This window comes from Ranitomeya variabilis, chromosome 4, assembly GCF_051348905.1.
Source record: "Ranitomeya variabilis isolate aRanVar5 chromosome 4, aRanVar5.hap1, whole genome shotgun sequence".
NCBI lineage: Eukaryota > Metazoa > Chordata > Amphibia > Anura > Dendrobatidae > Ranitomeya > Ranitomeya variabilis.
Window position 1 is genome coordinate 683,118,406 of NC_135235.1, and position 72,089 is coordinate 683,190,494.

Genomic DNA, 72,089 nt, shown 5'->3' on the forward strand with positions numbered 1-72,089 from the left:
GACAATACATTTCAGCATCATCCTGACCCTGACATAGAGCCAGCAAGATTTTCTCTGCCTGATCCACAGAATTTGGTTCGTCATAGAGCAATCCAAGCGCCAGAAAAAAACGCATCTACATTAAGCAATGCAGGATCTCCTGGCGCAAGGGAGAATGCCCAGTCTTGAGGGTCGCCCCGCAACAAGGAAATAATGATTTTTACTTGCTGACCAGGGTCACCAGAGGAGCGAGGTTTAAGAGCAAGAAACAGTTTACAATTATTCTTGAAATTCAGAAACTTAGATCTATCCCCAGAAAACAAATCAGGAATTGGTATTCTAGGCTCTAACATAGGATTCTGAACTACATAATCCTGAACGCTTTGTACCCGTGCAGTGAGATGATCCACACAAGAGGACAGACCTTGAATGTCCATATCTACACCTGAGTCCTGAACCACCCAGAGATTAAGGGGAAAAGAAAGGCAGAGCACACTACAGAGAAAAAAAAATGGTCTCAGAACTTCTCTTATCTCTCTATTGAGATGCATTAACACTTTCTGGCCGGCTGTACTGTTATGGACCTGGTGGTTAGGAGAATCTGGACTGACCTGATAGTCAAACTGCAAAATAGGACGAGCTCTGGGAAGTGGGAGCTCTGCTGACCGCAACCCTAATCCTATTATCACACACACTAGAATTAGCCGTGGATCGTGCCTGACTCTGCCTAGAAGACTCTTCACAGCCTGAGAGGTAACTACCCCTAAAGAGAAACAAAGCCTCACTTGCCTCAGAGAAATTCCCCAATGGAAAAGGCAGCCCCCACATATATTAACTGTGAGTTAAGAGGGAGGTACAAACGCAGAGATGAAAAACAGGTTTCAGCAAGGAGGCCAGTCTTACTAAATAGAGAGAGTATAGATAAGGGGTCTTTGCGGTCAGCACAAAAATCTACAAAAGCCACACAGAGAGAGCAAAAAGACCCCCGCACCGACTCACGGTGCGGTGGTGCCTCTCTGCCACCCAGAGCTTCCAGCTAGCAAAACAAAATCATGATAACCAGCTGGACAGAAACTTAACAGGTACTAAGGAATATATTCAGTACACAAATGAACAACAAATGAGCTTAGCAGGGACTTAGCTTCTGTTGAAGTAAACAGGACATCAGAGAGATCCAAGAGAGATCTGAACCAGTACTGATACATTGACAGCCGGCATCAAGTAATGATCTGAGCGGAGTTAAATAGAGGAACCAGCCCAGTCCTAAACGATGCAGCTGAGGAAGCCACTTCCAGACCAGCAGCTCCACTTTCAGCCACCAGAGGGAGTCCACGGACAGAACTCACAGAAGTACCATTCCTGACCACAGGAGGGAGTTCGAGAACGGAGTTCACAACAGATTACAGCGATACCTCATTTATATTTTTTTATGTTTTGGTGCTTTTATAAGATAAAAACTATTTTATATAAAAAATAATTATTTTTGAATCGCTTTATTTTGAGGACTTTTTTTTTTATTTATTCGCTGATGACACTGTATAGCAGCTCGTTTTTTGCGGGACAAGATGTCGTTTTCAGCGGTACTATGGTTATTTGTATGCCTTTTTGATTGCGTGTTATTCCACTTTTTGTTTGGCGGTATGATAATACAGCGTTGTTTTTTGCCTCTTTTTTTAGCGGTGTTCACTGACGGGGTTAGCTAGTGGGACAGTTTTATAGGTCAGGTCGTTACGGACGCAGCGATACTAAATATGTGTACTTTTGTTTTGTTTTTTTATTTAAAGAAATATATTTACTGGAACAATTTATTTTTTACTTTGTCGCAGTGTGGGACATCACAGTATAGTGTCAGATCGCTGTTCTGATACTTTGCAAAGCACTGTGTCAGATCAGCGATCTGACAGGCAGTGCTCCAGGCTTGCCGGCGCCTGCTCTGAGTAGGCGCTTGCAAGCCACCTCCCTGCAGGTCCCAGAAGGAGCCACCGTGGCCATTTTGGATCCATGGCCTGCAAATAGAACGTAGGAGACCCTCTGAACAACGAGATCAAATCACGTTGTAACGACGATCTCAGGGAAGCACGCAGGGAGCCCCCTCCCTGCGTGATGCTTCCCTATGCCCCCGGAACGCTGCGATCATGTATGATTGCAGTGTTCCGTGGGGTGAATGTGCCGGGAGCAGTCGGTGACCACTCCTGGCACATAGTGCCGGATGTCAGCTGTAATAATCAGCTGATGCGACCGCTCTCTAGGTCCAGGAGTACAATGACGGGAGGAAGGTATCCTTTATAGTATCACTTTTGGCATTGCTGTGTGAGAAATTTTTCCATGCAGCAATTGCCATAAAGTGAGACTTTGAACTCTAGTAACCTCTCAGTCTCCTGTCAGTGTGTCACTGAAGGTCCTATAGAGCAGTGACATCACCCGATGTCACTGTTCTATAGGAGAGATCGTCGTCGGACACTCGTTATTAATTGGACTACGGTGGACAAGTAGTATACGGTTATTATTTTACGGTTTTTGCAGGCGCTGAGAAGTATGGTTCAATGAAGAATATTAAAATACTTTTTTCCTAATGTGTGTGTTTTATTAACCCTTTACTAGTATTGGATTAATAATGGATAGGCGTCTTATTGACGCCTCTCCATTATTAACCCGGCTTAATGTCACCTTACAATAGCAAGGTGACATTAACCTCTTATTACCCCATATCCCACCGCTACACGGGAGTGGTAAAAGAGCGGCAGCTGTCTGCGTAGCCTTTACTGGCTATTAAAATAGGGGAACCCCCCCAAAAAATGATGTGGGGTCCCCCTATATTTTATACCAAGAAAGGCTACGCAGACAGCTGCGGGCTGATATTCATAGCCTAGAGAGGGGCCATGGATATTGCCCCCCCCCGCTACAAATACCAGTCCGCAGCCGCCCCAGAAATGGCACATCTGTAAGATGCGTCAATTCCGGCACTTAGCCCCTCTTTTCCCACTCCCGTGTAGCGGTGGGATATGGGGTAATAAGGGGTTAATGTCACCTTGCTATTGTAAGGTGACATTAAGTCGAGTTAATAACGGAGAGGCGTCAATAAGACGCCTATCCATTATTAATCCAATACTTTTAAAGGGTTAATAAAACACACACATTAGGAAAAAAGTATTTTAATATTCTTCATTTAACCATACTTACCATACTTCAGCGCCTGCAGAAAATGTAAAATAAACCGTATACTACCTGTCCGCCGTAGTCCAATTAATAACGAGTGTCCTACGACGATCTCCACTATAGAACAGTGACATCAGGTGATGTCACTGCTCTATAGGACCTTCAGTGACACACTGACAATAGACAATGGCTCCTGCAGTGCATCACTGAGAGGTCTCACTTTATGGCAATTGCTGCATGGGAAAATTTCTCACACAGCAATGCCAAAAGTGAGACTAGGGACTATTTTTTTACAGCGGCGGAGGAATACAGTGCGGAAGGATACCTTCCTCCTGTTATTGTGTTCCTGGAACCCCCCTAGAGAGTGGTCGCATCAGCTGATGCTGCCGTTCTCCACGGGAGATAGTCGTGGGACACTCGTGGATTTCTGCAGATCAGGGAGTATATTAGTTGTTTGTTATTTAAATCTTTTTTACAGATGACACTGGCTTCGGGGATTAAAATGACAAGTGATGGTGAGTATGTACTCTATGTTATATGTACTGTATGTCTATATGTATGTATTGTATGTAATGTATGAATGTATTGTATGTATTTATGTACTATGTATGTAGTATGTATGTTGTATGTAGTATGTATGTTGTATGTATGTAGTATTTATGTGTTGTATGTATGTAGTATGTATGTGTTGTATGTATGTAGTATGTACAGTTATATGAAAAAGTTTGGGCACCCCTATTAATCTTAAGCTTAATATTTTATAAAAATTGTTTTTTTGCAACAGCTATTTCAGTTTCATATATCTAATAACTGTTGGACACAGTAATATTTCTGCCTTGAAATGAAGTTTATTGTACTGACAGAAAATGTGCAATCTGCATTCAAACAAAATTTGACAGGTGCATAAGTATGGGCACCTCACCAGAAAAGTGACATTAATATTTGTATGTATGTAGTATATATGTGGTATGTATGTATGTATGTAGTTTGTATGCAGTATGTTGTATGTATGTATGTAGTATGTATGTTTTTGGGGGTTTTTTTACATTCAACACATTAGCCGGATGATGGGACCACTACTGTCCCATCATTGGCTAATGTGTCAATCACTGCCACTGTAGCAGGCATAGCCCGATGGGACTTGCAGTCCCATTGGACGATGTCTGCAAACCCGCACAGACCCCCGGCAGGCTGCACAGTCCCCGAGAGGCCCGTACAGACCCCCGGCAGGCTGCACAGACCCCCGGCAGGCTGCACAGACCCCAGAGAAGCCCATACAGACCCCAGAGAGGTCCGTACAGACCCCCGGCAGGCCGCACAGACCCGAGAGGCCCGTACAGACCCCCGGTAGGCCGCACAGACCCCCGAGCGGCCCATACAGACCCCCGGCAGGCCGCACAGACCCCCGGCCGGTTGCACAGACCCCCGAAAGGCCCATACAGAACCCCGGCAAGCCCACACAGACCCCCGGCAGGCCCGCACAGACCCCCCACGGTCCCACACAGTCACGCAGTCTCCGCCCACGCACCGCCCACACTCTTCCCCCCTCCGGAACAGGATGTACAAGGACAGAAAGGGCTTATTTTAATTCCGATATTTGTGTCCCATTGACTTGCATTGGTATCGGGTATCGGTATCAGCGATATCCGATATTTTTTGGATATCGGCCGATCCAATCCGATATTTCCAAATATCGGAAGGTATCACTCAACACTACTCTCCATTGTTTGTAAGTGGGAAAACTTGCAAAATCGGCAGTGTATCAAATACTTATTTTCTCCACTGTAAAGTCTATTCCAGTATGAGTTATTTTTGATGGTCAACAAAATAAGGTTCTCCATTAATTCCCTCTATGTATGATAATGACTTCTCTCTTTGTATTATTTTGACTTCTAATTCCTTATGTTTGGTCCTGTTAAGTTAAAAAACACTTCTATAAACCTCCTATGCCGGTGCGTTTCCAGTGGTGTCAGAACTTGCGTTTTGGGGGCTCTGGTTGTTATGTAATTTGAGCCTTGCATCCAATTAGCGCTGCCTTCACTGTTCTCACTTTCGGAAAAATCGAACTATAAGAAGTCAAAGAGAAGTCACAGCCCCAGCTTCCTGTTGATGTTAAATACGTCTGAGGGTGGGAACAGTGAAGCTGGGGCTGATTGGGTACAGGGAATGTGTAATGTAACAACCTCATATGAGCCCCAAGAATACGAGTGCTGATACCGCTGGAACAGCACCAGCACAGAAGGTAAATATGTTTTTTTTATTTTAACAAGGCCAAACAATGACAAACTCTTTAAGAAAATGCAATTTCCATTTAAAACATTTCCCACATTAAGAACATGAAAAAGGCTTCTCCCCTATGTGGGTTCTCTGGTGGTGATCAAGATTTGCTTTCCGGGTAAAACATTTCCCACATTCTGAACATGAAAAAGGTTTCTTCTTCCCTGTGTGAATTCGCTGGTGCCTAACCAAATCTGATTTCTGGTTAAAACATTTCCCACATTCTGAACAAGAAAAAGGCTTCTCCCCTGTGTGGGTTCTCAGGTGGTGATCAAGATTTGCTTTCCGGGTAAAACATTTCCCACAGTCTGAGCAAGAAAAAGGCTTCTCCCCTGTGTGAGTTCTTTGATGTATAACAAAATGAGATCTCTGGCTAAAACATTTCCCACATTCTGAACAAGAAAAAGGCTTCTCCCCTGTGTGAGTTCTTTGATGTATAACAAAATGACATCTCTGGCTAAAACATTTCCCACATTCTGAACATGAAAAAGGCTTCTCTCCCGTGTGAGTTCTCTGGTGTATAAGAAGGTCTGATTTCTGGTTAAAACATTTCCCACATTCTGAACAAGAAAAGGGCTTCTCCCCTGAGTGAGTTCTTTGATGTATAACAAAATGAGATTTCTGGATATAACATTTCCCACATTCTGAACATGAAAAAGGCTTCTCTCCCGTGTGAGTTCTCTGGTGTATAAGAAGATCTGATTTCTGGTTAAAACATTTCCCACATTCTGAACAAGAAAAGGGCTTCTCCCCTGTGTGAGTTCTTTGATGTATAACAAAATGAGATTTCTGGTTAAAACATTTCCCACATTCTGAACATGAAAAAGGCTTCTCCAATGTGTGAGTTCTCTGGTGTATAACAAGATCTGATTTCTGGCTAAAACATCTCCCACACTTGGAACAAGCAAATCTATTTTCTGCTCTGTGAATTTTTTGATGTTTAAGAAAAGACTTTTCAAGGGGAAAACTATTTCCATATTCTGAACGTGAAAATGGCTTCTTTGCTTTAGGAGAAGTTGTTTTTTTGATGCTTATTTTGCGACATTGATTTTCCTTAGTAATCGGTAATGAATCAGAAGACATGATCTGTTTGAAAGGATCAGATGACAGAGTTTTGCTGTGAAGGGATGATGGTATATATGGAGTAATGGAATTCACTTCAGTTGTATCCTGTACGATCTTAACATCACCCGATTTAAAAATTGAAAATGTCAGCTGTTCGTCTGATCTCCTGGTACAGTCATCTGTTAATAAAAAAATAATTACTATTTTACAACAAAATATCCTCAAATGTTATACTTTTGAGCATTTCTACTTAAGGGTACTTTCACACTAGCGTTTTTTGCAATCCGTCTCAATGCGTCGTTTTGCAGAAAAAACGCATCCTGCAAAAGTGCTTGCAGGATGCGGTTTTTCCCCATTCACTAACATTAACCAACGCATTGACACACGTCGCAACCGTCGTGTTGTGGCGGACCGTCGGCCGCAAAAAACGTTGCTTGCAACGTTTTTTGCAGCGTCGTGTCCGCCATTTCCGACCGCGCATGCGCGGCCAGAACTCCGCCCCCACCTCCCCGCACCTCACAATGGGGCAGCGGATGCGTGGAAAAACAGCATCCGACTGCCCCCGTTGCAACGGCGCTTGCACAGTATGCGTCGGTACGTCGGGCCGACGCAGCGCGACGGCCCCGTACCGACGCTAGTGTGAAAGTAGCCTAAACTGTCTGTAAAAATGGCAAGTTGTGTAGAAATATTGAATCATTCACCAAGAAATTGACAGTTCACAGTACAATAGAAAACTTTATAGCATGAACCAGTGAAACGTGGTGTTCAACTGTTTGTTCATTCTGCCTCCCACATATGGAATAAAAAGCAACCAATGTAATGTAGGAGAAATGATGTGTTCCATCTCCTCTGAGACTTGCTCCTATGATGTCTGCTTCTGCCATCAGGCACGGCCTTATTCATTCTGCAGGTGCTGGTAATGGAGGATACATTGGAACCAGAATCTTTGGGTAGCGCAGACTCTGTCCAGCCACTAAGATTAAGGTGCCTGCGACTTGTGAGAGCTATCCAGTCTGGCAGTTTGGGTGTGTGTGCTGTCCAACTGAAGTAATATGCTCCCTGCTTCAGCCAATTAGAAAGCACCGCACCCTACTAAAGCTTGCAGCATATTGCCGGAAGCTGCCAGATGCAGTCTTGTTTCCTCTGGTTCAGTCCTCTGTGTTCAGCTCCCGGCTTATGTATTTGTTTCCTGTTGTGACCCTGGTCCATTTACTGACTACACTTGCGTCTTCTGATTTTGTATTTTCTCTGCCTCCCTGATCGTGACCAGACAATTTGACTAATGTTGTTGCCATCTCATACTACAGAAAAGCAAGTATCAACGCGGCCCAACCTAGGGGTCTGTGTGTAAGTCCAGATGCATGTAGAGGGGTTAAAGGGTGATGGGCAAAACTATGGCTATACATAATAACACATACTGAAATGATCAAGCTGAACAGTCTTTTAAGTATAATAAATTAGTAACTAATGGTGAAACATCTCTGGGGTAATTAGAGTATGAGGCTCTGTGGCTCTTGGCAATATAAAATATCATAAAGGCCAATATTTTCTATCACATGAGTTTAAAGAAGAAATATTAGACTTTTAAAGAACTATTTATATTAGTGCAAAGCTGAGGTGTCATAAATATAGATATACAGCCATGAACTAAGCACAGCTTAAAGATATATGGCATCGGTGTAATGATTTTTATGTAGATTATCACAATCCTTCTTGAAGTTATTCGATTTTAAAAGAAATTGAAAAGTCAGGATAAAGGGAAATTTTGTTGTTATTGTACAGAAATTCACACTTGTCCCTCACTGCACACTTAATGTTATTAGAGTTGAGTGACTTTTACTTTTTTCGGATTGAGTCGGGTTTCGTGAAACCCAACTTTGTCAAAAGTCGGGTCGGGTGAAATCGGCTGAATATTGTGAAAAGTCGGGGGCCGACCGAAACACGAAACCCAATGCAAGTCAATGGGGAATCAAATTCGGCAGTGAGTGGAGGACAGGAAAACACCTACAGTGCCCATTTTAATGCCAAAAACATCAATTCTTATTACTTAAGCTTGTCAATCTTAATTTACTTTATAATAATAGTAAAGCATTGAAAACTGGGGGTCATTTGGCTAAAGTTGTGGGGGGGTAGGGCTGGCTCAAGATTTTCGTGGGCCCAGGAAACGCGGAATATGTCACAGCGGTGGAGCAGGGAGAGGTAAGTATTTCAACTTTGCAAGTGCTGTGATCCTGAGCAAGCAGGGGGGGCCCACTCGTTGGCACTGGCACAGGGCCCCTCATAGTACGGCGGTGTGTTTGACGGCAGGTGGCGCCTCCCACTGGCAGAGACACTTTTGCGTACTATGAGGGGCCCTGTGCCAGTGACGTCGCCAACGAGTATGCCCCCCCCCACCTGATGAAGAAACCTGCACTTTCATCTGCACCTTCCTCTTTGTCCCCGTGTAAGGTTGTATAGTATGCGGGAAGGGGAACCTGACTTTCAGCAGGGTCAGATTCTGGCTGTGTAGTGTGCAAGGGGAATGTAGTGGTCTGGGTCAATGTACCAGCATGTAGCAGTGGCTGGGCAGTGGGCAGGATGAGGAAACACAGATATAGGCCCTAATAATAAAGAAGGCTAAATGCAGTTCAAATGTGGTAACAGGACTAAACAGGCGGCATTGCTTTGTTCAGTGGAGGACAACTGTAATGAGTGGCAGACACAGTTAGTAGGCCCAAATAATAAAATGCAGTTCAAAATTGGTAACAGGACTAAACAGGCGGCATTGATTTGTTCAGTGGAGGACAACTGTAATGAGTGGCAGACACAGTTAGTAGGCCCAATACTAAAATATATGAAAAATGACTCCGGCACACTTTAAATAATGAATTTCAAGATTTCACAGTTTATTTTCCATTGTGGTAAGAAAAGGGGTTTCAAAAAATGCATATATCTTCAGTACACTTGATTTGGACACATACAATTCTTTTCTCAACGTTTCGGCTTAAAACGCCTTTTTCAAGAGATTAAATGTCCTTCTGAAATATATATATAAGAGTAATTATATACCAGATAACACATAAAGTAAATCCAATACAAGAAATTATCCTGAGGAAAAAATAGAACACAAAATAAGGGTGAACATTTCCCTCATGTCCCCCTATTTTGTTCGTGGGATTGAACCACAATAACGTCGTTTAGACAAATTATAGATTTTCTGAGGCTTGTAATATAAAGAATACGTAGGTACATATCAAATCATTGTAGGTATGATGGTAACTCCAGGATACACATTAAAGAAATAGCCATGCTGTATATATGCAATTATGTTTCTATGATATAAAATTGCCTGAACCCAAGTGTCCAATATGCTGGAGAAGAAAATAACTAAGTCCCGCACAATAAAATATAGAAAAATAAAGGATATACTTATAGGTATGAAGAGCGTGGCACGGAAACCCACTGTTGAAAAGATAAAGGGAAAAATAACTGCATGTCAGCGCTGATATCAGAGTCGCAGTTGTGCGCATGGCACCCATAAGGGCAGGTAACACCGCTGAAGATAAATACCTTGAATGGCAATGTCTCATATAGATATGGTGTCCGTAATGGAGGACCGGGGAGCTGAGACCCTGAGGAAGGCACGTGTGGCAGTCGGCGTGCTGGCGGCTATTTAGAGTTGAGTGACTTTTACTTTTTTCGGATTGAGTCGGGTTTCGTGAAACCCAACTTTGTCAAAAGTCGGGTCGGGTGAAATCGGCTGAATATTGTGAAAAGTCGGGGGCCGACCGAAACACGAAACCCAATGCAAGTCAATGGGGAATCAAATTCGGCAGTGAGTGGAGGACAGGAAAACACCTACAGTGCCCATTTTAATGCCAAAAACATCAATTCTTATTACTTAAGCTTGTCAATCTTAATTTACTTTATAATAATAGTAAAGCATTGAAAACTGGGGGTCATTTGGCTAAAGTTGTGGGGGGGTAGGGCTGGCTCAAGATTTTCGTGGGCCCAGGAAACGCGGAATATGTCACAGCGGTGGAGCAGGGAGAGGTAAGTATTTCAACTTTGCAAGTGCTGTGATCCTGAGCAAGCAGGGGGGGCCCACTCGTTGGCACTGGCACAGGGCCCCTCATAGTACGGCGGTGTGTTTGACGGCAGGTGGCGCCTCCCACTGGCAGAGACACTTTTGCGTACTATGAGGGGCCCTGTGCCAGTGACGTCGCCAACGAGTATGCCCCCCCCCACCTGATGAAGAAACCTGCACTTTCATCTGCACCTTCCTCTTTGTCCCCGTGTAAGGTTGTATAGTATGCGGGAAGGGGAACCTGACTTTCAGCAGGGTCAGATTCTGGCTGTGTAGTGTGCAAGGGGAATGTAGTGGTCTGGGTCAATGTACCAGCATGTAGCAGTGGCTGGGCAGTGGGCAGGATGAGGAAACACAGATATAGGCCCTAATAATAAAGAAGGCTAAATGCAGTTCAAATGTGGTAACAGGACTAAACAGGCGGCATTGCTTTGTTCAGTGGAGGAAAACTGTAATGAGTGGCACACACAGTTAGTAGGCCCAAATAATAAAGAAGGCTAAATGCAGTTGAAATGTGGTAACAGGACTAAACAGGCGGCATTGCTTTGTTCAGTGGAGGACAACTGTAATGAGTGGCAGACACAGTTAGTAGGCCCAAATAATAAAATGCAGTTCAAAATTGGTAACAGGACTAAACAGGCGGCATTGATTTGTTCAGTGGAGGACAACTGTAATGAGTGGCAGACACAGTTAGTAGGCCCAAATACTAAAATAGGCTAAATGCAGTTCAAAATTGGTAACAGGACTAAACGGACGGCATTGCTTTGTTCAGTGGAGGACAACTGTAATGAGTGGCAGACACAGTTAGTAGGCCCAAATAATAAAGTAGGTTAAATGCAGTTCAAATGCGGTAACAGGACTAAACAGGCGGCATTGCTTTGTTCAGTGGGGGAAAACTGTAATGAGAGTCCGACACAGTTAGAAGGTCCAAATAATAAAGTGGGCTAAATGTCTGCCAAAAAATTGTTCATAAATAAACAGGTGGCATAGCTGGGTAAAGGGGTGGGCTCCTCTGCTGAGTAGAACAGTGGTAGTAGGCGCAAAGTATTAACTGGTTTAAATGGAGGCCAGAGCCCCTGTATATTTTAACTATCATTTCAACAAATTTGTATTGGCAGTGCCATTGAAGGATTTAACAGCACAGACTACACAGTGGTGGAGCAGGGAGAGGTAAGTATTGCAAGTGGTAGAGCACTGTTCGAGCTGGGAGGGAACACTCTCTCGTGGGCAGTGGTACTGGCACAGGGCCCCTCATATTACGACGGTGTCTGACGTTGGTTGTGCACCACCACCGTCAGAGACACTTCATTGTACTGAGGGACCCTGTGCCAGTGCCGTCGCCCAAGAGTGGGCACACTCACCTGTCCAGGCAAACGGCACTCACACGGGTGCTTGCGCCAGGTGGTGACTGCAGCGCCCCCACTGCCGCAGGGGTACCCGGTACCGGGCCTCTGAGTCTCTGCTCTGGGGTTGTCACGGTGGCTAGACCCGGTCCGTGACCCTGCTGAGGGGCGCCCAATAATAGGTGTGGATGGTGGTGGTAGTGCGATGCAGTAAATAACGAGGACACAAGGTTGCAGTCTCTTTACCTCTTTACTGAAGGCTTCAGGGTCCTCAATCCGGAATACGGTTAACCGGGCTGCGCAAGCCTGACCGGTCCGATGGCACCTCCAGAGTTCCCTTTGCAGGTGGAAATCTGTGCCTACCTTCTAGCGCTTGTGTGTTGTGGTCCTCCCCTGCTGTGCTTACGGGATAGTCCCCACAACTGTTGTGTCTGTTTCTCGTGTTCCCTCACAACTCGATTCTGATGTTCTTCCACGTCCCCCAGATCTTATGGTTAGGACGCACCCGTATGACGGGGAGGCTCGGAGCTCTTCCGGGACTCTAGCGTCGCCCCACTCCTGTTGTTACCCCCCTGTGTCTTCCTAGGTCATTTGGGTGAGACAGCCCGCCTATAACTGACTGTCCTGCCGTAGGTTTGAAGTTTGGCCTGGAGCTCTATACTTCCTCGGCGTTCCGGCCACCGGTTATGCGCCTCAATAGGATGTTGCCTCGTCTTACAGCACGACTCCTACTGGTATTCTCCTTGTTGCGTTGATCTCGTTTCTCACTCAGCACAATAAACGTCGCTTCTTGTCCTTTCTTGGGGTACCGCCGCTATATCGTGCAGGCGCGGTCCCGTAACGTTCTCTCTGGTTGCTAGGCCTCTGTCAGGATCCCACCCCTGACAGGGACCCCTCCGAATCTTCCCCTACAACACCCTCTGCCACAAGGTGTTGCCTGGTTCCAACCCAGTCAGCTTTCTGATCTAACTTCCTATCCAACCCCCAGTTTTACCAGACTGTGAGGAGTGGCCTAATACATAGTGCCCTTAGCTCCCCCTGGAGGCCAGACTGTGAAATGTATTGGTGTCTGTGATACCTGGTCAGATGAACTCCTTCAGTGCCATCAGACGTACCATAGCCCCCCTTCGTGGCGGAGCAACAGTACTGCAACGACCAGGACTCTGGGGCGCTGCATATATACGTAGTATGCACTATGCATGTATGTAGTATGTATGTATGTAGTATGTATGTATGTTGTATGTAGTATGTATGTAGTATGTATGTAGTATGTATGTGTTGTATGTATGTAGTATGTACAGTTATATGAAAACGTTTGGGCACCCCTATTATTCTTAAGCTTAATGTTTTATAAAAATAGTTTTTTTGCAACAGCTATTTCAGTTTGATATATCTAATAACTGTTGGACACAGTAATGTTTCTGCCTTGAAATGAGGTTTATTGTACTAACAGAAAATGTGCAATCTGCATTCAAACAAAATTTGACAGGTGCATAAGTATGGGCACCTCACCAGAAAAGTGGCATTAATATTTGTATGTATGTAGTATGTATGTTGTATGTATGTAATATGTATGTATGTATTTATGTATGTTGTATGTATGTAGTATGTTGTATGTATGTATGTATGTAGTTTGTATGTAGTATGTTGTATGTATGTATGTAGTATGTTTTTTTACATTCAATACATTAGCCGGATGATGGGACCACTACTGTCCCATCATTGGCTAATGTGTCAATCACTGCCATTGTAGCAGGCATAGCCCGATGGGACTTGTAGTCCCATTGGACGATGCCTGCACACCCGCACAGACCCCCGGCAGGCCGCACAGAACCCGAGAGGCCCGTACAGACCCCAGGCAGGCCACACAGACCCCTGGCAGGCCACACAGACCCCAGAGAAGCCCGTACAGACCCCAGAGAGGCTTGTACAGACCCACGGCAGGCCGCACAGACCCACGGCAGGCCGCAGACCCCCGAGCGGCCCATACAGACCCCCGGCAGGCCGCACAGACCCCCGGAAGGCCGAACAGACCCCCAAGCGGCCCATACAGACCCCCGGCAGGCCGCACAGACCCCCGAGAGGCCCGTACAGACCCCTGGCAGGCCCACACAGACCCCCGGCAGCCCGCAGACCCCTGGCAGGCCCACACAGACCCCCCACGATCCCTCACTTTCACACAGTCTCCGCCCACGCACTGCCCACACTCTTCCCCCCTCCGGAACAGGATGTACAAGGACAGAAAGGGCTTATTTTAATTCCGATATTTGCGTCCCATTGACTTGCATTGGTATCGGGTGTCGGTATCGGCAATATCCGATGTTTTCTGGATATCGGCCAATCCAATCCGATACCGATATTTCCAAATATCAGAAGGTATCGCTCAACACTACTCTTCATTGTTTGTAAGTGGGAAAACTTGCAAAATTGGCAGTGTATCAAATACTTATTTTCTCCACTGTAAAGTCTATTCCAGTATGAGTTATTTTTGATGGTCAACAAAATAAGGTTCTCCATTAATTCCCTCTATGTATGATAATGACTTCTTCTCTCTTTGTAGGATTTTGACTTCTAATTCCTTATGTTTGGTCCTGTTAAGTTAAAAAACACTTCTATAAACCTCCTATGCCGGTGCGTTTCCAGTGGTGTCAGCACTTGCGTTTTGGGGGCTCTGGTTGTTATGTAATTTGAACCTTGCATCCAATTAGCGCTGCCTTCACTGTTCTCACTTTCAGAAAAATCGAACTATAAGAAGTCAAAAAGTCACAGCCCTAGCTTCCTGTTGATGTTAAATACGTCTGATGGTGGGAACAGTGAAGCTGGGGCTGATTGGGTACAGGGAATGTGTGATGTAATAACCTCATATGAGCCCCAAGAATACGAGTGCTGATACCGCCGGAACAGCACCGGCACAGAAGGTGAATATGGTTTTTTTATTTTAACAAGGCCAAACAATGACAAACTCTTTAAGAAAATGCAATTTCCATTTAAAACATTTCCCACATTAAGAACATGAAAAAGGCTTCTCCCCTATGTGGGTTCTCTGGTGGTGATCAAGATTTGCTTTCCGGGTAAAACATTTCCCACATTCTGAACATGAAAAAGGTTTCTTCTTCCCTGTGTGAATTCGCTGGTGCCTAACCAAATGTGATTTCTGGTTAAAACATTTCCCACATTCTGAACAAGAAAAAGGCTTCTCCCCTGTGTGGGTTCTCTGGTGGTGATCAAGATGTGCTTTCCGGGTAAAATATTTCCCACATTCTGAACATGAAAAAAGTTTCTTCTTCCCTGTGTGAATTCGCTGGTGCTTAACCAAATCTGATTTCTGGTTAAAACATTTCCCACATTCTGAACAAGAAAAAGGCTTCTCCCCTGTGTGAGTTCTTTGATGTATAACAAAATGAGATCTCTGGCTAAAACATTTCCCACATTCTGAACAAGAAAAAGGCTTCTCCCCTGTGTGAGTTCTTTGATGTATAACAAAATGAGATCTCTGGCTAAAACATTTCCCACATTCTGAACATGAAAAAGGCTTCTCTCCCGTGTGAGTTCTCTGGTGTATAAGAAGATCTGATTTCTGGTTAAAACATTTCCCACATTCTGAACAAGAAAAAGGCTTCTCCCCTGTGTGAGTTCTTTGATGTATAACAAAATGAGATCTCTGGCTAAAACATTTCCCACATTCTGAACAAGAAAAAGGCTTCTCCCCTGTGTGAGTTCTTTGATGTATAACAAAATGAGATCTCTGGCTAAAACATTTCCCACATTCTGAACATGAAAAAGGCTTCTCTCCCGTGTGAGTTCTCTGGTGTATAAGAAGATCTGATTTCTGGTTAAAACATTTCCCACATTCTGAACAAGAAAAGGGCTTCTCCCCTGAGTGAGTTCTTTGATGTAAAACAAAATGAGATTTCTGGATATAACGTTTCCCACATTCTGAACAAGAAAAAGGTTTCTCTATTGTGTGAGTTCTCTGGTGTATAACAAGATCTGATTTCTGGTTAAAACATCTCCCACACTTGGAACAGGCAAATCTATTCTCTACTCTGTGAATTTTTTGATGTTCAAGAAAAGACTTTTCAAGGGGAAAACTATTTCCATATTCTGAACGTGAAAATGGCTTCTTTGCTTTAGGAGCAGTTGGTTTTTTAATGCTTATTTTGCGACATTGATTTTCCTTAGTAGTCGGTAATGAATCAGAAGACATTATCTGTTTGAAAGGATCAAATGACAGAGCTTTGCTATGAAGGGATGATGGTATATCTGGAGTAATGGAATTCACTTCAGTTGTATCCTGTACGATCTTAACATCATCCGATTTAAAAATTGAAAATGTCAGCTGTTCCTCTGATCTCCTGGTACAGTCATCTGTTAATATAAAAAACATTTACTATTTTTCAACAAAATATCCTCAAATGTTATACTTTTGAGCATTTCTACTTAAACTGTCTGTAAAAATGGCAAGTTGTGTAAAAATATTGAATCATTCACCAAGAAATTGACAGTTCACAGTAGAATAGAAAACTTTATAGCATGAACCAGTAGAACGTGGTGTTCAACTGTTTGTTCATTCTGCCTCCCACATATGGAATAAAAAGCAACCAATGTAATGTAGGAGAAATTATGTGTTACATCTCCTCTGAGACCTGGTCCTATGATGTCTGCTTCTGCCATCAGGCACGGCCATATTCATTCTGCAGGTGCTGGTAATGGAGGATACATTGGAACCAGAATCTTTGGGTAGCGCAGACTCTGTCCAGCCACTAAGATTAAGGTGCCTGCGACTTGTGAGAACTATCCAGTCTGGCAGTTTGGGTGTGTGTGCTGTCCAACTGAAGTAATATGCTCCCTGCTTCAGCCAATTAGAAAGCACCGCACCCTACTAAAGCTTGCAGCATATTGCCGGAAGCTGCCAGATGCAGCCTTGTTTCCTCTGGTTCAGTCCTCTGTGTTCAGCTCCCGGCTTATGTATTTGTTTCCTGTTGTGACCCTGGTCCATTTACTGACTACACTTGCGTCTTCTGATTTTGTATTTTCTCTGCCTCCCCGATCGTGACCAGACAATTTGACTAATGTTGTTGCCATCTCATACTACAGAAAAGCAAGTATCAACGCGGCCCAACCTAGGGATCTGTGTGTAAGTCCAGATGCATGTAGAGGGGTTAAAGGGTGATGGGCAAAACTATGACTATACACAATAACACATACTGAAATGATCAAGCTGAACAGTCTTTTAAGTATAAAACATTAGTAACTAATGGTGAAACATCTCTGGGGTAATTAGAGTATGAGGCTCTGTGGCTCTTGGCAATATAAACTATCATAAAGGCCAATATTTTCTATCACATGAGTTTAAAGAAGAAATATTAGACTTTTAAAGAACTCTTTATATTAGGTCAAAGCTGAGGTGTCATAAATATAGATATACAGCCATGAACACAGCTTAGAGATATATGGCATCGGTGTAATGATTTTTATGTAGATTATCACAATCCTTCTTGAAGTTATTCAGTTTTAAAAGAAATTGAACTGTCAGGATAAAGGGAAATTCTGTTGTTATTGTACAGAAATTCACACTTGTCCCTCACTGCACACTTAATGTTTTTAGAGTTGAGCGACTTTTACTTTTTTCGGATCGAGTCGGGTTTCGCGAAACCAGACTTTGTCAAAAGTCTGGTCGGGTGAAATCGGCCGATTATTGCGAAAAGTCGGGGGCCAACCGAAACACGAAACCCAATGCAAGTCAATGGGGAATCAAAGTCAGCAGTGAGTGGAGGACAGGAAAACACCTACAATGCCCATTTTAATGCCAAAAACATCAATTCTTATTACATAAGCTTGTCAATCCTAATTTACTTTATAATAATAGTAAGGCATTGAAAACTGGGGATCATTTGGCTAAAGTTGTGGGGGGGTAGGGCTGGCTCAAGATTTTCGTGGGCCCAGCAAACGCGGAATACGTCACGGCGGTGGAGCAGGGAGAGGTAAATATTTCAACTTTGCAAGTGCTGTGATCCTGAGCAAGCAGGGGGGGCCCACTCGTTGGCGTTGGCACTGGCACAGGGCCCCTCATAGTACGGCGGTGTGTTTGACGGCAGGTGGCGCCTCCCACTGGCAGAGACACTTTTGCGTACTATGAGGGGCCCTGTGCCAGTGACGTCGCCAACGAGTATGCCCCCCCCACCTGATGAAGGAACCTGCACGTTCATCTGCACCTTCCTCTTTGTCCCCGTGTAAGGTGGTATAGTATGCGGGAAGGGGAACTGTTGTGAATTTGCTTTTTGCTCCCTCTAGTGGTTACTAGTTTTTTGACTCTGGTTTTTCTGTCATTCCTTTTATCCGCACCTGGGTCGTTAGTTAGGGGTGTTGCTATATAAGCTCCCTGGACCTTCAGTTCAATGCCTGGCAACGTAGTTATCAGAGCTAGTCTGCTGTGCTCTTGTCTACTGATCCTGGTTCCAGTTATATCAGCTAAGTCTGCCTTTTGCTTTTTGCTATTTGTTTTGGTTTTGTATTTTTGTCCAGCTTGTTCCTAATCTATATCCTGACCTTTGCTGGAAGCTCTAGGGGGCTGGTGTTCTCCCCCCGGACCGTTAGACGGTTCGGGGGTTCTTGAATTTCCAGTGTGGATTTTGATAGGGTTTTTGTTGACCATATAAGTTACCTTTCTTTATTCTGCTATCAGTAAGCGGGCCTCTCTGTGCTAAACCTGGTTCATTTCTGTGTTTGTCATTTCCTCTTACCTCACCGTCATTATTTGTGGGGGGCTTCTATCCAGCTTTGGGGTCCCCTTCTCTGGAGGCAAGAAAGGTCTTTGTTTTCCTCTACTAGGGGTAGCTAGATTCTCCGGCTGGCGCGTGTCATCTAGAATCAACGTAGGAATGATCCCCGGCTACTTCTAGTGTTGGCGTTAGGAGTAGATATATGGTCAACCCAGTTACCACTGCCCTATGAGCTGGATTTTTGTATTCTGCAGACTTCCACGTTCCTCTGAGACCCTCGCCATTGGGGTCATAACAGTACTGTTATGACCCCAATGGCGAGGGTCTCAGAGGAACGTGGAAGTCTGCAGAATACAAAAATCCAGCTCATAGGGCAGTGGTAACTGGGTTGACCATATATCTACTCCTAACGCCAACACTAGAAGTAGCCGGGGATCATTCCTACGTTGATTCTAGATGACACGCGCCAGCCGGAGAATCTAGCTACCCCTAGTAGAGGAAAACAAAGACCTTTCTTGCCTCCAGAGAAGGGGACCCCAAAGCTGGATAGAAGCCCCCCACAAATAATGACGGTGAGGTAAGAGGAAATGACAAACACAGAAATGAACCAGGTTTAGCACAGAGAGGCCCGCTTACTGATAGCAGAATAAAGAAAGGTAACTTATATGGTCAACAAAAACCCTATCAAAATCCACACTGGAAATTCAAGAACCCCCGAACTGTCTAACGGTCCGGGGGGAGAACACCAGCCCCCTAGAGCTTCCAGCAAAGGTCAGGATATAGATTAGGAACAAGCTGGACAAAAATACAAAACCAAAACAAATAGCAAAAAGCAAAAGGCAGACTTAGCTGATATAACTGGAACCAGGATCAGTAGACAAGAGCACAGCAGACTAGCTCTGATAACTACGTTGCCAGGCATTGAACTGAAGGTCCAGGGAGCTTATATAGCAACACCCCTAACTAACGACCCAGGTGCGGATAAAAGGAATGACAGAAAAACCAGAGTCAAAAAACTAGTAACCACTAGAGGGAGCAAAAAGCAAATTCACAACAGGGAACCTGACTTTCAGCAGGGTCAGATTCTGGTTGTATAGAGTGCAAGGGTTATGTAGTGGTTTGGGTCAATGTACCAGCATCTAGCAGTGGCTGACAGTGGGCAGGATGAGGAGGAAACACAGATATAGGCCTAAATAATAAAGTAGGCTAAATGCAGTTCAAATGTGGTAACAGGACTAAACAGGCGGCATTGCTTTGGTCAGTGGAGGACAACTGTAATGAGTGGCGGACACAGTTAGTAGGCCCAAATAATAAAGTAGGTTAAATGCAGTTCAAATGCGGTAACAGGACTAAACAGGCGGCATTGCTTTGTTCTGTGGGGGAAAACTGTAATGAGTGGCCGACACAGTTAGTAGGTCCAAATAATAAAGTGGGCTAAATGTCTGCCAAAAAATTGTTCATAAATAAACAGGTGGCATAGCTGGGTAAAGGGGTGGGCTCCTCTGCTGAGTAGCAGACAGTGGTAGTAGGCGCAAAGTATTAACTGGTTTAAATGGAGGCCAGAGCCCCTGTATATTTTAACTATCATTTCAACAAATTTGTATTGGCAGTGCCATTGAAGGATTTAACAGCACAGACTACACAGTGGTGGAGCAGGGAGAGGTAAGTATTGCAAGTGGTAGAGCACTGTTCGAGCTGGGGGGGAACACTCTCTCGTGGGCAGTGGTACTGGCACAGGGCCTCTCATATTACGACGGTGTGTCTGACGTTGGTTGTGCACCACCACCGTCAGAGACACTTCATTGTACTATGAGGGACCCTGTGCCAGTGCAGTCGCCCAAGAGTGGGCACACCCACCTGTCCAGGCAAACGGCACTCACACGGGTGCTTGCGCCAGGTGGTGACCACAGCCCTGTGGGGGGAGTCAGCCCATTTAGGGAGGTATAAAAATGGCCTATGGTGGACATTCAGCAGCTGCAAATGGAGGAATTGAAGCAGTCAGTAAGAGGAGGCCAAAAGAAGACATTTTTCAGGCAAGCTACGTGTCAGCAGGGGAAGGTGGGGCCAAATAATTTGAAATCCATGATTGGTTCATTTTAATAAAGGTTATATCATCGACATTTTGGGTAATCAGACGTGTCCTTTTTTCGATCAGTATTGAACCAGCAGCATTGAAGACTCTTTCGGATAGCACACTAGCAGCAGGGCAAGCGAGCTCCTGTAATGCATATTCTGCCAATTCAGGCCAGGTGTCTATTTTAGATGCCCAGTAATCAAAGGGGAATGACCTGTGAGGGAGAACATCGATGAGGGAGGAAAAGTAGTTCATACTGGAAAAATGCTGTCTCCTGTCACTTTGAATCGATGCAGCAGTACCTGTCCTGTCAGCGGTCATTGCGAAATCACTTCACAACCTGGTCATAAAACCCCTCTGTCCAATGCCATTTCGGAATTGTGCACCTCTAACACCTCTGCCATGTTGCCCCCTACGGCTTGTGTGAGAACCATCACCGCCGCTGTGTGCTGAGAATGCCTGAACTAAACAGTCTACAAGAGTAGCTTGTTTGGTAGCCAATATTTGCTCAAGGTTCTCATGTGGCATGATATTTTGTAATTTTCCTTTATAGCGTGGATCCAGGAGGCAGGCCAACCAGTAATCATCATCGGTCATCATTTTGATCCCTTTTCAGGATATGCAAGGCATACTCAGCCATGTGGGCTAATGTTCCAGGTGTCAATTCACTGCTAGTGCTGGGTTGAGGAGCACTTTCTTGCAAATCAACATCACTTGTGTCCCGCAAAAACCATGTACCTGACCTTGCAACGCCACCAGTTTCTATTGCCCCGAGATGCATCCTCCTCCCATAAATATTCATCCCCATCATCCTCCTCCTCCTCCTCTTCGTCCGCCACCTTGTCCAGGAGAGTTCCCTGAGCAGACAATGGCTGACTGTCAACAATCCTTCCCTCCTCCTTGGCTGCAGACGCCAGCTCCTTAATGTGCGTCAAACTTTGCATCAGCAGACGCATTAGTGGGATGCTCATGCTTATGATGGCGTCGTCTGCACTAACCAGCCGTGTGCATTCCTCAACACACTGAAGGACTTGACAGAGGTCTTGTAGCTTCGACCACTGCACACCAGACAACTCCATGTCTGCCATCCAAGTGCCTGCCCATGTATGTGTATCCTCCCACAAATTAATTACAGCACGCCTCTGTTCGCACAGCCTCTGAACCATGTGCAGTGTGGAGTTCCACCTTGTTGCAACGTCGATTATTAGGCGGTGCTGGGGAAGATTCAGCGATCGCTGATGGTTCAGCATATGGCTGGAGTGTACGGGTGACCGGCGGATGTGCGAGCAAAGTCTTCGCACCTTCAGGAGCAGGGCTGGTAACTCCGGATAATTTTTGAGGAAACACTGCACCACCAGGTTCAAGGTGTGAGCCAGACAAGGTATGTGTTTCAGTTCTGCAAGGGCTATGGCAGCCATAAAATTCCTTCTGTTATCACTGACTACCTTGCCTGCCTCAAGATGTACACTGTCCAGGCATGACTGAGTTTGTTGCTGCAAGTACTCGGCCAGTACTTCCGCAGTGTGTCTGTTGTCGCCCAAACACTTCATTTGTAACACAGCCTGCTGACGCTTACCACTACCTGTTTGATAATGGGACACCTTGTGTGCAACACTGGCAGCTGCGGATGGAGTGGTCTAGCGACTGCGCTCTGTGGACGAGCTTTCGCTTCTGGAGGAGGAGGAGGAGGGGTGGCGAACGCCTACAGCCAACTGTTTCCTAGACCGTGGGCTAGGCAGATCTGTCCCACTATGGCTGTCCCCTGTGGACCCTGCATCCACCACATTAACCCAGTGCGCCGTGATGGACACGTAACGTCCCTGGCCATGCCTACTGGTCCATGCATCTGTTGTGAGGTGCACCTTTCCACTGACTGATTGCCTCAGTGCATGGACAATGCGGTCTTTGACATGCTGGTGGAGGGCTGGGATGGCTTTTCTCGCAAAGAAGTGCCTCCTGCGTAGGTCATCGCGTGGTACTGCGTAGGCCATCAGGTCTGTGAAAGATTCGCTTTCAACCAACCGGTAGGGCATCATCTCTAATGAGATTAGTCTAGCAATATGGGCGTTCAAACCCTGTGTATGCGGATTAGAGGATGAGTACTTTCTTTTCCTAACGAGTCTCTTGTAGGGTCAGCTGGACTGGAGAGCTGCATATGGTGGAACTAGCGGGGGTGGTGGTGGACATGGCGGATTGAGAGAGGGTTGGTGATGGTATTCTTGATGTTGGTCTACAAACAGTGTTTCCTACCAATAACCTTGTGATTCCCTGACTGCTTTGGCCTTGCGACGATACCTCCACATTTGCTGCTGGTGGTGTCCTAACTGGTGGGCTTACAGTGAGGGAAGCAATGTTGCGTTGCTGACTACCTTCATTCTGAGCAGGAGCAATAACGGTACGGGACGTTTAGTAGTTAGTCCAGGCTTGCAAGTGCATGCTGGTTAAATGTCTAAGCATGCACGTTTTATTTAAATTTTGAAGATTATTCCCTCTGCTAAAGGTCTTTGAGCATTTCTTACAGATAACTTTGCGCTGATCATTCGGATCTTGGTTAAAAAATTGCCACACTACACTCTTCCTACTATCGAATACCTTTTCAGGCATTGCACGCTGTGCTACTTTCAACGGATGGCCACGCTGTCCTAAAACTGTTTTTGTTTTTGACAAACGTTTTTGGCCTGATACGGGCCTGCCAGATGACAGTTGTTGCGATATAGATGGCTGCTCGATCATCCTCCTCCGCTTCTGAGCTACTGGCATCGGCACCCTCTTCCCCGAATGGCTGCCAATCTGGGTCAACAACTGGGTCATTTATCACCTCCTCTTCAATGTCATGTGCACCTTCCTCTGTGTCACCGTGTAAGGTGCTATAGCGTTTGGGACGGGGCACCATAGTCTCATCAGGGTCAGATTCTGGCTCAGTACACTGCAAGGGCAATGTAGTGATCTGAGTCAATGGAACAGCATAATAATCTAGCTGTGGCTGTGCATCAGTGCACTCCACGTCCGATTCATCTTGTAATGGGCAGTTAACAATTTCCCTTTCTAACCCAGGCACGGTATGTGTAAAGAGCTCCATGGAGTAACCTGTAGTGTCGCCTGACGCATCCTTCACTTTTGGTTTGGGTGAAGGACACAAGGAAACATCTTGTTCCTGAGCGGGAGCATCCACTGACAACTCGCTGTTTTTATATTTGGAACTTTCTGAAGAGGAGGCGAAAGAGCTAGAGGCTGAGTCAGCAAGGAAAGCCAAAATTTTTTCCTGCTGCTCCGGCTTTAAAAGCTGTTTTCCTACTCTCAGATAAGGGAGCCTTCCAGGCCTTGTGTAGCCAGACGATGACGCTGGCTCAACACCTCCAGCCTTAGGTGCTATTGTGCTTTTACCACTACCACCAGATGCACCACCACCACCCCCACCATTAGTACCAGCTGGCAACCACCGCCCACGGCCACGAGCTCTTCCACCAGACTTCCTCATTTTTTGGAAAATCTAACCAAAATAACAACCGTTATATGGTACTGCAAAACAAGGTAGAAGGTGTATATAAACTTGTTGAGAATTTAAATCTCCCTTTTTTTTGGGAGACTGAACCAAAACTCAGGCCCTGTGTATAAAACAACACAATGAAAGTGGCAGAAAGTGGCTGGCTGATATACGACAAACTAACAGGACTGAGGTATATCCACTTTGTGAGAATTTAAATCTCTCTTTTTTTTTGGGGGGGGGGGGGGGAGACGGAACCAAAACTCAGGCCCTGTGTATAAAACAACACAATGTAAGTGACAGAAAGTGGCTGGAAGATATATGAAAAAATAAAAGGACTGTAGTACAATTTCAATCTCCCTACAATGATGTCAGGACAAGTATGGCAGCAATAAAAAGGACTGCTGCACACAAAAGTGTGGACAAATAAACAAGATAACTGTGCAGAAAGGAGCAACAGGATTTTTGCTTTAAAAAAAGTAGTTGGTTTGCACAGCAGCGTGCAAACAGCAATTCAGCTATCAGGGAGCCTTATAAGGCAGCCTAATAAGCTACAGAGCTGATGCACAAAAATATAGCCTCCACTGTCCCTGCAAAAAAAAGGTGGTGTTGGACAGTGGAAATCGCCACAGCACAAGCAGTTTGGGGGTTAATCTTCCCTCTCTAACTATATCCCTGCTTCTGATGAAGCTGCGGCAACCTCTCCCTATGCTAACATCGGCAGAAGTAAGATGGCGGTCGGCGTGCACGCCCCTTTATATCCCCTGTGACCTTGTAGAAAGCAAGCCAATCACTGTCATGCCCTTCTCTAAGATGGTGGGGACCGAGACCTATGTCATCACGCTACCCACACTCTGCGTCCTCCTTCATTGGCTGAAAAATGGCGCTGAAAGCGTCATACGAAACGCGACTTTGGGGCGAAGATCGTCGACCTCATGGCCGATCCCACACTAGGATCGGGTCGGGTTTCATGAAACCTGACTTTGCCAAAAGTCGGCGATTTTTGAATTTGTCCGATCCGTTTCGCTCAACCTTAAATGTTATTGATCATAAAAGTGAAGTTTGGCCAGAAAGACTGGACCTGGTCTTGTAGGGACCATATGAGCACATTCAGCAGCACAGAAGGGAGAGAAGATAGATTCAGCCAATAAGATATCAGGGATCTACAAAGCTAACAGCATCTTTACTCTCTGATTTCTCTTACAGGTCCCAACTTGTCACCACATTCTATGTACACTGTCATTTTACTTTGTAATTTACAGATCTGGACAGGTAACGGTCAGCCTCTCCTAATTCCAGGGCGTAGATAGATCCTCAAGGTTGTAAGTTCAATAGAGAAGGGCTTTCAATACCCAAAGTCATTTGAACAGTTTTGGGTGGAGGAGAATGTTGTGGTCTAAAAGAAAAATGGTGATCACACGATTGTAATAAGGCTGGACTACACCACCGATAAAGCAGCCACAGACTGTGACTGAGAAGAATCCGTGACTTCTCTGCATTTAGTGGTTACTACTAACCTGGGTAGTCATATGTAGGAATCTCCTCCTTACACCGCTCATCACCCCTCACATATGTCTCTATAGTATTAATATGGGTCAGATCTTCACTCTGAAACAAATATTGTAAAAGTCACAGACGGATGGAGAAGTTACATCTATGATCAGCTCTAAACCTGCCATCTCCACCGTTCTCATTACACAAGTATAAAACATATAATACTGGGGGATAAAACAAGACTGAGCACAAGACCTTCACAGCCATCTACACATCATAGGAGAGATCTCATGACACCTTCTCTCCATCTACCTGATGATCCTGAGGAACAGTGGGATCTCCTTGATTACAGTCCTGTGGAAGAAGAGGACGGGGACATATCTCTGGTGTTATCTTCTTACCGGATAGATCTGGAGGAAACACATACAGGGACAGAATTAATTCTTTATATACAGATAATTATAGGCCATGTGTATTTAGTCCTGTCTTTTACCTGGTGATGTGAGGGGCTGGGGAACCTCCATTATGACGTCCTTGTATATATCTTTGTGTTCTTCTAAATACTCCCACTCCTCCATGGAGAAATAGACAGCGACATCCTGACACCTTATAGGAACCTGACACATACAATGATACCGTCATCCCCCAGATCTCTTCATAGCGTTATTGTATAATGTACCAGCATTCCCAGCAGTGTCACCTCTCCAGTCAGCAGCTCAATCATCTTGCAGAGGAGTTCTAGGATCTTCTGGTCATTGATGTCCTCATGTATCAGGGGGTGAGGTGGAGGCCCCGTGATTGGGCTCAGGGATCTTCCCCACTGCTCAAACACAGGGTCCGGACAGCGCTCACTAGAGGTCTTCTTCACCACTGTGTAATCCTGGTTATGAAGAGACACATTAATAAATCTCACTACAGACATTTCCAGAGTACTCATCTCTCCAGTTCTGTTCATCTGTTATTTCTATAGATAAGAATGATGTAATGCAGACCTGGGCAAAATGCTGCCCGTGGGCCACATCCGACCCTGTGGCTGTCTCAGTCCGGCCCGCTGACAGAGACAGCTGTGGGGCTGGAAACCAGGAGGTCCACCATGCCCGTCCGCTTGCTGTCTCCATTTACACTGACTTCTTTGGTGGAGGAGTGGCCTCTGGCCACTTCCTTCACCAATTAGCATGTGAAACAGCTGACGCGATTATGTCATTTCTTCACGTCAGCTGTGTACTGTGGAGAGTCAGTGCACCGGAGGCAGGGAGAGAAGCAGAAGGGAATAGGACTGAGGTGAGTATGTAGTATTCTTTTCTTTTTCATGTGTATGGGATGTTTGGGTGGGCATGGGGGTGACATGCTGCACATAGGGAGACTATGGGGGTGCCGTGCAGCACATAGGTAGGTTATAGTGATGTCATGCAGCACATAAGGTGGCTATGAGGGTGACATGCTGCATATGAAGAGGCTATGGGGGTGACATGCTGCACATGGGGTGGCTATAGGGGTGACATGTTGCACATGGAGAGGCTATGGGGATGGCATGCTGCACGTGGGGAGGCTATAGGGGCCTCATTCAGTATATGAGGAGGCTGTGTGGGGCTCATGCAGTATATAGGGAGCCTGTGGGGGTCTCATGCAGTATATAAGGAGCCTGTGGGGGCCTCATGCAGTATATAGGGAGGCTGTGGGGGCCTCATGCAGTATATAGGGAGGCTGTGGGGGCCTCATGCAGTATATAGAGAGGCTATGTGGGCTTCGTGCAGTATATGGGAAGCCTGTGGGGGCCTCATGCAGTATATAGGGAGGCTATGTGGCGCTCATGCAGTATATAGGTAAGCTGTGTGGGACTCATGCAGTATATATAGAGAGGCTGTGTGGGGCTCATGCAGTATACATAGGGAGGCTGTGTGGGGCTCATGCAGAGTATAAAGGGAGTGTGTGTGTGGCTCATGCAGTGTATATAGGGAGGCTGTGTGGGGCTCAAGCAGTATATATAGGGAGCAAAGCCGGACTAGCCATCTGGCAAAAGCCAGATGGGCTGGTCCGGGTGTGACAAAAACCAAAACAATTATAAAGTGAGGTCTTATATCGAATAGAAAAAAAAACAAAACAAAAAAAGAATATGAGGTTCCTAATAATTCTTAATGTGAAATGCAATGGACTGACTGTAAATTCACACTGAAGGCATCAAAACTATGAATTAACACATGTGGAATTATAAACCTAACAAAAAAGTGTGAAACAACTGAAAATATGTCTTATATCCTAGCTTCTTCAAAGTAGCCATCTTTTGCTTTGATGACTGCTTTGCACACTCTTGGCATTCTCTTGATGAGCTTCAAGAGGTAATCACCGGAAATGGTCTTCCAACAATCTTGAAGGAGTTCCCAGAGATGCTTAGCACTTGTTGGCCCTTTTGCCTTCACTCTGCGATCCAGCTCACCCCAAACCATCTCGATTGGGTTCAGTTCTGGTGAAGCACCCCATCACTCTCCTTCTTGGTCAAATAGCCCTTACACAGCCTGGAGGTGTGTTTGGGGTCATTGTCCTGTTGAAAAATAAATGATGGTCCAACTAAACTCAAACCGGATGGAATAACAAGCCGCTGCAGATCCTGTGGTAGCCATGTTGGTTCAGTATGCCTTCAATTTTGATTAAATCCCTAACAGTGTCACCAGCAAAGCACCCCACACATCACACCTCCACCTCAATGCTTCACGGTGGGAACCAGGCATGTAGAGTCCATCTGTTCACCTTTTCTGCATCGCACAAAGAAACAGTGGTTGGAACCAAAGATATCAAATTTGGACTCTTCAGACCAAAGCACAGATTTCCACTGGTCTAATGTCCATTCCTTGTGTTCTTTAGCCCAAACAAGTCTCTTCTGCTTGTTGCCTGTCCTTAGCAGTGGTTTCCTAGCAGCTATTTTACCATGAAGGCCTGCTGCACAAAGTCTCCTCTTAACAGTTGTTGTAGAGATGTGTCTGCTGCTAGAACTCTGTGTGGCATTGACCTGGTCTCTAATCTGAGCTGGTGTTAACTGTTATGATCCTTAGTGGCTGAGGATCACGAATAGACCAGCAAGTGAATAAACTAAGGACAAGCTCTAGGGAGATGGTAACTGGACTGATCACAAATCTGAACCTATCCAACACAAATAGAGGTAGCCGGTGAACGTGCCTAAAAAATTCCTAGACGTCTCGAGCCAGCCTGAGGAACTAGCTACCCCTAAAGAGAAAGAAAGTCCTCGCTTGCCTCCAGAGAAATAATCCCCAAAGATATAGAAGCCACCAACAAATATTAACGGTGAAGTAAGAAGAAGGCACATACGTAGGGATGAAATCAGATTCAGCAAAAGAGGCCCACTAGTACTAGAAAGCAGAAAATAGAGCAGGGGTCTATGCGATCACTAAAAAACCCTTACAAAATATCCATCCTGAGATTTCAAGAACCCACGCACCAACTAATGGTGTGTGGGGAGAAACTCAGTCCACTAGAGCATCCAGCAAGCGAGGGAATCACATTTTAGCAAGCTGGACAAGAAAACATGATAAACACTGCTGATCAAAAAATGAGCAAACAAAACTTAGCTTGTCCTGGATGGACTGGGAGCAAGGTAGTCAGAAGGAATCTGAGTAGCACTGATTACATCGACAGCCGGCAACAAGTGAAAGCAAAACAGAGCTATATAGGAACCTCCCAGAGGATAACGAACCAGCTGATAGCCAGAGACCAGCAGGATAACAAACAAAGCCACCAGGGGGAGCCCAAAGCAAAAGTCACACCATACCACCAGTGACCACAAGAGGGAGCCTGAAAACAGAGTTCACAACAGTACCCCCCCTTAAGGAGGGGTCACCGAACCCTCATGAAAACCCCCAGGGCGATCAGGATGAGCCACATGGAAGGCACGAACCAAATCGGCCGCATGAACATCAGAAGCGACAACCCAAGAATTATCCTCCTGACCATAGCCCTTCCACTTGACCAAATACTGGAGCCTCCGTCTAGAAACACGAGAATCCAAGATCTTCTCCACCACGTATTCCAATTCTCCCTCAACCAGCACCGGGGCAGGAGGCTCAACCGGAGGAACCACAGGTACCACATACCTCCGCAACAACGAGCGATGGAACACATTATGAATAGCAAATGATGCCGGGAGGTCCAGACGGAATGACACAGGGCCAAGGACTTCCAGAATCTTATAAGGACTGATAAACCGAGGCTTGAACTTAGGAGAGGAGACCTTCATAGGAACGAAGCGAGAAGACAACCACACCAAGTCCCCAACGCGAAGTCGGGGACCCACACAGCGATGGCGGTTGGCAAAGAGCTGAGCCTTCTCTTGTGACAACTTCAAATTGTCCACCACATGATTCCAAATCTGATGCAACCTATCCACCACAACATCCACTCCAGGACAGTCAGAAGGCTCCACCTGACCCGAGGAAAAACGAGGATGAAACCCTGAATTGCAAAAAAAAGGAGAAACCAAAGTAGCAGAACTAGCCCGATTATTAAGGGCAAACTCGGCCAACGGCAAAAAAGTAACCCAGTCGTCCTGGTCAGCAGAAACAAAACATCTTAAATAAGTCTCCAAGGTCTGATTAGTTCGCTCGGTTTGGCCATTCGTCTGAGGATGGAAGGCCGACGAAAAAGACAATTCAATGCCCAACTTAGCACAAAAGGTCCGCCAAAATCTAGACACAAACTGGGATCCTCTGTCAGAAACAATGTTCTCAGGAATCCCGTGCAAACGAACCACATTTTGAAAAAACAGTGGAACCAACTCGGAGGAGGAAGGCAACTTAGGCAAGGGCACCAAATGGACCATCTTAGAAAAACGATCACACACCACCCAGATGACAGACATTCTCTGAGAGACAGGGAGATCTGAAATAAAATCCATGGAAATGTGCGTCCAAGGCCTCTTCGGGACAGGCAAAGGTAACAGCAAACCACTGGCACGAGAACAGCAAGGCTTCGCCCGAGCACAAATTCCACAAGACTGCACAAAGGAACGCACATCCTGCGACAAGGAAGGCCACCAAAAAGACCTGGCCACCAAGTCTCTGGTACCAAATATTCCAGGATGGCCCGCCAACACCGAAGAATGAACCTCGGAGATGACTCTGTTGGTCCATCTATCCGGGACAAACAGTCTCTCCGGTGGACAGCGGTCAGGTCTATCCGCCTGAAACTCTTGCAGCACACGTCGCAAATCTGGGGAGATGGCAGACAAAATCACCCCTTCTCTAAGGATACCAGCCGGCTCTGAGTCTCCAGGAGAGTCAGGCACAAAACTCCTAGAAAGAGCATCAGCCTTCACATTCTTCGAACCCGGCAGGTACGAGACCATGAAATCAAAACGAGAGAAAAACAACGACCAACGAGCCTGTCTGGGATTCAGCCGCTTGGCCGACTCGAGATAAATTAAATTCTTGTGATCAGTCAAGACCACCACACGATGTTTAGCTCCCTCGAGCCAATGTCGCCACTCCTCAAATGCCCACTTCATAGCCAACAGCTCCCGATTACCGACATCATAATTCCGCTCGGCAGGCGAAAACGTTCTTGAAAAGAAAGCACATGGCTTCATCACAGAGCCATCGGGGCTTCTCTGCGACAAAACAGCCCCCGCTCCAATCTCGGAAGCATCAACCTCCACCTGGAAGGGAAGTGAGACATCTGGCTGACATAAGACCGGAGCCGAAGAAAACCGACGCTTCAGCTCCCGAAAGGCCTCCACAGCCGCAGAAGACCAATTAGTCACATCAGAACCCTTCTTGGTCAAATCCGTCAAAGGCTTAACAACGCCAGAAAAATTAGCTATGAAGCGACGGTAAAAATTAGCAAAACCGAAGAACTTCTGAAGACTCTTAACAGATGTAGGCTGCGTCCAGTCATGAATAGCCTGAACCTTGACTGGGTCCATCTCAATAGTAGAAGGAGAAAAAATGAAACCCAAAAAAGAAATCTTCTGGACTCCAAAAAGACATTTTGAGCCCTTCACAAATAAAGCATTGTCACGCAGGACCTGAAAGACCATCCTAACCTGCTTAACATGAGACTCCCAATCATCCGAAAAAAACAGAATATCATCCAGATACACAATCATAAACTTATCCAGATATTCACGGAAGATGTCATGCATAAAGGACTGAAAGACTGAAGGAGCATTAGAAAGTCCAAAAGGCATCACCAAGTACTCAAAATGGCCTTCAGGCGTATTAAATGCAGTTTTCCATTCATCACCCTGTTTTATACGCACAAGGTTATACGCACCACGAAGATCTATCTTGGTGAACCAACTAGACCCCCTAATGCGAGCAAACAAATCAGTTAACAATGGCAAAGGATACTGAAATTTGACCGTGATTTTATTCAAAAGGCGATAATCAATACAGGGTCTCAGGGAACCATCCTTTTTAGCCACAAAAAAGAATCCTGCACCAAGAGGGGATGAGGACGGGCGAATATGTCCCTTCTCTAAAGACTCCTTTATATAACTCAGCATGGCAGCATGCTCCGGCACAGATAAATTGAAAAGTCGTCCCTTAGGAAACTTACTACCAGGAATCAAATCTATAGCACAATCACAGTCCCTATGAGGAGGTAGAGAATTTAGTTTGGGCTCCTCAAATACATCCTGGTAGTCTGACAAAAACGTAGGGACTTCCGAAGGAGTGGACGAAGCAATTGACACCACAGGAGCGTCACCATGAATTCCCTGACAACCCCAACTTGACACCGACATAGCTTTCCAATCCAGGACTGGATTATGAGTCTGCAACCATGGCAGACCCAACACGACGACATCATGCAAATTATGCAATACAAGAAAGCGAATCACCTCCTGATGAACAGAAGTCATGCACATGGTCACTTGTGTCCAGTACTGAGGTCTATTCGTAGCCAATGGTGTAGAATCAATTCCCCTTAGTGGAATAGGGAATTTTAAAGGCTCCAAATCAAAACCACAGCACCTGGCAAATGACCAATCCATAAGACTCAGGGCGGCACCTGAATCTACAAAAGCATTAACCGGGTAAGATGACAGGGAACAAATCAGGGTAACAGACAAAATGAACTTAGGCTGTAAAGTACCAATGGTGACAGATTTATCAACCTTTTTTTTGCGCTTAGAGCATGCTGAGATAACATGAGCTGAGTCACCACAGTAAAAGCACAACCCATTTTGCCGTCTCTAATTTTGCCATTCACTTCTGGTCAGAATTCTGTCACATTGCATAGATTCAGGTGTCTGTTCAGAAGACACCGCCAAATGGTGCACAGGTTTGCGCTCCCGCAAACGCCGATCAATCTGAATGGCCAGAGTCATTGACTCATTCAGACCTGCAGGCGTAGGGAACCCCACCATGACATTCTTAATGGCTTCAGAAAGACCTTCTCTGAAATTTGCATCCAGGGCACACTCATTCCACTGAGTAAGCACCGACCATTTCCGAAATTTCTGGCAGTACACCTCTGCTTCATCTTGCCCCTGCGAGAGGGCCAATAACGTTTTTTCAGCCTGGTTCTCAAGATTAGGTTCCTCATAGAGCAATCCAAGGGCTAGAAAAAACGCATCTACACTAAGCAATGCAGGATCCCCTGGCGCCAATGCGAAGGCCCAATCTTGGGGGTCACCACGCAAAAAGGAAATGATAATCTTAACTTGCTGAACGGCATCACCAGAGGAACGAGGTTTCAAAGAAAGAAACAACTTACAATTGTTCCTAAAATTCAGGAACCTAGATCTATCTTCAGAAAACAACTCCGGAATAGGTATCCTAGGCTCTGACATAGGACTGTGAACAACAAAATCCTGAATACTTTGAACCCTAGCAGCAAGATGATCCAGACTGGAAGCCAAGCTCTGGACATCCATGTCAGCAGCTGAACTCAGAGCCACACCAAGATTAAGAGGAGGAGAGAAGCCAGCCACAGCAGCTAGACACACGGCAAAAAAAAAAAAAAAAAAAAAAAATTTCTCAAGGCTTCTTTTCTCCTGCTTCTGCCATGCAATTAACACTTTATGGTCCGGCTGTACTGTTATGATCCTTAGTGGCTGAGGATCACGAATAGACCAGCAAGTGAATAAACTAAGGACAAGCTCTAGGGAGATGGTAACTGGACTGATCGCAAATCTGAACCTATCCAACACAAATAGAGGTAGCCGGTGAACGTGCCTAAAAAATTCATAGATGTCTCGAGCCAGCCTGAGGAACTAGCTACCCCTAAAGAGAAAGAAAGTCCTCGCTTGCCTCCAGAGAAATAATCCCCAAAGATATAGAAGCCCCCAACAAATATTAACGGTGAAGTAAGAAGAAGGCACATACGTAGGGATGAAATCAGATTCAGCAAAAGAGGCCCACTAGTACTAGAAAGCAGAAAATAGAGCAGGGGTCTATGCGATCAATAAAAAACCCTTACAAAATATCCATCCTGAGATTTCAAGAACCCACGCACCAACTAATGGTGTGTGGGGAGAAACTCAGTCCACTAGAGCATCCAGCAAGCGAGGGAATCACATTTTAGCAAGCTGGACAAGAAAACATGATAAACACTGCTGATCAAAAAATGAGCAAACAAAACTTAGCTTGTCCTGGATGGACTGGGAGCAAGGTAGTCAGAAGGAATCTGAGTAGCACTGATTACATCGACAGCCGGCAACAAGTGAAAGCAAAACAGAGCTATATAGGAACCTCCCAGAGGATAACGAACCAGCTGATAGCCAGAGACCAGCAGGATAACAAACAAAGCCACCAGGGGGAGCCCAAAGCAAAAGTCACACCATACCACCAGTGACCACAAGAGGGAGCCTGAAAACAGAGTTCACAACAGTTAACCTGCGATTTCTGAGGCTGATGACTCGGATAAACTTATCCTCAGAAGCAGAGGTGACTCTTGGTCTTCCTTTCCTGTGGCGGTCCTCATGTGAGCCAGTTTCTTTGTAGTGCTTGATGGTCTTGCAACAGCATTTGGGGACACAATTTTTGGACTGACTGACCTTCATTTCTTAAAGTAATGATGGCCACTCGTTTTTCTTTACTTAGCTGCTTTTTTCTTGCCATAATACAAATTCTAACAGTCTTTTCAGTAGAACTATCAGCTGTGTATCCACCAGACTTCTGCTCAACACAACTGATGGTCCCAACCCCATTTATAAGGCAAGAAATTCCACTTATTAAACCTGACAGGGCACCTGTGAAGTGAAAACCATTCCCGGTGACTTGAAGCTCATCAAGAGAATGCCAAGAGTGTGCAAAGCACTTATCAAAGCAAAAGGTGGCTACTTTGAAGAACCTAGAAAATAAGACATAATTTCAGTTGTTTCACACTTTTTTGTTAAGTATATAATTCTACATGTGTTAATTCATAGTTTTGATGCCTTCAGTGTGAATTTACAGCCAGTCAGTCCATTGCATTTCACATTAAGAATTATTAGGAACCTCATGTTCTTTTTTTGTTTAGTTTTTTTTTCTACTCGATATAAGACCTCACTTTATAATTGTTTTGGTTTTTGTCACACCCGGACCAGCCCATCTGGCTTTTGCCAGATGGCTAGTCCAGCTTTGCTCCCTATATATACTACAGAAAAATCTTTAACTGAGTAGGTGTGTCCAAACTTTTGGTCTGTACCGTGTATATATATATATATATATATATATATATATATATATACACACACACACTCACTGGCCACTTTATTAGGTACACCTGTCCAACTTCTTGTTAACACTTAATTTCTAATCAGCCAATCACATGGCGGCAACTCAGTGCATTTAGGCATGTAGACATGGTCAAGACAATCTCCTGCAGTTCAAACCGAGCATCAGTATGGGGAAGAAAGGTGATTTGAGTGCCTTTGAACATGGCATGGTTGTTGGTGCCAGAAGGGCTGGTCTGAGTATTTCAGAAACTGCTGATCTACTGGGATTTTCACGCACAACCATCTCTAGGGTTTACTGAGAATGGTCCGAAAAATAAAAAAAATCCAGTGAGCGGCAGTTCTGTGGGCGGAAATGCCTTGTTGATGCCAGAGGTCAGAGGAGAATGGGCAGACTGGTTCGAGCTGATAGAAAGGCAACAGTGACTCAAATCGCCACCCTTTACAACCAAGGTAGGCCTAAGAGCATCTCTGAACGCACAGTGCGTCGAACTTTGAGGCAGATGGGCTACAGCAGCAGAAGACCACACCGGGTACCACTCCTTTCAGCTAAGAACAGGAAACTGAGGCTACAATTTGTACAAGCTCATCGAAATTGGACAGTAGAAGATTGGAAAAACGTTGCTTGGTCTGATGAGTCTCGATTTCTGCTGCGACATTCGGATGGTAGGGTCAGAATTTGGCGTAAACAACATGAAAGCATGGATCCATCCTGCCTTGTATGGAGCATCTTTGGGATGTGCAGCCGACAAATCTGCGGCAACTGTGTGATGCCATCATGTCAATATGGACCAAAATCTCTGAGGAATGCTTCCAGCACCTTGTTGAATCTATGCCACGAAGAATTGAGGCATTTCTGAAGGCAAAAGGGGGTCCAACCCGTTACTAGCATGGTGTACCTAATAAAGTGGCCGGTGAGTGTATATATATATTATATATATATATTCGTCTAAGGTCCATTTCCGTCTGTTTGTCTGTCACAGAAATCCCGCGTTGCTGATTGGTCGCGGCCGGCAGGGCGCGACCAATCAGCGACAGGCACAGTCCGGCTGCGAATTGGCCCCTCCCTACTCCCCTCCAGTCAGTGCCCCCTCCATACTCCCTTCCAGTCAGCGCCCACATAGCGTTTTAGCAGTCCCTTAATTGGACTGTTACACCGCGGCATAACGCGGTATAACACAGTCCGTTAATGCTGCCATTAACCCTGTTACCGATGTGCCGTCATTCTGTGATGGACCTGGAAACAGTGCCTGCAGCATTTCCGGGTCCGTCACCGCTTTTGACAAGTGTGACCAACTTTTTACTATTGATGCTGCTTATGCAGCATCAATAGAAAAAACATATAATGTTAAAAATAATAAATAAAATGTAAAAAAAAATTGTGATATTCTCACCTTCCGGAGTCCCCGGCAGCTTTTCCTTCTCCTCGCGATGCTCCGGTCCCAGTAATGCTTTGCAGTAATGACCCCAGATGACAGCAACAGGCACAGTCACAGGCCGGCTGGCCGCGACCAATCAGCGAAGCGTGGTTGAAATCCCACATCAATTCGTGGCCGGACTGCGCCTGTCACTGACTGGTGTGGTATTTAAACACTGCTTCGGTGATAGGCCGCGACCAATTAGCAACAGGCGCGGGACAGGCCCAGTCCACCCACGAATTGGAGCGGTATTTCAACCACGTTTCGCTGATTGGTCACGCCCGCCGGCCGCGACCAATCAGCGATATTGGCATAGAATTTAACCCCCACTCACAGTGCAAGGTAGTTCACTCACGTTCACTGAATTTGTTCTGTCAGTCACAGCGCACTGAACAGTACAATTATCACGATTTACGCTTTCTATCTTACAATGGGTCGTAAGCGAAAATATGAAAAGAGGATGACAGAAAAGCAACAGCACCAAGGCAATGACAACGTCGAGAGCAACAGACACTTCAACAATCTGCTGCTAGACAAGCCCAGAATGCAGAATATCACAGACAAGGTCGCCAACAGGAGACACCACAACAAACTGCCACACGACAGGTAGAAGTATCTGATTCACAGAGACATCGTCGGGAACAGGAGACACCACAAAAAACTGCCGCCAGACAAGCCCAGGATGCGAAATCTCACAGAAAACGTCGCCAACAGGAGACACCACAACAAACTGTCATACAACAAGAACAACACGAGTGCCAAATTCATAAAAAACAAATGCTCTACAAACTAAGGCAAGCCAAGGAGAATATTCAACAACTTGCATGTTACGTAACAGACAATGAAACTACAATTATTGAACACTACTGTGGTAATGAATGCAGTTTGCTCTAAATGCGACTCTTTGAATTTCATTGATGAAAAACCATCTGACAATCAGTTTACTCAATGCTGCCAAAAAGGAAAAGTTATGCTACCGAGACCTCAGTACTCAGATTTGTTTGAGCAGTTAATGAAAGGAACGCATCAACACAGTAGAAATTTTATGGAAAATATCAGTAGCATCAACAGTTCTCATGCGTTTGCTTCAATTGGTGCCAACATTGCACCGCCCCCTGGATTCGGACCGTATTGTTTTAAAATTCATGGCCAGATCTACCACCGCACTGGAACACTTCACCCAGAAATAGGACAACCACCAAAATTTGCACAATTATACATCCTTGATACAAATGAGGCTACAGAACAAAGGATGAACGTGAAAGAAAACGAAAAGTGTGATGCTGAACTGATGAACCAAACTGCCATACATTTACAAAAAATCAGTCCATTTGCTGCCGTATATCGCATGATAAAAGACGTCGAAGCTGAGGAGGAACAGAGGGCTATACAAAATGGTACTGAAATGCCTTCTATTGTGATGGCCATTAAACAAGAACATAAACAGGATCCCCAACTTTACAACAAACCACGTGTAAGTGAGGTCGCATTTGTTTTTCAAAACGATGACCGAGAGCCTCCTTTTCAAAGGGATATATTAGTGCATCTTAAGCCAGACCAAAACAACCCTTTGGCTCCTAAGACACAACGAATTAGCATTTTGCACAGCAACCTTGATGCTCTTCTGTATCCGCTATTCTTTCCAAGAGGTGATCAAGGGTGGCATGAAAACCTAAACCAGCAAGGAACTTCATGAAGAATTACACGACTGCAGTACTACAGTTTTCTTCTGTCTGTTCGAAATTACGGGGACATCACATTGATAACATTGTTTGCAACCAAAAAATTATAAATAACTCATGGATAGTCCCATACAACCCGTACTTATCAACTGTCACATCAACGTAGAAATCTGTGCTTCAATAATAAAAAGTATAAAATATCTTTTCAAGTACATCTACAAGGAGCATGACAAATATCATCCAAGCAGCTTCTGGAGCACTCCCATATCATTTGGTCAACAAAAGTTGATGATTCATCGTGATTGTTTTCTTTTGTATTTCAACATCGAAATACAAAAGAAAACAGTCAGTCAATCACGATGAATCATCAACTTTTGATGACCAAATTATATGTGAGTGCTCCAGAAGCTGCTTGGATGATATTTGCGTTTCCAATGCCTTCACAGTCCCATGCCATTATACGTTTAGCTATTCATTTACCAAATCAACAGCAGCTTTATTTCTTTGAAGATGCTCAAGTCACAGATGTCTCATAAACTTTAAGTACGACATCAACATTAATGGAATGGTTTTTGCTGAACCAACATGATGAAAACGCAAGGCAGTATTTGTATCGAGCGATTCCAGAGCATTACGTTTGGTCTAAAACTTGGAATCCAAGACAACGAGGAGTTAGCAGAATAATTGGACGCATGTATACTGTTAGTGTCAAGGATCAAGAAAGATATTGCCTTCAGCTGTTACTACTGCATGTCAAAGGAGCTACAAGTTATGACGATTTGAAAACAGTTAACGGAGTATTGCACGATACATTTAAAGCTGCAGCTTTGGCTTTATGACTTCTATTGGATGATACTGTGTGGATACTTACTTTAGAAGATGCAGTTACCCTACATATGCCTAAGCAACTTCGTGAATTGTTTGCCTACATCTGCGTATTTGGACCGCCTACAAATCTGGCTCAACTTTGGACAAATTTCAAAGAACATATAATCGAGGATTACTGCTTAATTCTTCACAACAGAAGTGGAAATTGTCAAAAATTCCATGCAAGATGTCCAAAATGTCTTACTACTGCATGGAAAAACGTTTTCAGACTTTAATTTGCCACAGCCTGCAATTTAAGTTCAACAAGTTCCAAAGCATGATGAAGCTTACGAATTATTGTTGGCAACAGAGAAGAGAAACTCCTTAAATGAACAACAACAGATTGCATATGACACTATTGTGAGCGTTATAGAATACCAAGCAGATGCAAGGCCAAAATGTTTCTTTATTGACGGTCCAGGAGGGAGCTGTAAAACATACCTCTATGAAGTTTTAATGCATCACGTTAGAGGGTTGGGAAAAGTCGTATTGCCATCTGCTACAACAGGTATTGCAGCAAACCTTTTATGAGGAGGTTGCACTATCCATTCACTCTTTGGGATACCAGTTCCAGTCAACGAAATCTCTGTTTCCAGAATAAAACAAGTCACATTTGCAGGAAGACAGCTAAACAACGCAAGTCTTTTGATACTTGACGAGAGCACCATGGCACCCAAATACGCTTTGAGCTTAATTGACAGACTTCTGCGTGAAGTAATGACTACAAATGTTGCTGAAAAAAATTAAATTCCGTTTGGAGGTAAAGTTTTTGTCATTGGCGCAGATTTTAGGCAATGCCTTCCAGTCATACCAAATGGAACAAGAACAGATGTTATCGAGTCCAGCTTAAAAATGGCTGACCTTTGGAAACAGCTTAATAAACTCCAACTGATTAACATGCAATCTTCTGACCCAGAGTATAGCAACTGGCTTCTTAAACTTGGTAACAGTGAACGTAGCAACGAATACAACCTTGGAGAAGACATTATTGAAATACCAGAAGACATGTTGTGCACTGACTGCATCGTAAGTGATGTTTTTGGACGATGTATTGAAATTGAAGTGAAAGACCAAATCAGTGTTGAGAGGGCCTCTTCCCATGCAATTCTCTGTCCCAAGAATGACGTGGCTCTACTAAATTCCCGTGTGATGGATAGAATGCGGAGAGTATAAGTTGTACAAAAGTGATGATTCAGTGGATGTAGACAATGAAGATGAACGAGAGCATTATCCAGTTGAATTTTTAAATAGTCTTACGCCATCAGGAATGCCATTCCACAGACTACAACTCAAAGTTGGAACAATCGTAATGTTGCTGCAGAATCTAGATGCAAAAAATGGATTATATAATGGAACTCGCCTTATTGTTACTGGACTCCATTCTCACGTAATTCAAGCAAGAGTGAGCACTGGATCAGCAAAAGGAGATGAAGTGTTCATTCCACGCATTGATTTATGTCCTTCGGACACCGGTCTTCCATTTAGGCTTCAGCGTCGACAGTTTCCAGTAAAACCAGCTTTTGCCATGACAATAAACAAGGCACAAGGTAAAACACGACACCGTATTGGCATACATCTACCTGAGCCCATTTTTGGTCATGGACAACTCTACGTTGCATTTTCAAGAGTTAAAATGAGATCCAACGTCAAGGTGCAAGTTCTTCCTACCCCTTTACAAGGAAAGTTTCTTATAGGTAGTGAAAAGGTATTCACAAGAAATGTGGTGTACAAAAATATTTTGGGTTGATATTGTTATCAAATATATTATAGTCTCGATGTACTTCTTTTGTCCGAGGATTTATTTAAATACAGTTAGATATTCATGTAATGGTTAATATATTTTGATGATCTGTTTAATAATTTCATTCAATTGTATTAAGTTCGAAGAGCAATAAATTTAATGATAATGTATATATTTTGCGTGGAAAATCCTGTGTATTCATTGCATCATTCTTAAATCTTCATAAATAAACTACATACAAATTCTAGAATACCCGATGCGATAGAATCGTGCCACCATCTAGTAAGTCATAATCAGTTGTTTATTTCATATCGTGACCCAGTTATATAGATCCCAAAATCTATGTTCATCTGACACTTAAAGAAAGAAAAAAAAAGTGCATATCATATGTACAAAATTGTACATAAATGTACATATAAATAGTGTTGAGCATTCCGATACCGCAAGTATCGGGTATCGGCCGATATTTGCGGTATCGGAATTCCGATACCGAGTTCCGATACTTTCAGTATATCGGATACCGGAATCGGAAGTTCCCATAATGCAAAGTCCCAGTTTCATTTAATTCAGCCAATGAGGAATGATTAGAAGTGTGGGCACATCCTGTTCTGCATGGTAGGCATGTAACTACTGGCATGGCTGTGATTGGCTGCCCAAATGATGTCATGATGAACTATAAAAGTCGCCGCCGCCATTTTGGGTTCACTCTGCTGTGAATTCAGTTTGGGACAGGACGCTGTGTTCTGACTGAGGGCCAGTTTTGAGAGCGATTTGCTTCATTGTGCTTTACCCAGGCTAATTTAGCAACCGCTGGGCGAGAACCTTGTTTTTGCCTTGCAGCGCTGTTCACAGCTGTCTGCGCGGTCTGTGTGTGAGTGTAGCTCACTCTGTAGTCTGTCCGCAGCCACAGCCGGTTGTATTCAGCTCAGGGTGCGTTACTGCCTCATACTGCTGAATCTATTGACCTTTATTGCAATTAGTGCAGCCTGCTGCACATTTTTTCAAATTTATCCTATTAGTGGCTTTCCATCCGTATCCTGCTAGATTGTGGAAAAACACTATATAGGATTAGATAGAGGAGCTTTTCTTCGCCTTGCAGCGCCATTCACGGCTGTCTGCACTGTCTCCCGCTGCTGTGGGCCGAACAAATTGAAGCCGTTGTTGGATGGATGGCAGCTAACGCATCGACTTCAATTAGTGCCACATCCCCTCAGGCACAGAGCACTGAAGAGCACCCATCTGACTCTTCACCACCTGCCAAATTGCCCAGGCAGTCAGAGAGCCAAGGACAGGAGCCATCTCTACTTCTGTTCTCTGAATCTCTTGGCTTGGAAATAGGAAGCCAGCCAAGCAGCATTCTAGAATCAGAAGAAGAGGCAGTATGCAGTGATGGCCAACAGCTTTGTCTCTCTGAATCTGAAGAGGCGGGTGGGCCAGTGCCTCTGGTCAGCACCCTCAGTACGCATCAGATGATGAGACTCAGGTGACATATTGTGGTGCGTACTGTGCTGCCGAGACTACCCAGTAGAAGCAATTGTTTTAAGAGGGTAGTGTAGATGATCCTTGACCCATCATGGCGTGAGGTACAGGAAGGTGGTGGAAGCAGCTCTGAAGAAGAGATTCCGCGAATGGCCCAAAAAGGAGGGAGAGGGAGGGGGAAGACTGCATTGCCTGTAGCCTCCACTTCGGCACCCATTAGGAGCATGCCTCTTCCAAAAGCCAAAACGGGTGCTCCCAAGACTTGCAGTGCCTGGTCCTTTTTTGACACAGTTGCAGCTGACATTTGCTTAGTCAAATGCAAGCTGTGTCATCAGAAAGTCAAAAGAGGGAAAAGTGTCAGCAACCTCAATACCACAAATATGTGGAAACACGTGCGGACCAAGCACGCGGTGGCTACAAAAACACACTGAAGACCTAGGCCAACCTACAGCAGCACCTACCACCTCTTCAGCTTGTGTTGGAGCCTCTTCCTCCAGCTCACACACAACTGCTTCGGCTTCCTCACAGGATCGCCATGGAAGAACCTCTGGCACTGTTGTCCAGAGACCCAGTGTAATTCCACCCACAGCACCACGTTCCCAGTCATCCTCACACTCCCAACCCACTCTACAGCCATCGGTAGCACAGGCATGGGAGAAAAGGCGGCCATTCTCGGCAAACCACCAACGAACACAGGCTCTGAATGCTGGCATTGCAAAACTACTGTCCCTTGAAATGCTGTCATTCAGGCTGGTGGAGACTGACAGCTTCCGTAACTTGATGGCATGGGCAGTCCCACAATACAACGTGCCCAGCCGCTTTTATTTCAGCAGGCAAGCCATCCCTGCCCTGCAAAAGCATGTGGAGGGAAACATTAAACATGCACTACTAAACGCCGTCAGTAGCAAGGTCCACCTCACCACCGATGCATGGACCAGTCACCATGGACAGGGGCGATACCTTTCCCTCACTGCCCATTGGGTAAATGTTGTGGAGCCGGGTACAGATCGTGAGAGTGGCGCTCTACGTGTTCTGCCAACTCCAAGGATTGCAGGAATCCAGTCTGTACACATTGACTTCTCCTCATACTCCAGTTCCTCTGAATCATCGCTGCAGGAGCCGTCACAGTCCACCTCCACATGGAGCCGTGAACGCTTACCTGTTACGACCGATATGAGCACAGCCGTGGCCTAAAGTCAACAGGCCGTATTGAAATTAATTTCTTTGGGGAATCAAAGCCACACAGCGCAGGAGCTATGGAATGCCATCAAGCAGGAGAGCGATGTGTGGTTTGTGCCAGCGAATCTCCAGCCAGGCATGGTAGTGTGTGACAATGGCCGAAATCTGGTGGCAGCTCTGGGCCTAGGCAACCTCACTCACATCCCATGTCTGGCACATGTGCTCAACTTGGTCGTGCAGAGTTTTTTGAGGGACTATTCGGATCTTGATGCACTGCTGCACAAGGTCCGCATAGAGTGTGCTTACTTGCGGCGTTCCAGCATGGCAAGATCGCGCATTGCAGCTCTGCAGCGCCGATTCCGCCTTCCGGAACATCGCATCATATGTGACCTACCCACCAGGTGGAATTCAACGTTACATATGTTGGAGCGGTTGTGTGAGCAGCAGCCAGCAGTAATGGAGTACCAGCTGCATCAGGCACAAAGAAGTCGCACTGCGCGCCGTTCAGACTTCACAACCACTGAGTGGGCCACTATGAAGGACATCTGCCAGGTTTTGCGTGCCTTCGATGATTCCATGCGGATGGTGAGTGCAGATGATGCACTAGCCAGCATGACTGTCCCCCTTATCTGCCTGCTTGAAAGAACACTGCAAGCGCTAAGGGATGAGGTGGTGGAAGAGGTGGAGGATGAGGAGTCAGAAATGCCATCTGTTTCTGGACAGTCTGTGCGACGTGGTTCCTCACAAAGGCCTAGCCAGGGGACACTTTGTGAGGAGGATGAGGAGGAGTCAATGGAGGAAGAAGACATCTGTCCAGAGGAAGGAGTTACACAAATCTCCAGTAGTCAGTATGTAGAGCGAGGGTGGGGTGATGTAGAGCAGGTAGAGATCACGCCTCAAGCAGGGGACAGCATTTCTTGGCCAGTTGACAGTCTGCAGCACATGGTTGATTTCATGCTGCAGTGCCTGAGAAACGACCGCCGCATCGCCCACATTCTTAACTCAGCTGATTATTGGGTGTACACCCTCCTAGATCCGCGCTACCGGGACAACTCACAAAGCCTCATAACACCATTGCAGCGGGAGCGTAAAATGCGGGAGTACCAAGACACACTGGTGCAGTAAATCATCTTCTCCAGTCCAATCGAGAGAAGTGCTGCTAGTGCTTTACAAAGCAGCTCAGTGCGTTGAGGCAGTGGAGGAAGCTCTGCACACAGAGGGATTAGAAGCAGTGCCTTAGCACAAGGCAAGACCAGTATGGCCCAACAGTGGCCCAACAAGTTTTGTGTGCCCGCCACTAATGTCTACACCATCACAGACGGGTCCAGTCAGCAGAAGGCCAGGTTTCCGTCAGATCGTGACAGACTACATGTCTTGCCCTCTAAGTGTACTCCCAGATGGCTCTTCCCCCTTCAAGTTTTGGGTCTCTAAGCTGGATACATTGCCAGAGCTTGGCCAGTATGCATTGGAGGTGCTGGCTTGCCCTGCTGCTAGTGTATTATCGGAACGCGTCTTTAGTGCCACAGGTGGTGTACTAACAGACCGTCTCATGCGACTATCCTCTGAAAACTTTGACCGGCTTACTTTTCTGAAAATGAACAAGGCCTGGATCTCGCAGGAATTTGCCACTCCTCTTCCAGATTAAATAATTGGTTGGCAACAGTATCCAGGTCTCCTATTGTGTTCATGTTTCTACCACTTGAACTGTAATCCCTGGGCTCCAACACCGCCAGTTGGTGCCCGGAAGTGCTGTATGCACAGTCAGCACTTGCCGTGTTATTGGGGTTCAGTAACCTCAGCTGATCCCCTGCTGTGTGTGCGGCAATAACTCAAGTCTGCTCCTCCTGCTGTCCCTGGGCTCTAACACCGCCAGTTGGTGCCCGGAAGTGCTGTCTGCAAAGAGAAAAACACTCGCTCCTGTGTTAGTGGGGTTCAGTAACGCGAGCTGCTCCCCTGCTGTGTGTGTGGCAATAACACAAGTCTGCTCCTCCAGCTGTCCCTGGGCTCTAACACCGCCAGTTGGTGCCCGGAAGTGCTGTATGCACAGTCAACACTTGCTGCCATGTTATTGGGGTTCAGTAACGCCAGCTGGTCCCCTGCTGTGTATCCGGCAATTTCTCCTGCTCCCTCCACACAAAGACTGCAACAGATATTAAACTTGCTCCAATTAGGCCTCGGCCTACACTATGCTTCTAGCATTGACCCTGGGCTCCAACACCGCCAGTTGCCGCTCGGAAGTGCTGTCCGCACAGTCAACAGTTACTCCTCTGTTATTGGGGTTCAGTAACGCCAGCTGTTCCCCTGCTGTGTGCGCGGCCATTATTACACTCAGTTTCTAGCCTTGACCCTGGACTCCAACACTGCCAGTTGGTGCCCAGAAGTACTGTATGCACAGTCAACACTTGCTGCTGTGTTATTGGAGTTCAGTAACGCCAGCTGCTCCCCTGCTGTGTATCCGGCAATTTCTCCTGCTCCCTCCACACAAAGACTGCAACAGAAATTAAACTTGATCCAATTAGGCCTCGGCCTACACTATGCTTCTAGCATTGACCCTGGGCTCCAACACTGCCAGTTGCTGCTCAGAAGTGTCTTTGGCACGGGTTCTCCCTCCTGCCCCGCCCGGTTCCAGCACGCCAGCTGATTCCGTGTAGTGTCAAGGTCACTTTGCCTCCAAATACGTTGTCCTGTCGTGTTGCGGTCGGGTTAGCCAACTCTATGGTGCCTGCAGTTTAGGTGTGTCCTATGTGGGCTGCGGGAACTGGCAATCAAGGCTGGTCCCGTAGAGCCAATAGGACAAGCTCCCCCTGTAGGACTGTGGGTTTTCGGTAACTGCGGCCAGCTCGCGGCCTAGCTATTTTTTTTGTCATGTGGACCTTCTGCTGCCTATCTGAGTTCCAGCACCGTTAGCTGGTTCTTAGGAAGACAATCTTGAATAGGTCCCCCTGGTTCCAGTACCGTCAGCTGGTTCTAGGCAGAGCATTTGGCTTAGGTGCCTCCTTCTGGGTATCCAAGTTTCACCAACGTCAGGTGGTCCTTGGTAGTGCTTTCTGGCACGGGTACCTCCTGCTTAGTAACCGAGTTCCAGTACAGTCAGCTGGTCCTCGGTAGTTCCATTGGCTCTACTACTTTCGGGTAGCCATCCAGGTTCCAGTACCGTCAGCTGGTTCTCAGCAGTTCCTCAGCCTTCTTGTACCTTCTGCTACATTTCCAAGTTCAAGATGATGACCCTGAAGACTGAGAAGCAGAAGAAGAAGAAGCTGCAGTACAAAAAGCTGAAAAACATTAAGCATAAGACTAAAAATCTGAGCAAAATATATTATCTAAATTATAAGCAGAAGAAGACTAAGCAGTGTATGGGGGTGAGTCCGTTCCTCCTCGTGGTGCCCCTGGAAAAAAACTGCTGCTGCAGGCCAAACTGAACACGGACAAATCATGTTGTAAATCTTTTGTGACAGGCATAACGGAAGGTGTAATCTTCAAACTTTTATTGATAACAACTACAGAAATGCCTGTCACAAATATAAATATGATGAAGAAGAAGAATATGAAGAAGATGAGGAAGTAGAATATGAAGAAGAATAATAGTTGAATAAGAAGAATATGAAGAATGTAAAAAAAAGAATAATAGGAAGAAGGTGAAGAAGAAGATGAATAAGGTGAAGAAGAAGTTGATGAAAAAGATGTTGCTGCTGAGGATGATGAAGAAGAAAGTGTGGGAGAAGTAAAAAAGAAGGTGAAGAGCATGGAAGTAGTGAAACACAAATATCTGACAAAATATAAAAAATCTTAACATAGTCAATATCTTGGTAACTCCGAACGTCTTAAAAAAAAAAATAATTAAAGGGACTCTGTCACCCCCTCCAGCCGTTAGAAACTAAGAGAGCCACCTTGTGCAGCAGTAATGCTGCATTCTGAAAAGGTGGCTCTTTTAGTTATTGGTGCAGTCAAAGCAGAAATAAAGCGTTTTATAATTTCGCAAAAATACCTGTCTTTAGCCATGGAGGCAGGTCTTAACCCCCTGCTGCACATGCCACACTGCAGTCACTCAAGGCTTCTTCGGCGCCGGGCGCCGCCCCCTCCGCACTGTTTTCAAATCAAATCCGGCGCCTGCACTGTTTTGTTCTGCCTGGGGCAGGCGCAGTGTTTGCTATTCATTCTGGAGGGGGTGACAGAGTCCCTTTAATTCCTGCTATTCCATTTGATTGGGCGAAACCTCTATGCCTTTAATGTCTCCTCCACCTCCCCCAATACATCCTACATTATTCTTAGTTGTTTTCCTTCACGTGGAATTAACCTACAAGGAAAGAAAGGGTTTATTTTAATTCCGATATTTTTGTCCCATTGACTTGCATTGGTATTGGGTATCGGTATCGGTGATATCCGATATTTTTTGGATATTGGCAGATCCAATCCGATACCGATATTTCCGAATATCGGAAGGTATCGCTCAACACTACATATCAATGACCACCATTCTCCAATTCAAATTAATAACAGAGATTTCACACTAAGGTTGCATGCCAACTTCACAATAGGAGCACAAAATATCCAATGTAGCTATCAGTGCATATAAATAGGCGCTAGCATGCATATCTCATATTAGAGCCAAAAGAAAATGATTTAGTACTCATCTTGTGACATATGGTAGGTATAGAGCATATCAACTGAAGCCTAATCCATCATCTGGGGGAAACGCGTTGGGACACTGGAAGTTGCAGTCTCTGATGGATTGAGCTTCAATATTACAATCTTTGGGACCTCATATTACACCATACGTCTATATTAGTCACGCTGTCCGGTCCCAGCGACTTCTGAAATATTGATCTCTTTGGCCGCTCTCCCACCATATTGTTTCTTTACTACTAGTGGTAAGTGAGCACTAAAATGCTCTGGCGCTCCTTGCTCGGGTCGAGCAAATTGGAATGCTTGTGTGCTCGACCCGAATAACGAGCCCAATGTAATTCTATGGGAAACTCGAGCATTTTTCCGGTGGCCCCCAGCGGTCTGCAGAGGGACTAGAAATTGTGGAAATCAAAAGGAACAGTGTTCATATACATGGAAACAGCATGGGGAAGACCCCTGGAGGCATTTCTGACTCCCAGGTCACTGCTGTGAACAATGTTGTCAGAGTCTTACAAAGGGTTGTGGAGACGGAGTAGTGGAGTCGGAGCCCATTTTGGTGGAGTCGGAGTTGGAGTCTGTATAAAATGGACTGACTCCGACTCCTAAAATATATAATAAATTGGGTACTGTAGTTCAATGCAGTTTGTGGGGAATATTTTTTTCAGAAGAATTTAGGAAATGTCTGTCCTATTCCTGATCTAAGGTCATTTTATCTGAGAAGAATCTGTGCTGCAGTTGATGTTCAAAATAAGTAGTGAAGCTCCTCTACAGATAAGGGGAAAAAATAAACACACAGGGAAGGAATGCCTGCATTCATCTCAGAACTTCAGGAGAACAGGAAAGCAGGATTAAAGTAAGTACTTCTTAAAGCATATCTAAACTTTCAATAAACTGTGCAGGAATCAATAGTCCAGTATATGTTGTCTCTCTATGTTTTAGTTTATTTTTCCTCTTAGCTCCTGTTTGGAGGAATTAGCTGTTTTGATGACTTACATACACTATATATTGAATATAAGGGGAAAAACTGTTTTCTAACATCTCAAATGTGGAAATACAGTAACAGGATCGATGAGGACATATATATTTGTGTGTGTGTGTGTTGTGGAATATGATTCAGCACAAACATAATACTTCCCTCCTCCTCTCTTCAGGGAGGCTGTGTGGGGTTCAGGCTGTATATACGGAGGCTTTGTGGGGCTCATGTTGCATATGGGGAAGGCTGTGTGGGGCTCATGCTATATACAAAAACGCTGCATTTTTGCTGCAGTTTTATCGCGGATTTACCGCGGTTTTTCTGCGGTTTTCACTGCAGTTTTAAAACTGCGGTTTTCCATAGGAGCAGCTGTAAAACCGCTGTAGAATCCGCAGAAAGAAGGGACATGCTGCGGAATGTAAACTGCTGCGTTTCTGCGTGTTTTTTTTCCGCAGCATGTGCACAGCGTGTTTTGTTTCCCATAGGTTTACATTGTAATGTAAACTCATGGGAAACTGCTGCAGACCCGCTGCGGATCCGCAGTGTTTTCCGCATCGAGTGCACATACCCTTAGAGTATATAATGGGCTGTTGGAGGACGTATATGATATACAGAAGGGGCTGTACTCGAGTTCAAATGATATATAGGGGGATGTCAGCATGTTTAATTCCACTCAATATTAAAGTGATACAATTAATATTAAGATAAATGTCAATAATATAATAATTATAATATATTGATATTAATATTGAGTAGAATTAATTTCAGTCTGTAGGTTCGACCCTCCACAACAGTCATGATCTCTCATGTGGCCCCTCAGGGAAAATTAATTGTCCACCCCTGATGTAATGTGACATCATCAGAATCTCTCACCTCTCCAGTAAGCCGGAAGAGGATCTCTAGGGTGAGGTGTAATATCCTCTCCACCATCTTGTCTCTGTCCATATTCATCCTTGATGGGTAAGTCAGGAAAATTCTCTTATATAGAAGATCTTCACTGAGAGGATCCGATATTATAGAGACCTGAATAAGAAGAAGATGAGCCGATGTAACATCATAAAAATCCTGTGTAATAATACAATTACTGGAGATAATAAGGGAAACATATAAGGAGATTTATTATTTTACAGTATTTAGTTGTCTTCTTTACATCTACTAATAAAACCTATATATTTAGGCCACAGACAACAAGCAGTCTCTTCCTTGGAGTCGGCAGCTGGATACGTTTCTCATAGACTCATCTTCCATAACGCTAATTCTCGGCTCATTTACCGACACTGGAATCGGCATTAGCAATACTGCAGGAGATATTCATTACACGTGACAGGAGAAATAACTACTTCATGATGAGGACGACATCTTCATCTTCTACTACGGCTCTAGAAACATATTTGTCCAGAGTCGGTCACTGACTCCATCACCACCGGCCTCTATATGAAGGTTTCCCGTCTTCCCCGCACTGTAATCTTCTATCACGTTAGATCTCAGGTCTGATTCACACACAGAAGTTTGAGGCTTTTATAAAAGATTGTTTGTAAGAACAACAAGACAGGAGTCATATGATGCCAAAGTCTCCATGTACAGGGTTTTACATTCTGGATGTGATGGGTTTTTTTTTTTAGCATTTTCTTGTAGGCTTCCGTATACTACATGAAAAAAAAAACAGTACTGGGGGACTATTATACTGTGTGGGGACCCCGTACTATGAGAGTAATACAGGTTTCCTTGTTTCCCGTCTTTCATAGTTGGGTCGTTTGCATCTATTAACGTAAAAGGAACAAAACCATTGTGATTCTTATAAGGAGACAACACAAACCCCCTAAATATAACATTTTATAACAACCCCACAATCTGTGACTCTTCAGGGTAAATCGCTCTCTCACCATTGGATTAGAGCTGATACTATGGAGCTAAAGTGACTAAACAGACTTTCTGTCACCTCCATAAAGGGGCACTTTTCCTGTTTGTCAGAACTGTCCGAGGATTATTAGAGGGGATAGTTTCCCCCCAATTAGAAGGGACACCTGTGGATATTGGGGTCTTTACCTGCTACAGTTATGGTGTGGACCCTCCACCCGCAGAGCCGCACTCCACTTATATGGCTTTTCTGTGCGCACAGGACCTGTGATGAGGTCACAGGAGGGGAGGAGTCAGGGGTCACATGATCAGGGGCCTCATGTGTGCAGGACTCTGCTGTGCTGGGTTCAGAGGTGTAGCTAGGGTTTTGGTTGGGGGGGGAAGGGCTGGAGCTTCTGAGTGGGCCCTAACCAGGTAACCCTGACTACAACTGGGTGACACACCATAATAGTGGAGGAGAACCTCAGCAGATGACTGCGCTGTTGCTGAGAATAATATACTGTATATATATTATACTATACAAAGACCCACATGGATATTACCGCCATATGGTCAGAGGTAGATACCAGCCCTACAGGACATATAACAGATCACAGCACAGTTATAGATAATGTCTTACCACTGACGTTCTTTCTGATGGAGCCTACAAGCCGACAACCTGCAGTAACCACCGCAGGATCGACCAAACCGCTGCATGACCAGCTCTATCCTGTATTCTCACCCATCCCTTGTAGATTGTGAGCCTTCGCAGGCAGGGTCCTCTCTCCTTCTGTACCAGTTGTGACTTGTATTGTTCAAGATTATTGTACTTGTTTTTATTATGGATACCCCTCCTCACATGTAAAGCGCCATGGAATAAATGGCGCTATAACAATAAATAATAATAATAATGGAGTCGTTCATTTTTCCCGTCTTTTCCATCTGGCCCAGACCGACATGACGACTTCTCTAGCCAGGACTCGTCTGCAGAGAATACAACAAAGACACATTTCACTTCTCATATTCCAGCCCCATCACCATCTATCTCCCACCTGCACAACCTCCTCATCCTGCGGATACCCCAATACTGAGCCGCTGCTGCCATATGTGACCCTATTACTCCACCTGCTGTGTGGTTCTCTGTGCCTTCTAAATTCTAAAGCAAACATCTATAATATAGTAATGTGGGTGCAAGTGCCCTAGAAAACAGTGCCCACATTTCCCCTAGAAAGTAATATTGCCCTCTGTGTGCCCGTTTGACAGTCATAGTAACCTGAGTTCCCCTATAACAATAAGTCCCCTTTTTATATTTAATAATGTCCCGAATCTCCACCTTGTACAGCTCCCCTATACAGTATAATGCCCCGTCACTGTATATGTACTGACTAGTGATGAGCGAGTGTACTCGTTGCTTGGGTTTTCCCGAGCACGCTCGGGTGACCTACAAGTATTTGTTAGTGTTCGGAGATTTAGTTTTCATCGCCACAGTTGAATAATTTACAGCTATTAGCCAGGCTGAGTACATGTGGGGGTTGCCTGGTTGCTAGGTAATCCCCACATGTAATCAAGCTGGCTAATAGCTGTAAATCATGCTGCTGAGGCAATGAAAACTTAATCTCTGAGCAGTCATAAATACTCGGAGACCACCCGAGCAACGAGTACACTCGCTCATCACTAGTACTGACCTCTTCCCATAGGTAGACTCAATAGTATAATGAACTCCCCATAGGCAGACTCTAATATTATGCAGCACCCCATTGGCAGACACTATATAGTATAATGCAGCCCCCTATAGGCAGAATCAATAGTATAATGTAGTCCCCCACAGGAAGATTCTATATAGTATAATTCAGCCCCTCCATAGTAAGACTCTATAGTATAATGCAGCCCCTCCATAGGCAGACTCTAGTATAATGCAGCCCTCCATAGGCAGACTCTATAGTATAATGAAGCCCCCCATAGGCAGACTCTAATATGATGCAGCCCCCATAGGCAGACTCTATAGTATAATGAAGCCCCCATAGGCAGACTCAACTATAATGCGGCCCCACAAAGACATGCTGTACATGGGGAGGCTATGGGGGCGACATGCAGTATATATAGGGAGGCTGTGGGGCCTCATGCAGATGCGATGTGTCCTGTATATAGGATGGGAGAGTCTTCACGAGTGGCTTCAAGAAAACATCGATTGTACTGCAAAGAAATTCAGACAAACCCCCATTCCCTGATACTATTGGTCTGCCTGGTGGGTCAATGGGATTTTTTTGCAATTTTGAAAGGAGGTAGAAGGTTGGGAGCCTAGGGGATGTAGAGTTTTAATTTTGTCTAGTGTCTTTTTATCGATGATATTTGATGTTTTCTTCATAGGCTTTTTCTAGAATCTCAATTAATTGGTCTTGGAAACTGGTTAAAGGATTAAAACTCATCTTCTTATAGCAAGAAGCATCGTTAAAATGTTATTCGCCTGTGCCTCATATAAATCATTGGGCCATATAACTAAGTTCCCTACTTTATCTGATGACGTTATTGTTATCCCAGGGTGGTGTTGAAGTTCAGTCATGGCCGCTCTCTCTTCTCTATTTAGATTTGATTCTCATTTGAGGCTATTGGGTAAAGATTCTATGTCTTTGGTAACCATCTTAGTGAATATTTCCACTGATGAGCATATGCGCAATGGTGGAAAGTTCTTTGATTTTTGCCACAAATGGTCTGGGAACTTACCATCTTTGAAATATATATTTGTTAAACTATAAGATTTCCTCATATATACAAATATTGATCAAGGGAATGGATATTCTCTATTCTGTTTTTTTGTCCTGATGGGTGGAGAGTGTGTGGGAATAGGGAAATGATTTGAAAATGCAAGAATGTTTAATTTTTCATAATATATTTCACTTCGTTTTGTACCATAAGTTTAACTGAGTAATTTAATAAACTTTTGGTCTGTGGTACCACCTCTTTTAATTTAATTGCACTGTCACTTTAATAGATTATACCCTTGCACAGCTCCTTGATTATTCATGGATCTTTCTTTCATTATATTTTATACTCTTTGTTCATCTTATATTCAGTGGTACTGTCTCTTTCACATAATGTCACTGTTGCACTGTTTTATAATTTTTTATGGACCCTCTCACCATATTTTCACATTTTATGTTTGCAATAATGCCCCTTTTGCACAACGCTACTTCCACACGGCTCTATAATTACCTATAGATTCTCACTTCACAATCACTATACTCCACTGGGATACTTAACCCCTTTCTGCCATCTGACGTACTATCCCCTCGAGGTGACCTGGGACTTAATTCCCAGGGACTGGATAATATGTCATAGGTGATCGGCAGCGCTCACGGGGGGAGCGCGGCCGATTGCTGCCAGGTGTCAGCTGATTATTACAGCTGACATCCGGCACTATGTGCCTGGAGCAGTCACGGACAGCTCCCGGCACATTAACACCAGGAACACTGCGATCAAACATAATCACAGCGTTCCGGTGGCATAGGGAAGCATCGCACAGGGAGGGGGCTCCCTGCGTGTTCCGTGAGACCCTTGCAACAACGTGATGTGATCGCGTCGTTACGAGCGACTACTCCCTGCAGGTGCCAGATCAAAGATGGCTGCAGGGCTCTGTCCGGGTCCTGCAGGGAGGTGGCTTGCAAGCGCCTGAACAGAGCAGGTGCCGGCAAGCCTGCAGCACTGCCTGTCAGATTGCTGATCTGACACAGTGCACTGCAAAGTGTCAGATCAGCGATCTGACACTACATAGTGATGTCCCACCCTGGGACAAAGTAAAAAAGTTAAAAATAAAAATATTTACATGTAAAAAATAAAAAATTCTAAATAAAGAAAAAAAAATATTGTTCCAATAAATACATTTCTTTATCTAAATAATAAAAAAAATTATAAAAGTACACATATTTAGTATTGCCGCTAAACCCTAAAATTAGGGTTAGGGTTGGGGCTAAAGTTAGGGTTAGGGTTTGGATTGCATAAACGGTTGGAATTAGGGTTGGGATTAGGGTTAGGGGTGTGTCAGGGTCAGGGGTGTGGTTAGGGTTATGGTTGGGATTAGGCTTAGGGGTGTGTTGGAGTTAGGGGTGTGGTTAGGGTTGGGATTAGGGTTAGGGGTGTATTGGTGTTAGGGTTTCAGTTGGAATTGGGGAGTTCCCACTGTTTAGGCACATCAGGGGCTCTCCAAACGCGACATGGCGTCAGATCTCAATTCCAGTCAATTTTGCATTGAAAAGTCAAACAGCGCTTCTTCCCTTCTGAGCTCTGCCCTGCGTCCAAACAGTGATTTACCCCCACATATGGGGTATCAGCGTACTTAGAACAAATTGCACAACAACCTTTGGGGTCCAATTTCTTCTGTTACCCTTGGAAAAATAAAACATTGGGGGCGAAAACATCATTTTTGTGAAAAAGTATGATTTTTTATTTTGACAGCTCTACATTATAAACTTCTGTGAAGGACTTATTGGGTCAAAGTGCTCACGACACATCTAGATAAGTTCCTTAGGGGGTCTCCTTTCCAAAATGGTCACTTGTGGGGGGTTTCAATGTTTAGGCATATCAGGGGCTCTCCAATCGCGACATGGGTGTCCTATCTCAATTCTAGTCAATTTTGCATTGAAAAGTCAAAAGGCGCTCCTTCCGTTCTGAGCTCTGCCATGCGCCCAAACAGTAGTTTATCCCCACATATTGGGGTATCAGCATACTCAGCACAATTTATCCAACAAGTTTTGGTGTCCAATTTCTCCAGTTACCCTTGGTAAAATAAACAAACTGGAGCTGAAGTACATGTTTTGTAAAAAGTTAAATGTTAATTTTTTTCTAAACATTACAAAAATTCCTGTGAAACACCTGAAGGGTTAATAAACTTCTTGAATGTGGTTTTGAGCACCTTGAGGGGTGCATTTTTTAGAATGGTGTCACACTTGGGTATTTTCTATCATTTGGCCCCTCAAAATGACTTCAAATGAGATGTGGTCCCTAAAAAAAATGGTCTTGTAAAAATGAGAAATTTCTGGTCATAAACCCTTATAACTCATTGAATTTTTCTGCATTTTTCAGCCAGCGTTCAGTTGTGGGTTGGGGGAGGAATCCTGCAGGCAGAATGTCACACAATTCACGGCAGGTGTCTCCAACAATCCCAGAAAGAGTGGACACCCCAATCCGAAATTGAAAATGTAGAGATCTAAAGGTCTCTCCAGTAGCCAGGAATCTGTGGAAAAGAAAATGGGAAAAAAAATCAGTATATGGCTTTTAGAACAATAATATTAATTACAGGTGTTTATTTTTCAAAATTACGTACCTTAAGGTCACCAACAGACGTTCCTCAGCAAGAATTGCTCTACGTAGCTGTGTATGCTGCCTGGTGATGGATCCTCGGACACATAGCAGCAATTCTAGGAAGCTCTGTTGAGACATTCTCGGGTACTCAAAAACTTTTGTGGGTTTTCACGAAGCTCGGTGTACAATGAGTGGTAGGCTCAACGGCTCTCTCGGACTTCAACAGTGGGGTGTTGCCAATAGCGACGATGACGTCTTCTCCGACTTTCTCTCCTCCTTTGTTCCTCACAAGCCAAAGCAAAAGCCGAATTCAATGATAAATCCAGATTTAAATTGAAGCTCTCCACCCTAAGATCCATCTTGCAGAAGGATACAGCATCAAAAGATGAGGATTTCATCTGTGCAGTGTCTCTATATATAGAAATCCCATGAGACACGCCCATTGTGTGTGTCTTGTGTCAATGAAATTCTTCTGGAAAATCATTGTCCTATTGAACGCATGAGCATAAACAATGCAAACGCATGCAAAAGTGCATACAAACACATGCATATACAGGATTTTTTTGCCGTCATGCGTAAGATCATGCGGATAAAAAATGCTGCATAAACATGTGTTTGCATGCATTTTGGCATGCATTTGCGCATGCAGATGATACGCTGCACACAGAAAAGCTAATGTGAACCTAGCCTCTGCAGCACTTTTAACTTTATATATAGCCTTATGAATTATGCACTTGCACTTTATATTAGACTCTTAAATACTATGTGTCTATGATTATATAGCTTTGTGGCATGGAATTTATGGGTAGATTACACCTGGATAGTGCAATATTGAATATTTTGCCCTAATATGAAGGCTCTATACAGGATGCACTCACTCAGTTTTTGTAAGTAAGCCACTATTGTTCTTTCTGCTTGAATTTTTAACATTATTTTAATATAACTCAATAAATAAAATCATTTACTTTAAACACATGTTTTTGTGCAATGGATCCTCTTTTCCCCTAAAAATAATCATTTATTTGGGAATGTGTTTGATATGATATCCAAATTGGAGGTAGTTTTTTGCTTTATCAAAAAATGTGTGGACTGTGTTTCAAATGCATTATATTATAGTCTGCCTATGGGGGCTGCATTATATAACATAGAGTCTGCCTATGGGGACGGCATTATACTATAGAGTCTGTCTATGGGGAGTGCATTATACTATAGGGTCTGCCTATGGGTAACATTATATAACATAGAGTCTGCCTATGGGAGTGATTATATTAGGGGCTGCATTATGCTACAGAGCAGAGGTCCCCAACGTTTCTGACCTTAACAGCCACATTCAGCGTTGAGAGAGGGTCGCAAGCCACATCCAGCCTTGAGAGGGTTGTGAGCCACATTCATTTCTTGCCCCCACACAATAGTGGCAACTGAAGCCCCCATTACAGACATAATGGTAACCAAACCTTTTCCACAAAAGTCACCCCAAAGCAGTCTACAAATATCCAGGGGTTCCTACAATACACCCATTCAGTTTTCTCCTCTAAAGCACTCCCAAGACACTGTCACATCCAGCTTCAAGCACCTCCTCTGACAGTTGGTGTCATCTTGTCTCCAGTGTACCATACTTAAATGATTATATAAACTTGATTCCAGCTCACCCAGTTGCTCTATGCTCATCCACCTGGGGCTCAGTTATCAGCCTCGCCCTGGCCTCACATCAAGGAAAATAGAAAAAATTGTAGTCCGGCTCAACAGGACTAGACTTTCCTTTTCTTTTTCAAAAGAAAATATAGTGCATACAAAATAAAAATTTACATGGAAATGATGCGTTTTGACTGCACTAGGCAGTCTTACTCATGACACACGTCAATTTTTTCTATACTTAAATTATCTCAAAAACCTTAAGACCTGTATATGTGCATCCAGATCTGCTCTTCAGATGTGCTCTTCATACCTGTTTGCTTGACCTGGAGATAATGCAGACAGCCACGACTCACAATTCATGAGACCGCGAGCCAAGTGTGGCTCCAAACCTACAGGTTGGGGACCCCTGCTATAGAGGCTGCCTATGGGAGTGCATTGCACTATAGAGTCTGTCTATGGGGGGCTGTATTATATTAGTCTACCTATGTGGGCTGCATTATATTAGAGTTTGCCTATGAGGGATGCATTATACTATAGAGTCTGCATTATGTTAGTCTGCTTATGGGGGCTGCATTATATTAGAGTCTGCTTATAGGGGGATGCATTATAATAGAGTCTGCCTATGGAGGGCCGCATTATATTACAGTCTGCCTATGGGGGGCTGCATTATACTATGGAGTTCTTGATTACAGTCACTAAACACGCCAGTCCACCTCTGACTGCTTGCTGTGGGCGACTGCACCGTGTCAATGTTCAACTTTTCTAGATTTCATAGTACACGATATCCATCAGTTTACAGTCACTAAACACGCCAGTCCTTCTCTTGAGACCATTTTCCGTGGGCGAATGCACCACCATGTTAATGTTCTACTCACAGCTTTACACAGTACATGATATCCTCCGGGTGGCTGCTGGGAACCATATCCTCCAGTTTACAGTCACTAAACATGAAACAACTAAACCCATACAGATATATATAGGAAGATGAAGAGATCCCAACATGATAAAGGCAATTTTTATTGTAAAATAATAAAATAATTTATATATATATATATATATATATATATATATATATATATATATATATATATATATATATATGTATATATATATAGATACATAAAAAAGCAACAAATGCCGTGGGGGACATCAGAAGTACACCAAAAGGACAATATGTGTGAGGGAATGAATTGCTAACACAATCAGTAATTTAGCTCGCATGGTATGCGATGCGTTGCATCTGTGTAGCAGCTATGGATATAGCAAGAATGATGAAAAAAAAACAACTAATGCTGTAGAGATCAATATATAGCTAAAAATGACCATAAGGTAGCAATAAAACATACCCTTCAACAGATAAAGGAGAATCCTAAGTTATATATATTGTTTTAATAGTATATAACATCCATGAATAAACCTCCAAAGCAAGGTAACTCAAGGGGCAAAATAAATTCAATCTCACACTATAGATATTCCCATATGATATACAGGTAAATGCGAAATGGGATACAATGATCCAAATAAATATGATCTCATCATATGTATCAATACATGGCAACATAAACCAAGGGATTCATTACCTAAGTAACGGTGGTGGTGCTCGTGGTGTCCCCTCACCCCTATGCGTGTTTCGGTCCCCGGAAGAAGCAGGAAGTGAAACGAGGCTTACGTATTATTCTTCAAACTTAACCTGACAGGTTCCATGCTCCAATCAAAGTGTCTGGGTTCTGTCCCCCCCCTCTGAAAACACACTTCTCCTCCCCTATCAGACCATCTGTTGTGCTGTTCCCTATATTTTTGGAGCTTAATATCTCGTATCTCTCACTATATTTTATATGAGATTGATATCCCATCAGATCATTTATTTGTCATTCTTATTTGATATTGTTTCTCATTGATTGGGCATATTATTTATATGGCCCATAAATCTATTATTTAGCTCTTCCAAATCACCTTCCCAAGTATAAAGTGCGTGTTTTGTACGTTTGTAATAAAGGAGACACACAATATTGTAAAAGTTTTAAAAGATTTTATGGTTCAGAAAATAATTACATCTCAGAATGATTCAGTCACAGATTTTATGTAGACACAAGACAATCCAATAATATAAAACATATTACAACTGCAATTAATAATATACATCATTACAATTCTTACAGAATAATATGGAGCGTTACAATCCAGGTATATTATTTATCCTACACATCACTTACATCGTGAGCCTCATGGATTGTAGGATCAGTAGAGACCTTTTTTTAGGTAGCAGAGTTCCTTGTGTGATATCTAATGATGGAGAGTTTAAAGATTGAATTGTAGATGGAATATTCAACATTGCCATTGCCGGCATAAATGAATCCCAGCCCCGAAGTAGATTCCTGCTGGTCAGGGCTCTGTGTTGTATTACGTACCAAATCTGGCATGTTAGATCCTGGTATTACAGATCCTTGGAAAATAAATTCGCTTTTATACTTCCAAGCTGCAACACTTTTATTCTGCAGTAATCTGTTTAGTAAAAATTCATCCTTCTTTTTATATCGCTGGTTTACATGGCTGACAATTCCAGTGACCTCTTGATTTTTATCAGGGTCTGAATTTGGCAGTTGTTGGTGATCAGATTCAGGAGCTGACGAGATGTAAAGTTGCTGATTCCTTTGCATCATACTAAGCATGAACCAAGTATCTGTAGTATGGCATTATACGTTTTAATTTTCATGTCATCGGGGATGTCACAGCTTTGTAAAATCTCACTAATCTCATCATCAAGGCGACGAATAACACCCTGTCATATGTTATCTGTATTGGGGGGTCTTAGTATGATTAGATCCTGTTTGGGGACTAGATACATTTTCTCTGTATGCTCCATTATTTGCCTGTGAGGACACTTGTTATTGGTATTGCAAAACCTAAAAGGCCCTATAAACCCTCCAGTCTGCTTTAGTAGACACTTGTTTTTCTTTATGGACTGTGATCTATCACTCAGGGTTCTTCTAGCTTTACACCATTTCTATAGTATACTTTAAGTCGCTCTTTCAGTGGAATTTGGCCTTTCAAGGTGTTTAAAGCAACCTCCCCTATGGCTGTAATTAAATCTTTGATAGATTTTCTGACATTGGGGGTTCCCTTCACCAGCGTTTAAGAAAGCCCAGTTATGGCAGAGTCTCTCGGACATCTTTACAACACTGTGTACACAGCGTACAATGTCTGATTCCGTGTGAAATTGACTTTTTTGAAGCATTTTCTGTGGAATGCCCAGGTAAAATAGAAATTACAAATTCAAATACCATGTTATCATTTTTGTAAATCATTTCTAAAGCCCTGTAGCACCTTATTGAAGGGCAAAACCTGGTGAAGGCACTGGATATTGATTTTCAACAGCTGCTCTGTATTTTCTACTGAAATGTCTCATGTCTAGATACAATCTGCTGGGAAGGTAGACTCATTGTTCATATAAAATACAGGGAATTGGGAAGGGAAATTGGAAGAGCTGAATAAATTATTGTGGCTCATAAATAATAGGATTAATCAATGACAATAATCAATGACAATCACGCTATCAAATTAAAACAACAAATAAATAATGGGATATCAAACGCCTATAAAATACAGGGAGCAGCACAACAGATGGTCTGACGGGGGAGGAGGTGTGTGTGGAGAGGGGGGCAGAACACACATTTTGTGATACATTTTGATGCGTGGCACCTGTCAGATTATATTTGACTTGTAATATGTAAGCTTAACTACTAAAGTGTTTTGTCCACTGAAGCCCTCCGTACAGTATGATGATCCCCACAGCCCCCATACAGTATAATGTCCCTCATAACCACCCCATACAATTTGATGGTCACCACAACCCCCAACATAGTATAATGTACACAATAGACCTCCACACAGTATAATGTCCACCAAACATAGTATAATGTACACCATAGACCTCCACACAGCATAATGTCCACCACAGCCACCCCACAAAGTATGATGTTCACCACAACCACCCTAAGCAGTAAGATGGTCCCCCATAGCTATCCCACACAGTAAGATAGATCCCTCATACACTATGAAGATCCCCATAACCCCAATACTGTATGACGTTCCACCACAGCCACCTATATAGTATCATGGTCCATATAGCAGCCCAATATATAGTATGATGGTCCACCTAACAGCCCTCCATATAGTATGATGGCTCCTTCAACAGCCAAATATATTGTATTATGGTCCCCCAACACTCTAATTTTTTATGATGGTCCACCTCACAGCTCCTTATACACTGTTCAAAAAAATAAAGGGAACACTTAAACAACAGAATATAACTTCAAGTAAATCAAACTTCTGTGAAATCAAACTGTTCACTTAGGAAGCAACACTGTTTGACAATCAATTTCACATGCTCTTGTGCAAATGGAATAGACAACAGATGGAAATTATTGGCAATTATCAAGACACACTCAAGTTTACTGAGTAGTTGATGTGGTAGGATTGTTTGAAGAGATGGGTTTTTAAAGCGCGCTTGAATAGGTCGGGGCTAGGTATCAGTCTGATCGTCTGGGGAAGTGCATTCCAGAGAGCTGGCGCAGCACGAGAGAAGTCTTGGAGACGGAGGTGCAAGGTTCGGATTACAGGGGATGTTAGTCTTAGGTCATTTGTAGAACGGAGGGCACGTGTAGGGCGATAGACAGAGATGAGAGAGGAGATATAAGGCGGTGCAGAACTGTGGAGAACTTTGTGTGTAAGAGAGATGAGTTTATACTGGACCCTGTAGCGAATGGGTAGCCAGTGTAATGACTGGCACAAGATGGAGGCATCAGTGAAGCGGCTGGACAGAAATATGACCCTGGCTGCTGCATTCAAGATGGATTGGAGAGGAGAAAGTTTGGTAAGAGGAAGACCGATCAGAATAGAGTTGCAGTAGTCCAGACGAGAATGAATAAGAGCGACAGTAAGAGTCTTAGCAGTTTCAAAGGTGAGAAAAGGTTGAATTCTGGAGATGTTTTTGAGATGCAGGTGACAAGAGCGAGTGAGTGATCGGATATAGGGAGTAAAGGAAAGTTTGGTGTCGAATATGACCCCAAGACAGCAGGCATGCTGCTTGGGAGTTATGGTTGAACCCTCCAGGGTAATTTCGATGTTGGGTAGAGTGAGGTTCGTAGAAGGGAGAAACACAAGAAGTTGCGTTTTGGATAGATTTAGTTTCAGATAGAGTGAGGACATGATGTTAGAGACAGCAGACAGACAATCCTTGATATTTTTAATTAGGGTAGGGGTGATGTCAGGGGAAGAAGTGTATAATTGGGTGTCATCAGCATAGAGATAGTACTGGAATACTGATTGTTTGTCCAATAGGGGCCGTGTGTAGAGAGAAGAGGAGGGGGCCTAGGACTGAGCCCTGTGGAACCCCGATAGTAAGGAGACGAGGAGAGGAAGAGGAGCCGGCAAAAGATACAGTGAAGGAGCGGTCAGAGAGGTAGGAGGAGAACCAGGAGAGGGCTGTGTCCTTGAGGCCTATGTAGCGGAGCATAGTGAGAAGGAGCTGGTGATCCACAGTGTCAAATGCGGCAGAGAGATCCAGGAGAATCAGCAGAGAGCAATGACCTTTGGATTTAGCTGTTATTAGATCATTAGAGACTTTAGTGAGGGCAGTTTCAGTGGAGTGTAAAGAGTGGAAACCAGATTGTAAGGGGTCGAGAAGAGAGTTATCCGAGAGATAGCGGGTTAGACGGGAGTGGACCAAGCGTTCCAGGAGTTTAGAGATGAAGGAAAGGTTAGAGACAGGTCTGTAGTTAGCAGTGCAGTTCTGGTCCAGGGATGGCTTTTTAAGTAAAGGGGTTATGATGGCATGTTTAAATGAGGAGGGAAAGATACCTGAAGAAAGAGAGAGGTTAAATATTTTAGTCAGGTGAGTGGTGACCACTGGTGAGAGAGACTGCAGGAGATGTGAAGGAATGGGGTCACTGTTGCAGGTTGTAGGCCAAGCAGAAGCGAGGAGCTTGGAAACTTCTTCTTCTGAAACAGGCTCAAAGATGTCTAGTGAGCTTGAGGTGCAGCAGGGAATGGGATCCAGGCACTGAGGAGATTGGGCTGAGATATCCTGGTGGATGTGGTTGATTTTTTCTAGGAAATAAGTGGCCAGATCCTCACCACTGAGATTGGTGATGGGGGGGCCTGTACTTTAGGTTTCAGGAGGGAGTTTAAGGTTTCAAAAAGTTGATTTGGGTTGTTGGATAGTGAGGTGATGAGGGTGGTGAAGTAGGATTGTTTGGCCAGATAAAGGGCAAATTTATAGGTTTTGAGCATGAACTTATAGTGGATGAAGTCTTCTGCTAAGAGAGATTTTCTCCACTTGCGCTCTGCACACCTTGAGCAACGCTGGAGAAAGCGTGTTTGCATGTGTGCCAGGGCTGCCGTTGTCTGTGTCGGGTCTTTCTGCTTGTAGAAGGTTCTTCAGTGTATTATTATAGTGTGACAATGCTAAATCTGGACAGGAGAGGGAGGAGAAGGGGGCTAGAGATGTGTGGAGATTGTCCATAAGCTGCTGGGTATTAATGGAACGTGTATTCCGATAAGGGTGGTAAGTGGGGGTGTCCCGAGTGAGGAGACAATTCTTGACAATTCTTGACAGAGAAGGAAAGAAGGTTGTGGTCCGAAAGCGGGAGAGAGGAGTTAGTAAAGTCGTGCAGCGATCCGGGACGGGAGAAAACCAGGTCCAGAGTATTCCCATCCTCATGGGTAGGAGAATTAGTAAACTGTGAGAGGCTAAATGAAGAAGTTAGAGAAAGAAGATGAGAGGCAGATTGGGAGAGGGGATCATTGATGGGGATGTTAAAGTCTCCCATGATGAGGGTAGGGATGTCACAGGATAGAAAGTGAGTAATCCAGGTGGCAAAGTGGTCTAGAAACAGGCGGGAGGAGCCAGGAGGCAATAAACAACCGCCACCCGCAAGGAGAAGGGCTTAAAGAGTCTGACGGCATGGACTTTAAAGGAAGGAAATGTGAGTGAGGGAACCGGGGGGGATGACCTGGAAAGCACATTATGATGAAAGGAGCAAACCAACACCCCCACACTGTCTGTTCTCAGGTCTGGTGGTATGTGAAAATTTCAGCCCACCAAATGAGAGAGCAGCAGCGGCGGTGGTGTCTGAGTGCTGGATCCAGGTTTCTGTAATAGCCAGAAGGTTAAGGGAATTAGAGAGGAAAAGATCGTGAATGTAAGTTAGTTTGTTACACTCAGACCATGCATTTCAGAGAGCACAGTGGAAAGCGATAGGAGAAGGCATGCACTGAATGTTAATAAGATTAGCAGGGTTTCTATATGCAGCTGGAGGAGAGTTATGTATGCTGGTGGAGGGAGGCCCAGGGTTGGGGGAGATGTCTCCTGCAACTAGTAAAAGGAGAAAAAACAGAAAGAGCAGGTGGTGGGATGATTTGTATGAACGTTTTGAGTGCTGCTTGGAGGTAGTGGCTGGTTTGGAGTGGGTAAGAAATGTCAGTAGAGCCTCAGAGTTATACATGGGAGAGGGGAGAAGGGAGGGGTGGATATAGAGTCAGTGACCAGAATGTGTTAAAGGGCGGGTGAGTTGTGAGAAAGCAGAAGTAAAAACAAATAAGAAGCAGATTGATATGATCAATGCATAATGTAGTGTGACTGACCAAGAAGCATGATTGTTTGAAAAACTTATGCACCTTGCCTGTGTCCTGCCCAACTGCCATTGTCTAACTGCGAAGTACTTGCTCCTGTTGCACTTAATATCTGTTGCACACGCGACCCCGCACGCGTGCTATCCCAGCCAGACTAAATATATATGAAATGAAATGACTGCTAGCATCAGAAACCAAATGGCCAAAATCAGCAATTAACCAATTAGCATAAGGCCAGAGCAGGCGTTACTATGCAGGGTAAACAACCAATGCTGAACAAGGCCATAAAACAGTGGGAAAAAGGAAGGAGAGAAAAAAAATAGCTTTGAACACTTTAAATCAGAAACCAAAAACAGAAAGAAAAAAGAAAAATAAGCATCACAGGAGTGATGGATTAAAATACCATGAGCGAAGCTTGCTTGATCTGGTACTGTTCACACTTGCAGTCAGCACACAAATGGATGATAGATTAAAATACCTGTGTGAAGAAGAGAGAAGAGAGGAACATCAGCTTCAATGCCACTGTCTAACTGCCAAGCACTTGATCCTGTTGCACTTAATATCTCTTGCACACGCGACCCCGCACGCAGGCTATCCCAGCCACACAGGGAAGGTGCCACAATTTTGTTTTTGTATTAAAAATGATTGTTTATATAAACAATTATTTTTAATACAATTTTTTTTTTTACTTTAATATCTTTTTATTATTATTTTTGCAGCCACTGGGCGCTGCCATTTTCCTTTGCAGGAATGTAAGAGTCCCAGCACGACACTTACACTCTGCAAATATGGCAGCCCTGGGCACAGGACTCAGCGGTCGGCGTCCGACCTCATAGCTATCATTGAGCTGCTCCCTGCTGTGATCTGGCCACGCCCCCTGGGCTGTCTCCACATCACAGCAGAGGCAGGAGGTCGGCGCCATCTTTCTTCAGCCCACAGTGTATCTGTGAGTTCCAGTATGACTTGAGAGCTGCGAGAGCTGGGCTGTTATAGGAGGGACAGCTCCATCTGTCTCCCCTTTCACACTGTCAGCAGCTGTTCCCTGTTCTCTGCTATGCTGCCTGGTGCCCTGGCTCTAATCCAGTGTTCCCCAACTCCGGTCCTCAAGAGCCACCAACAGGTCATGTTTTGAGGATTTCCTTAGTATTGCACAGGTCATTGAATGCTTGCCTGTCCAGGTGATGCAATTACCACCTGAGCAATAGTAAGGAAATCCTGAAAACATGACCTGTTGGTGGCTCTTGAGGACCGGACTTGGGGAACACTGCGTCTAATCTCTAGAATCGCTAGAGAGGATGAAGTGCTGCTGTCTGATGCAGAGGCGTAGCTAGGGTTTCAACTTAGGGGGGGCGAAACATCTGAGTGGGCCCCTAACCAGCTAACCCTGATTACAGCTACGGTTGCGCACTCTAGTTGTGAATATAGGGGAACCTCAGAATATGACCCTACTGTTATTGAAAATAAATCTTTATACAAAAATGAACATTGACTTTACAGCCATATTGTGACCATATGCAACTTTGATGGTCACAATACTCTGAGTGCCCCTATAACAATAATGCTTAAGTGCCCACTTAACATTTAATAATGTCCCCTAAGTTCCCCCATGTAGTGCTCCATTATACACAGTATGGTGAGCTTAAAGCTTCTATGATGATTCTATAACTCCCCTATACACCGTATGATATTCCCACTGCTCCCCTTTACACAGTATGATGTTCCCACTGCTCCCCTATAGATAATATGAGCCCAATGCTCCCCTATACACAGTATAATGCTGACAGAACTCCACTATAGAAAGTATAATGCCCCCCAGAGCTCCCCTATATACAGTGTAATGGGCCAACAGCTCCCATATGCACAATATGCCTTCGCAGTTCCCTATACACAGTATGATGGGCCGGCAGCTCCCGTCAAACAGTATGATGTCCTCCACAGTTCCCCTGTACACAGTATGATGGGCCCACAGCTTCCTTATACACAGTATGATGGGCCTGCAGCTCCCGTCAAACAGTATGATGTCCCCCACAGTTCCCCTGTACACAGTATGATGGGCCCACAGCTTCCTTATACACAGTATGATGGGCCCACAGCTCCTTTATACACAGTATAATGGGCCCACAGCTCCCTTATGCATAGTATGATTGGCCCGCAGCTCCCTTATACACAGTATGATGGGCCCGCAGCTCCCTTATACACAGTATGATGGGCTCACAGCTCCTTTATACACAGTATGATGGGCTCACAGCTCCCTTATACACAGTATGATGGGCTCGCAGCTCCCTTATACACAGTATGATGGGCTTGTAGCTCCCTTATACACAGTATGATGGACCCACAGCTTCCATATACACAGTATGATGTGTGCACAGCTTCCTTATACACAGTATGATGGACTCGCAGCTCCCTTATACACAGTATGATGGGCCCGCAGCTCCCTTATCACAGTATGATGAGCCCGCAGCTTCCTTATACACAGTGTGATGGGCCTGCAGCTCCCTTATACACAGTATGATGGGCCCGCAGCTCCCTTATACACAGTGTGATGGGCCCGCAGCTCCCTTATACACAGTGTGATGGGCCCGCAGCTCCCTTATACACAGTATGATGGACCCGCAGCTCCCGTATACACAGTATGATGGACCCGCAGCTCCCGTATACACAGTATCATGGACCCGCAGCTCCCGTATTCACAGTATGATGGACCTGCAGCTCCCGTATACACAGTATGATGAGCCCGCAGCTCCCGTATACACAGTATGATGGACCTGCAGCTCCCGTATACACAGTATGATGAGCCCGCAGCTCCCTTATACACAGTATGATGGACCCGCAGCTCCCTTATACACAGTATGATGGACCCGCAGCTCCCTTATACATAGTATGATTTGCCTGCAGCTCCCTTATACACAGTATGATGGGCCCGCAGCTCCCGTATACACAGTATGATGTGTGCACAGCTCCCTTATACACAGTATGATGCCCCTCACAGCTCCCTTATACATAGTATGATGGGCCCGCAGCTCCCGTATACACAGTATGATTGGCCCGCAGCTCCCGTATACACAGTATGATGGGCCCGCAGCTCCCTTATACATAGTATGATTGGCCTGCAGCTCTCGTATACACAGTATGATGTGTGCACAGCTCCCTTATACACAGTATGATGTCCCTCACAGCTCCCTTATACATAGTATGATGGGCCCGCAGCTCCCGTATACACAGTATGATTGGCCCGCAGCTCCCGTATACACAGTATGATGGACCCCCAGCTCCCTTATACACAGTATGATGGGCCCGCAGCTCCCGTATACACAGTATGATGGACCCCAGCTCCCTTACACACAGTATGATGGACCCCCAGCTCCCGTATACACAGTATGATGGACTCACAGCTTCCTTATACACAGTATGATGTGTGCGCAGCTCCCTTGTACCTAGTATGATGGGCCCACAGCTCCCGTATACACAGTATGATGGACCCCCAGCTCCCTTACACACAGTATGATGGACCCCCAGCTCCCGTATACACAGTATGATGGACTCACAGCTTCCTTATACACAGTATGATGTGTGCGCAGCTCCCTTATACCTAGTATGATGGTCCCACAGCTCCCTTATACACAGTATGATGGGCCCGCAGCTCCCTTATACACAGTATGATGGGCCCGCAGCTCCCGTATACACAGTATGATGGACCCCCAGCTCCCTTACACACAGTATGATGGGCCCGCTGCTCTCGTATCCACAGTATGATGGGCTCACAGCTCCCTTATAAACAGTATGATGGGCCCGCAGCTCCCTTATGCACAGTATGATGGGCCCACAGCTCCCTTATGCACAGTATGATGTGTGCACAGCTCCCTTATACACAGTATGGGCCCGCAGCTCTCGTATACACAGTATGATGGGTGCACAGCTCCCTTATACACAGTATGATGGGCCCGCAGCTCCCTTATACACAGTATGATTGGCCCGCAGCTCCCTTATACACAGTATGATGGGCCCGCAGCTCCCTTATACACAGTATGATGGGCCCGCAGCTCCCTTAAACACAGTATGATGGGCCCGCAGCTCCCTTATACACAGTATGATGGGTGCACAGCTCCCTTATACACAGTATGATTGGCCCGCAGCTCCCTTATACACAGTATGATGGGCCCGCAGCTCCCTTATACACAGTATGATGGGCCCGCAGCTCCCGTATACACAGTATGATGGACCCGCAGCTCCCATACACACAGTATGATGGACCCCCAGCTCCCTTATACACAGTTTGATGGGCCCGCAGCTCCCGTATACACAGTATGATGGACCCGCAGCTCCCTGTCATGATTTGGATGCCCCGGTCATTTACTCATCCTCCGGCGTATTCACTATTTTGTGGCACTGCTGCAGTGCCGCTGCTCAAACTTGTGAGCGCAGCTTCTGACTGGCCAGAAGTGAGAAGCTATGTCACAAGCGCTCAATGTAAGACTATGAGGCTATGTGCACTTGTTGCGGATTTGTGCAGATTTACTGCGGATTTCCTGTGTTTTTTGTGCAGATTTCACCTGCGTTTTACTACCTGCAGAATCCTATACAGGAGCAGGTGTAAAACGCTGCGGAATCCGCAAATAGAATTGACGTGCTGCAGAAAATAAAACGCAGCGTTTCTGTGCGGTATTTTCCGCCCCATGTGCACTGCGGATTTGGTTTTCCATAGGTTTAAATGGTACTGTAAACCAGATGGAAAACTGCTGCAGATCCGCAGCGGCTAATCCGCACCGTGTGCACATAGCCTGAGAGTGAGAAAGAAGCCAGAACGAGGCTCTCATAGACTCACACTGATTAGTGACCTCTGCGCCGCTCCATGAAACACTGGAGCCTCGGACAGGCCACAAACTGCAGGAGACGGAGCCGAGCGGAGACTAAAACAGATGAAAACGCCAACAGGTGAGTATCAGACAGGGGGCAGGGGATGGGGATTTTCAGCACCGCTCCAGCAATGAAATAAAAAATAATGCTGGAGTGGTGCTGTAAATGTGATGCAGCTCTTGGTTACTGTATGCGTTCTCCTTATACTAATACCCATAAAAGACCTAGGTGGTACGTATCAAAAGCCCCCTACCATCCCCCCATTTCCAGCCAGCAAATATTACATGATGGAGTACATATAATATCATAACAAAACAATATAATATTCAGCCCCCAGTGACCTGTCCCCCCTCCCCCACTTCAGTATCCAATACCCCCATCAGCTCACATCCACCACCTCAGTGCCCTGTCCCACCTCACCCACCTTCTGCCCTCACAACACCCAAATGATCTTACATTCACCCCCCAATGTCCTGTCTCCCCTCCCCCACAATACCCCCATGGTCTCACATAGCCACATTCACCCCCCAGTGTCCTGTCCCCCCTCACCCACTTTCAGCCCCAATACCCCACGGTCTCACAGTGACATACCTGAATTTAATAAACCTAATAAGTTCCATCCCCACTTACTGATGAAGCTTGCAGGCAGGACCAGGAAGTGTAGTGTAATGCAGGGTGGGCACTAGGACCCAGCGTGCCTGAGCCAATCCCATCGTGCACAGAGTGAAGAAAAACTGCAGCCGGGGAAAAGCTTCATCATCAGGTCAGATGGGCGAAACCATTCACTGCAGGGGGGAGACTGCAGCCGGTCACTGTGCTAATAGCAGCCTGCAGAGTCTCCGTCAGATAGGAGCAGACATTACACTGCTCTGCTCCTATGCGGTGTTCTCCTGCCTCGTCACAGAAGTGGCCCTGGCTCCCGGTGGGCCCCTTCATGTGACAGGGCCCGGGGCGATGGCCCCCTCTGCCCCCCCCAGTAGCTACGCTACTGGTCTGATGTCTTATCAGGAGCTGCAGAGGTAATGAAGTGGACGAGGGCAAGGCCGCCCATGCATATCCATGATCTGGCCCAGCAAAACTTCCACACTCAGATTCCATCTTAACAAACGTACCTTTACTGTTAAACATTTTCATTAACACAGGGGAACACAATAATAGACAGTACAAAACATGCCTATTCGCAGAAATAACATGTAATAAACTTTCCCTCACTGTCCCTATCCACACGTTACCAGTTCCTTTGCTCCAGGAGGTTATCTTCCCACGTCGCAGGCCTGTCTGTCAACGCTGCAGGGAGACGCTCCAGCCGAGGAGAAAACAACAGGGAGTAAACAAAACTCTGTCTCTCAGGTCCAGACTGTAATCCTTGTGGTTCAGCAGGTAAGGGTGGGGTGTTCGGCCTCTCAACAGAGGACCCGCTTACAGTTCATGGGCTCCAGGATCTGTGAAGATGTCACCGCTGAGTGCTCCGCAGTGTGGGAGCTGGGAACAATCTGGATGTCAGCTTCCAAGAGAGAGGGGTTATCCAGGCAATCCTCTATATCG

At 44.9% G+C, this 72,089-nt stretch overlaps 1 protein-coding gene across 1 annotated transcript; it reads right to left on the minus strand.

The window, feature by feature from the left end:
* Positions 1–4,635: 4,635 nt before the first annotated feature.
* LOC143766398 (uncharacterized) lies at positions 4,636–51,401 on the minus strand. Its single transcript, XM_077254058.1, has 8 exons — positions 51,336–51,401; positions 50,163–50,312; positions 26,361–26,540; positions 26,154–26,277; positions 25,973–26,070; positions 25,684–25,774; positions 15,003–16,254; positions 4,636–6,247 (listed from the first exon to the last, which is right to left on the minus strand). The coding sequence occupies exons 2-8, from the start codon at positions 50,238–50,240 to the stop codon at positions 5,464–5,466; spliced, it is 2,607 nt and encodes an 868-aa protein (XP_077110173.1). The 5' UTR covers positions 50,241–50,312; positions 51,336–51,401; the 3' UTR covers positions 4,636–5,463.
* Positions 51,402–72,089: the final 20,688 nt, after the last annotated feature.

Excerpts from the sequence above, each read along its gene's own strand:
- LOC143766398 (XM_077254058.1), bottom strand. The coding sequence starts at position 50,240 with ATGAATATGGACAGAGACAAGATGGTGGAGAGGATATTACACCTCACC. Across the intron at positions 25,775-25,972 it reads CTGTTCCTCAGGATCATCAG|AGTGAAGATCTGACCCATAT; the intron begins GTAGATGGAGAG and ends TATTTGTTTCAG. Across the intron at positions 16,255-25,683 it reads TCCTACATATGACTACCCAG|ATGACTGTACCAGGAGATCA; the intron begins GTTAGTAGTAAC and ends TTATATTAACAG.